Below are 72089 nucleotides of genomic sequence, written 5' to 3' on the forward strand. Positions count from 1 at the left end.
TTTTTCCTCCTAACTTCTCAGCAAGTACCACGGCCCCTACCGCATTCATAAGCAGACTTCCCCCGTCAATTACCTCATCGAACCCTTTACCCCGTCCACTGACCTACGTCGCCGAGGCCGTGAAATTGTTCACACCAGCCGCCTTAAACCATACTACGACCCCGCCGCCGTCACATCGCCGTCACATCGCCGCCGTCACATCGCGCCTTTTCGCCCGGGGGCAGTAGTAAGACAGGCCTTCGGCTCCCGAACACTCGGCGGCTGGCGCTTAAGGAAGACGACGACAAATGAAGAACCGTGCCGATGCTCGTGCGTGTGCTGGACTGATCGCTGCCTCTGGTTTGTACCGGGACTGTGCCGCTAGTCGTTCGCGTCGCAGCGCCTTGAAGGACGCCCTGCACTACAATATATATATATATATATATATATATATATATATATATATATATATATATATATATATATATATATATTGTATTCAGTAGGGGTTCCAATGGCCCAGTTCACTAGTTTAGGTACAGTATTACGACAAACGCGACTGTTCTTTTAAAGTTTATTTTGCCAAAAGTTTAGGGAATGGTATTCCCTTCGTCAGGGCAGGGTATTCCCTGACGAAGGGAATACCATTCCCGAAACTGTAGGCAAAATAAACTTTAAAATAACAGTCGCGTTTGTCGTAATACTGATATATATATATATATATATATATATATATATATATATATATATATAGGTTGCGAAAGCGTGAAGTACTAGACTGCTTATAAGAATATATAGCGAAGTATACGCTTCGTTAAAGGAAACATATTTATTAAACTCGACGTTTCGATCGGAAGACCGATCTTCTTCAGGAGTGATTTTACATTGTGAATGCATCCCCTTTTATAGGGGCGGGCACAGAACAGGTTAGTGGGAAACACAAAGCACATAGCAGAAAAATACGCATAAAAAATTATTAGAGGCAGTGCAACCCACACACACATACACCAGAAAAAAAAAGAGTGCGAGGAACAGGTACTCAGTCAGAAAATACAACATCCAGATGCGGCCACTGCTTTGTTAAGCACCACAGGCTTGCTTATTGACAGTCCTGTCCAGCTGGGAGGTGCTCGACAGGTGCGTGGCCGTGCAACAACTTTCGTAGAAAAATGCGAAAACTTGTTCCTTCTCCTGGCCGCGAGAGCAAAAAAATAAAATATGACCCTCCAAAAGAGAGAGCAGACAACAGAAAAAAAGAAGAAGAAGAAAAAAAAAAGAAAGGAAAATGAACAGAGCAAGGAAGAAAAAAAAGTGAAATAGGTAAAAGAAAACCTTTAAAGTAGTGCTTTTTCTTCGCACCCAGCTATAGTGCACCCACCCCTGGTTGAGGGGAAGTATTGGAAGGAATGTAAAAAAAGAAAAAATATATAAAAAATGTGAGCTTACATAGTAAAAAAAAAGAAATTGTGCGGCATTCGCGTGACCACGAGGTGAGCACACCCGGGGGGGGGGGGGGGGAACGGCACAGGTGTGGCACAGGTGTGGCATGCAGAAAGGGGTATGACCTCAGACGACTTAGTAAGTGTTGCTTTGTCTAATTTCGTAGGCCCCTGACCTCGGAAGAGAGGTGAGGGTGCCGTAAGTTTCATTAATGCCATTTTGCACTGTGTTAAATTTAAAAATAAAATATGATTCTCGTTGCTCGCGCTCACGAGTGTTTTTGAAGCCACTCTGTAGTATTGTTACTTTAAGTTTGTCAAACTCGTGACTTTTCTCGCGGAGGTGTTTCGAAAGAGGGAGGTTGGGGAGGGATTGGGTATGTGAGCGGTGGTTATTAAATCTGAAACGGAAGGAATTGTCTGTTTGGCCTATGTATTGCATTCGACAGTCGCCACACTCGAGCATGTAAACCACGTTGCTGGAATCGCAATTCAGGTCTTCCCGGATAGAATGCTTGAAATTTGAATGCGTGCTTTTAGCCAGTGCCGTGGTTTCATGTCTTTGTAGACTTGATATCGGCTTTTTTTTGCATGGTGTGCAACCTACAGCTCTCGGTTTATTGACTGTCGAATGGACAACATGGTTTTGCAGATTTTTTGGTCTCCTATATGTTACTTGGGGGACCGTTGTGAAAATATTTGAAAGACGGTCACTCTGTTCTATGATATTAAAGTGTTTTTTTAGGATGTTGTTAATATTCGGGAGATTATTTGTTAAGGTTAGTATAAGATTACAGCGCTGTGATGATGGCTGAGATTCCTTAATGACATGATTAATATTAGTTGCTTCTGCCTTTTTAATGGCATCGTTGATTATAGAAGACGGGTAATGTTGTTTTTTTTAGAGTGTCCCGCATGCGATTAGCATTTTCGTGAAAATCTTCCGATCGTGAGCAAATTCGTTTGAATCTGATGGCCTGTGAGTATGGGATTGAAGTTTTGCAGTGGCGTGGGTGGCAGCTGTTGAAATGAAGATACTGTTGTCTGTCTGTGGGTTTTTTATAGACACTAGTGATTAATGTACTTCCTTCTACTCAAACCAGAACATCCAGGAAGTTAATTTTATTGGTTGAGTAGGTGTGTGTAACTGTAAGGAGATCGCGCCACCCAGCGGCGTTCGTGAGGAGAAGACAAAGCACGAGGAGCGCGTGCTGAGGGGTACGCCGGGACAGGTCGAACAGGATTACGTGGCAGAGAAGAGAAGAGCGCGGTGGGCGACGGACGTGGACGAGTTCTGCTGGCTCCCCGAGTTCCGGGCTTGGGCCTTAGCCGCAGACGTCCGGGCCACCAGACCTGGACATCCATCGTCGAGAGCCTCAACCACCAGGCCCAGGCGCCACTCTTCTCCGACCACCCGTCAGCTGCTCCGCACAGGCCGCTTCTGGCGCCTACGTGACCTTTTTCCGGGATACCAGACCTGGGAACCGTGCCGGGAGCCCACGAACGCTGACGCTGCGGTAGCGTTTCATCGACGTTGGAACGCCAAGAGACCCCTTGACTGCCCGACACCCAGCCAGTCCTCCCCGCTCGTTGCTCGAATAAGACAAGTAGTGTGAACTTTCCTCTTTGACTCTTTTTCCTGTATTTATCATAAGCACTTTGTTCTGTTCCCCCGTGTGTTTTTCCCGTGCGTTGCTGCCTTGCTTTCTTGTTCCTTTCCTTTCTTCTCACTCATATTGTAATTGGTTTCCTTTCCGTTAAAAGCCGCCTCGTTTATTGTTTGTACTTTGGTGTTTGTTGAAAATAAGACCTGCAATCTCACAGAGTCCTCACAAATTTGGCGTCCACGACAGGACGAGGTCGGTTTTTATTTATTTGCCTGTTGTGTTAAGTTAGGAGTAATCGAGCGCTCTTATTCACCCTACAACTCTCCATTGGTTCTGGTCAAGAAACCTGACCAGACGTACCGGGTCTGCGTAGATTTTCGTCGAATTAACAGCGTCCTGGTAGATGATGCCGAGCCTATCCCAAGAACTGATATCATGTTTACAGAGGTTGGCACTAAGTGCTATTTCTCAAAATTGGATCTTACCAAGGGTTACTGGCAGGTTCCTCTGGATGACGCGTCTAAACCCTTCACTGCTTTTTCCACGCAGTCTGGACACTATCAGTTCCGGTACATGCCTTTTGGGATTAAAACTGCCTCCGCGATTTTCACCCGCCTCATGAGGACGCTTCTGTCAGGCTTGCCCAATGTGGTGCATTATATAGATGATGTGTTGGTCGCGACTGCAACGTGGGAGGAGCATATAAACACCCTCCGTCTCTTGTTTGAGCGTATCAGAGAAGCAGGCCTCACTGTAAAACCGCAGAAGTGCGAACTCGGGACTAACCGTGTGGTCTTCTTGGGACATGTGTTAGGCGAAGGCAAAATTCGGCCAGTAGATTCAATTGTCTCTAAAATTGCACACACTCCAAAACCGCAAACCAAGAAGCAGGTTAGGTCGTTCCTCGGCTTGGCCGGCTATTACCGAGATTTAATCCCTCACTATGCTGCCAAGGCCCAACCATTGGTGGAACTCACCCGTAAAATAGAAAACAACCATGTGCGTTGGACTCCGGAGCGTGAAAGGGCCTTCGAAGAGCTTAAATACGCCCTAGCTTCGGAACCCGTTGTCCGGGCGCCTGATCTGGCCAAAGGGTTTATCCTACGTACGGATGCCTCTGGTACGGGCCTGGGGGCAGTGCTCTTGCAGGAACACGATAGTGTTCTCCATCCTGTATCGTATGCCAGCAGACAGTTGCTGCCACGAGAGACAAGATATTCTGCCATTGAGCGGGAATGTTTAGCGCTCGTATGGGGGGTAAACAAATTCCACATTTTCCTATATGGCCGAACCTTCACCGTTCAAACTGATCATCAACCGCTTCAGTATTTGGCGCAGGCCAAGCACTTGAATAGTCGCGTGCTCAGATGGAGTCTCTTGCTACAAGAATACTCATTCCATGTGGAGCACATCAAGGGTTCCTCCAATGTCGGAGCCGACTATTTAAGCAGAGCATGAGCCCACACCTGCTCTTGTTGGCCTTATTTGTGTTTGTTCATGTTTGTTTTTGAGTGTCGGCTATCTACTTTTTATGCTTTCCGTGTTTCTTCGCCCTCTATGGACGCTTTACGTTGACTTTCCATGTGCTCTCTGTGCTGTGTGTGCGAAGGTCTGTGAACGCTTCGAACATTGACGACCGTCGTATTGTGTGTGGTGTGTAGTGTGCGCGCTGTGGTGCGGTGTTCTGTGTTGCGATCGTCGAACGCGTCTGGTGTCGCTCTCCTGAAGTCGAGTTCTTTCCCTTGGAAAAAACTTCCGAAGAGGGGGCCTTCTGTAAGGAGATCGCGCCACCCAGCGGCGTTCGTGAGGAGAAGACAAAGCACGAGGAGCGCGTGCTGAGGGGTACGCCGGGACAGGTCGAACAGGATTACGTGGCAGAGAAGAGAAGAGCGCGGTGGGCGACGGACGTGGACGAGTTCTGCTGGCTCCCCGAGTTCCGGGCTTGGGCCTTAGCCGCAGACGTCCGGGCCACCAGACCTGGACATCCATCGTCGAGAGCCTCAACCACCAGGCCCAGGCGCCACTCTTCTCCGACCACCCGTCAGCTGCTCCGCACAGGCCGCTTCTGGCGCCTACGTGACCTTTTTCCGGGATACCAGACCTGGGAACCGTGCCGGGAGCCCACGAACGCTGACGCTGCGGTAGCGTTTCATCGACGTTGGAACGCCAAGAGACCCCTTGACTGCCCGACACCCAGCCAGTCCTCCCCGCTCGTTGCTCGAATAAGACAAGTAGTGTGAACTTTCCTCTTTGACTCTTTTTCCTGTATTTATCATAAGCACTTTGTTCTGTTCCCCCGTGTGTTTTTCCCGTGCGTTGCTGCCTTGCTTTCTTGTTCCTTTCCTTTCTTCTCACTCATATTGTAATTGGTTTCCTTTCCGTTAAAAGCCGCCTCGTTTATTGTTTGTACTTTGGTGTTTGTTGAAAATAAGACCTGCAATCTCACAGAGTCCTCACAGTAACAGAGATATTGGGATGGATTTTGTTGAATTAGGCGATAAAATGGATGAGTTCGTCCTCGGTTTCTGTCCAAACTATGAATATGTCATCCAGAAAGCGTTTGTAAAAAGCTGGTTTTGTTGGATATGACGACAGAAAGTCAGATTCAATTTTGTTCATAAATATGTTGGCGTAATTTGGAGCCATTTTTGTGCCCATAGCTGTACCGCTAGTTTGAAGATAATATGAGATGTTGAACTCAAAGGTGTTAAGTTTAAGGACCAAATTTGCAAGTGTCTCGACGGCACTTGGACTAGGGGTGTCTAAAATTTTGTATTCTTTATATGATCCAACCATTGCCTGAATACCGTCGTCATGTGGGATGTTAGTGAAAAGTGATACCACATCCAGGGTAACTAGGAAAGCGCCTTGAAGGAAGGTGACATTCGATAATTCTTTCAGGAAGTGATTAGTGTCGCGTATGTAAGATGGATGTTTCGGAGGTATATGTTTGATGAGCGAATCGATATACTCTGATATCGGTTCTGTTATTGTGCCAATACCAGAAACAATCGGTCTCCCTGGATGATTCTGTTTGTGTATTTTCGGAAGCATGTAGAAGCGTCACGCGGAGGAATTTCTTGGCGTGAGCGCCTTACCTACTCGCGGTGGTAATTCACCTTCATCTGTTAGTTTTTTTATAGTTTGCTCTACGATGTTCTTCTGCTTAGCGGTCGGGTCTGATGGGAGTTTAGTATAGAATTTGGGGTTGTTGAGCTGGCGGTTGCCCTCCTGAATGTAGTTATCTGTGTCTAAAATAACTATGCCTCCACCTTTGTCGGCGGGCTTGATGACAATGTCGGTTCGTTTGCTAAGTGAGCCTAAGGCGTTACGCTCTTTTTTTGTGAGGTTAGGTGGCCCAGATTTTCGTGTCCCAAAAGCTTGAAGAATCTCATTTTGTACCGCTTTTATATATAGGTCTAGATGTCTGTCCCTACCAGTTTTGGGTGTCCACTGTTCCTGAGATTGGGGGTACCGCACATATTTTGTGTTCGGTTTGTCGAAGAAATATTCCCGTAATCTGAGAGTTCGCGAAAAGGTATCTAGATCCTGAAGTAACTTGTACTCGTTATACTTGCTATGGCTTGGGCACAATTTAAGGCCACGCGACAGCAGTGGCTTTTCCTCGGGGGTGAGCTGTGAGCTTGACAGGTTAATTATATTTTCCGGAAAGTGTGGCTCTTCGGGTGTTTGGTCTAATGTGGTTGGATGTTGGTTTACGGTTTCCTTGTAATTGTCGGGTGTGGGTATGTGGCTTGCTAGTTGTAATGGCATTGTGAGCTCTATACAATCTTCGACAAGGACGCCATCACGGGAAAATTTAGTAAGTTTTTTCGTCCAAATTTGCTGAGTTTTGTTAGACTTGAAGACCTCAAGCTCATTTACCTCGGATGTTGAGAGTATCATGCTTTGACGCGCCCGCCTCTCCTCTAGTGTTAGTGATGCCAACGTCTTTTTGAAGTGCTCAGTTGTTATTTTTAAAAGGTTTATGGATGCTTTAAGTAGTTCTGTGCTCCATGCTAGGCGATGGGATTCCGAAAGGTTGCTAATGGATGGAGTTAAAGATACAAAAAGTCCTTTCGGCACAGTTTCTGATTTAAGGTATATTTGAAGGGATTTTACGTGGAGCTGGTGCTTGATTCGTTTCTCAATAATTTTTGAGAAATTTTGAGCCATTGAGTTCAACTGTAGACTGGTCCAACTGTGCGCCAAAACACGAGACGTGTTCTACATCCACCACTCCCTGGAGGCCTTCCCCGCGACCAGAGTCCTAGCCGCTGACGGGGTGCGCCCAAGTTTTGGAGGCGTTTCGGTGCTCGCCTGGAATATTTACAACCTTATCCTCACTGCCAGACAACACTGCTTGGTCCCATGGCAGGATCACCTCACTTCCTCAGAGAAGATCCTCCCGTCCACCCGCATAGCCTCGAGCTATTTTGAGGTCTCAAGCAGAACAGATCATCATTCCAGTGGCCCTGCAGGGTCAGATTTCCCGACCATCGCTGAAGCAGATAATCTCATCAAGCAAAGACAGACACCTGGTTTGCAAGGCTTCCGTCAGAAGATTCCTCCGAAAAATTCCTCACGGAATACGCCGCGAATAACTTCGGCTGACGCCAGGCCTCCGAGGGCAGCTTTGCTACCAACCCCAACACAGAGAGCCCCAGAGTGTACGGTGTCTTCATTGAAAGCCGCCAAACAAAGCAGAGTTGCGGCGCGAGACCCCACACCCGAGAACCAGAGCTCAACAGCAAATGCCCCGTCCCCACTACCGGCACCCATTGTACAGGCCGAGGCGTCACCGGATGCCACACCAACGAGCCCCGGATCACGGATGGGCCCCACCTCAGCACCAACAACACCGGCTTCTGGATCCCGGCAAGCTTCCGTCATCATCCAGGACTTCGGGAATGACGCCACCACGCCGAAACAAAGGTATGACCTCAGACGACGCTGTGGCTCAGCCCAACGGCTAAAGTTTAAACAATACTGACGGGCCGACCAAGCTCACGCGCCCACCAGCTCTCCCTCTACTTGTGCCACACGCTCTCGGAATTTTTTAAAGCTAAGAAAAATTATTGAGAAACGAATCAAGCACCAGCTCCACATAAAATCCCTTCAAATATACCTTAAATCAGAAACTGTGCCGAAAGGACTTTTTGTATTTTTAACCCCATCCATTAGCAACCTTTCGGAATCCCATCGCCTAGCATGGAGCACAGAACTACTTAAAGCATCCATAAACCTTTTAAAAATAACAACTGAGCACTTCAAAAAGACGTTGGCATCACTAGCACTAGAGGAGAGGCGGGCGCGTCAAAGCATGATACTCGCAACATCCGAGGTAAATGAGCTTGAGGTCTTCAAGTCTAACAAAACTCAGCAAATTTGGACGAAAAAACTTACTAAATTTTCCCGTGATGGCATCCTTGTCGAGGATTGTATAGAGCTCACAATGCCATTACAATTAGCAAGCCACATACCCACACCCGACAATTACAAGGAAACCGTAAACCAACATCCAACCACATTAGACCAAACACCCGAAGAGCCACACCTTCCGGAAAATATAATTAACCTGTCAAGCTCACAGCTCACCCCCGAGGAAAAGTCACTGCTGTCGCGTGGCCTTAAATTCTGCCCAAGCCATAGCAAGTATAACGAGTACAAGTTACTCCAGGATCTAGATAACTTTTCGCGAACTCTCAGATTACGGGAATATTTCTTCGACAAACCGAACGCAAATAATGTGCGGTACCCCCAATCTCAGGAACAGTGGACACCCAAAACTGGTAGGGACAGACATCTAGACCTATATATAAAAGCGGTACAAAAGGAGATTCTTCAAGCTTTTGGGACACGAAAATCTGGGCCACCTAACCTCACAAAAAAAGAGCGTAACGCCTTAGGCTCACTTAGCAAACGAACCGACATTGTCATCAAGCCCGCCGACAAAGGTGGAGGCATAGTTATTTTAGACACAGATAACTACATTCAGGAGGGCAACCGCCAGCTCAACAACCCCAAATTCTATACTAAACTCCCATCAGACCCGACCGCTAAGCAGAAGAACATCGTAGAGCAAACTATAAAAAAACTAACAGATGAAGGTGAATTACCACCGCGAGTAGGTAAGGCGCTCACGCCAAGAAATTCCTCCGCGGGGCTATTCTACATGCTTCCGAAAATACACAAACAGAATCATCCAGGGAGACCGATTGTTTCTGGTATTGGCACAATAACAGAACCGATATCAGAGTATATCGATTCGCTCATCAAACATATACCTCCGAAACATCCATCTTACATACACGACACTAATCACTTCCTGAAAGAATTATCGAATGTCACCTTCCCTCAAGGCGCTTTCTTATTTACCCTGGATGTGGTATCACTTTACACTAACATCCCACATGACGACGGTATTCAGGCAATGGTTGGATCATATGAAGAATACAAAATTTTAGACACCCCTAGTCCAAGTGCCGTCGAGACACTTGCAAATTTGGTCCTTAAACTTAACACCTTTGAGTTCAACAACTCATATTATCTTCAAACTAGCGGTACAGCTATGGGCACAAAAATGGCTCCAAATTACGCCAACATATTTATGAACAAAATTGAATCTGACTCTCTGTCCTCATATCCAAGAAAACCAGCTTTTTACAAACGCTTTCTGGATGACATATTCATAGTCTGGACAGAAACCGAGGACGAACTCATCCATTTTATCGCCTCATTCAACAAAATCCATCCCCAATATCTCTTTTACACACACCTACTCAACCAATGAAATTAACTTCCTGGATGTTCTGGTTCGAGTAGAAGGAAGTACATTAATCACTAGTGTCTATAAAAAACCCACAGACAGACAACAGTATCTTCATTTCAACAGCTGCCACCCACGCCAAAGCAAAACTTCAATCCCATACTCACAGGCCATCAGATTCAAACGAATTTGCTCACGATCGGAAGATTTTCACGAAAATGCTAATCGCATGCGGGACACTCTAAAAAAACAACATTACCCGTCTTCTATAATCAACGATGTCATTAAAAAGGCAGAAGCAACTAATATTAATCATGTCATTAAGGAATCTCAGCCATCATCACAGCGCTGTAATCTTATACTAACCTTCACAAATAATCTCCCGAATATTAACAACATCCTAAAAAAACACTTTAATATCATAGAACAGAGTGACCGTCTTTCAAATATTTTCACAACGGTCCCCCAAGTAACATATAGGAGACCAAAAAATCTGCAAAACCATGTCGTCCATTCGACAGTCAATAAACCGAGAGCTGTAGGTTGCACACCATGCAAAAAAAGCCGATGTCAAGTCTGCAAACACATGGAAACCACGGCACTGGCTAAATGCACCCATTCAAATTTCAAGCATTCTATCCGGGAAGACCTGAATTGCGATTCCAGCAATGTGGTTTACATGCTCGAGTGTGGCGACTGTCGAATGCAATACATAGGCCAAACAGACAATTCCTTCCGTTTCAGATTTAATAACCACCGCTCACATACCCAATCCCTCCCCAACCTCCCTCTTTCGAAACACCTCCGCGAGAAAAGTCACGAGTTTGACAAAGTAACAATACTACAGAGTGGCTTCAAAAACACTCGTGAGCGCGAGCAACGAGAATCATATTTTATTTTTAAATTTAACACAGTGCAAAATGGTATTAATGAAATTTACGGCACCCTCACCTCTCTTCCGAGGTCAGGGGCCTACGAAATTAAACAAAGCAACACTGACTAAGTCGTCTGAGGTCATACCCCTTTCTGCATGCCACACCTGTGCCACACCTGTGCCGTCCCCCCCCCCCCCCGGGTGTGCTCACCTTGTGGTCACGCGAATGCCGCACAATTTTTTTTTTACTATGTAAGCTCACATTTTTTTATATATTTTTTCTTTTTTTACATTCCTTCCAATACTTCCCCTCAACCAGGGGTGGGTGCACTATAGCTGGGTGCGAAGAAAAAGCACTACTGTAAAGGTTTTCTTTTACCTATTTCACTTTTTTTTCTTCCTTGCTCTGTTCATTTTCCTTTCTTTTTTTTTCTTCTTCTTCTTCTTTTTTTTCTGTTGTCTGCTCTCTCTGTTGGAGGGTCATATTTTATTTTTTTGCTCTCGCGGCCAGGAGAAGGAACAAGTTTTCGCATTTTTCTACGAAAGTTGTTGCACGGCCACGCACCTGTCGAGCACCTCCCAGCTGGACAGGACTGTCAATAAGCAAGCCTGTGGTGCTTAACAAAGCAGTGGCCGCATCTGGATGTTGTATTTTCTGACTGAGTACCTGTTCCTCGCACTCTCTTTTTTTTTCTGGTGTATGTGTGTGCGGGTCGCACTGCCTCTAATAATTTTTTATGCGTATTTTTCTGCTATGTGCTTTGTGTTTCCCACTTACCTGTTCTGTGCCCGCCCCTATAAAAGGGGATGCATTCACGATGTAAAATCACTCCTGAAGAAGATCGGTCTTCCGATCGAAACGTCGAGTTTAATAAATATGTTTCCTTTAGAAAGCGTATACTTCGCTATATATATATATATATATATATGTATATATATATATATATATATATATATATATATATATATATATATATATGGTTGCACCTGCAATGTTGCGCCTGCGCGTGTCCACTTTCTTGTCCATGTTTGCTGTGTGCGAACAATTTCCATCCAATATAGCAATAAACTCGCCGAAATCGCACGTGCTGAAACAGGAAGCACCCATCAGGGAACGGGCCATCGAAAACGGAAGGGAGAAGGTCGTTTTCAATAATCGCTCCGTAGAAGACAGAAGTCAGCTTTCCTTCAACCATGATCAGCGGTCGGAGCCCTTTGTGCGTACTGCAACCCTACTCGTTAATGGTGACACTTCCGCTGGATGTGAGGGCCTGCGTGAACTGTGGTTCATACCTGCAAAGAAATAAATAAGACTACGCAATTTATGTGACAAAAGTTGAACTTCTATTTCCGAAAACCTTTCGTTGTTAAAATCAAGTAAACATGTGTTGCTGATATTACCTTCATCATCATCATCACCAGCCAGAGCACGTCCACTGCAGGGCAAACATCTCTCCCTGTCCTTTGCCAGCTGCGGCCGCCGTAACGCCGCGAACGTCTTGATCTCAACCGCCCACCTTTAGCATAGCCATCATCAATCTAATTGTTGAAGATTAGACTGCTAGACATAACTGCCCCCAGATAAACTGTTAGCCATGGAGCATTATGAAAATAACTTAAGAAAGTAATGCATTTCACTGGGAAAGGAGCACAGGCCATAGTCACTGGTTCGATCAATTGATCGCCCTCGAGTGACTACAGATAAAAAAGGTTATCGAAATAAAATTTTGAAATTTTCTTGTGCTGCATGTGTCTAGCACCAACCGGCTGCTGCTGCTCCCACTTATTCCAGGAAGTCGATCCACCGGAGAATACGGCTATCCCACAATCTTGTGCAATCAAAGCTAGGTGGCTTGTAGCAAAGCCGAGACGGAGTCGTTTGTGATGTGCCCTGAGAAGTGGCCTCCGACAAGCGAGGCGACTCTACAGTCCGGCTCACCGAAGCCTATTCCTAATCGGCCGCAAAGGGACTCCCCGGAGGCCGAATTCCTCCTGTATCTTTGCAGCGGTAATATGGTGGCTGCGATGAGCCAGTCTTGCTCTTCAGTGAGGGCCTCAGATATCCGCTACGCTCCGCGTCCCAGTCCTCTCTTCTTCTGGAAAAGCGAGCACGATGCGATTTACGGTCCCTACTGCGCACCCTATCTCGACATCAGTGCTTCTCGGGGACCTACCTTCCTGGACTAATGTTAAGATTTACACTCTTGTAGCGAAGTTGACGCGCATCATGTGTTTCTTACTTTTGGCGAGAGTCGTAGGGCATGCATCTATATTATGAAACCTGTTATCTCCTATAGCAAAGAGAGTCCACGATATAACTCACCTTATTCGCTTGCTATATCGCTTAAGCAACATGCAATAAATCGCCCTATTTCAGGCAATTATTCGCTCCTCTTTCATAGTTATCGTTCAGCAGTGTGGCTGAGGCTGTTGGAGAAAGTGACTCACACCCAAGCAAAAAACGAGGAACCATGCCAAAAATCACAAGCAGCCTACGGGAACAATGGTGCGTTAAAAAATAACAAAAGAAAGAGGGTAGCTAGAAAAATACTTTTTTCTAGGCCGTGACAGTGTGCTGAACCCCACAAATACCCAAGAACGGGAACGGCTCGACACTCTCGTTGCCAGCCTGTTCGTCCCGTAGCGCAACGGGCTGTTATTTTGGTGCTCCAATGATCCGTCCCGTGTGTCAACGATTTAGCGCGCCGCTCTTAGGCGCCTGTTTCTACGTTTCGCGGCGTCGACGTACCCTTGTTCGTTGTAACCAGCAGTGGAAACCCTTTAAGCCGCGAAAGCAATGGGGAGGAGCTTGGAAAGGAGAAATTAAAAGCGCAACATCCTCCCCTCCTTAGCATCCGGCGCCCCGGTGGGGGGGCGCAGCTGTGCATAGCAAACGTGACGTCACAAAGTAGGGGTAGAAAGAGCGAACGCGCGTCGGCGGTGGCAGCTACACCGCCGCTCCTTCGCCAGGCGTCTCGTTGCAGTCGAGTGAATGAGACGCATGGCTCCGAAGCGGCCCCGTGATTCCGCGCCAAGCGGTTCGGAGACGCATGGCTCCGAAGCGGCCCCGTGATTCCGCGCCAAGCGGTTCGGGGGTGGTGGTGATGAAAACATTTATAAATCATAGAGAGAGGTGTTGGGGGTCGTGACCTGAAGGGTGACGCCCTTACAAGCACTAGGTGGGATGCCTAGTCAGGCACACCACTGTCGTTTGCCGCAGCCCGGGCGCGCTGCGTTAAGGCCCTTTGGGCCTCGAGGGAGCAGCAACCGGACAGGGTCGCCTCCCCAGTCCTCTCGGGTGGGGTTCGGGATAGGGGGTAGGTTCGGGGAAGCGGCCGTGTGTTGACCGCAATGCTTTCGCCAAGCACACTTCAGAATCTCCATAGTGTCTTCGGTAGTTTTTTTAGGAAAGTAAATGCGCAGTATCTGCATCCCACAGCTGCGAAACCAATAGAGCAGGGGCTTGGAAAGCAGAGGGTAAAATTTGTAAACTCGTTTTTGAGGAAAGACAATGCTCAGTATCTGTCTCACACATGTCGGTGGACACTTGATCCAGAGGGAAGGCGATAACTGCCCTCTTGGAATTCTGAACACCTCAATCCTGCTTTAAGATATGTGCCGGTAGTGAAAAATGTGCACTGCATGCTTTCCCATCGACAACGTTTTGCCAGAAACGCTGCCACCTGGCAAGGTGGAAGGGTGGGTGGGGTCTTTAATGTAGATATTTAATGTAGGAATTTCTTACCACTTATGCGGGTGGTGAGGTGGTGTGACACTTTTCATTAACAGCCTTTATCTTAGGTGTTCGATAGGTCCTGGGCCAAGGTGACGAGGGCGCGTTGCAGGTTCAGGTCCCGGGAGGCAAGCCAGATATGGGCCACGATGGGGGTGGCGGGGAAGGATAGGCGGGGGACTGGAAGGAACCCTGCCTAGTGGGGCGTAAAATGTCATTCAGGATTTGTCATTTAGCATTTGTGCAGCACGTTCACAAATGCTAAATGACAAATCCTGAATGACTTTTTACGCCCCACTAGACAGGGTTCCTTCCAGTCCCCCGCCTATCCTTCCCCGCCACCCCCACCGTGGCCCATCTGGCTTGCCTCCCGGGACTTGAATCATTTAGCATTTGTGCAGCAACGTGCTGCACTAATGCAAGGTTCTCAAAGACGAGGTCTGCGCAGGTACTTCGCGAGGTTCTCACATCTGTGGGAGCCGTTACTAGCGAGAAGAACGGGACGTTATCCCGCATAAGTAGTGTCGTGAGCATCCCGTTCTTCTCGCTCGTAACGGCTCCAAAAGCTGTGACAACCTCGCGAAGCACTTGCGCAGACCTCGTCTTTGAGAACCTTGCATTTGTGCAGCACGTCGAGCATATATCCATCTATTTCTCCGTCCACAAAGCTTCCTTCATGACAATCAAGAACTGTTAGTGGAGTGTTTCTTGAAGGAATAATATGTGTGAAAAATAAGAAGTTGTCTGTAATTGTGCATGCATGTCTATGTCGAATTCTTTGCCTTGATCTTTCAAAAGCTGAAACAGCTGAGTATCCTGCGCTAAAATTTCGCATTAGGAATAACCTAATCGTCGGCATTTTTTTTACTCGCGACTGCACAGTATCAAGGTTGAAACATGTGTGTACGGCCAAGCATCATTTTTGTTGCGAAAGCAACACTACGCCAGCCAGCTCGGCTCGTCGCGTGTTCGCACTTCAGCTGTATGGAGTGGCCCACGAACGACCTCGAGCCGCCGTTGCCTAGCAACGCCGAACAAGCGCTCCAACATATGGCGCCACCGTCGATGCCACAGCCGTCACCACTCGCTCCACCAGATGTGCTTCACTGGGGCAGAGGGACAGCAGGTGTCGCCTCGCGGAGGGTATAAACCGCTTACAGCGTGCAGTTCTTCCGCTGGACACCAGATGGCGCCAGACGCGCGCTCAGAACACGGCGCCATTACGGGCCTCGTAAGTCGCCGGCTGTACGCCTCGACGCAGCAGTGGAAATATATCGGGTAGCTGCCGAATGAGTTCTTCCTACAAAGATGTGAAAAGGCCTCTAGAGGAAAGACGTGCTTTTTTGCGGATTGCATAATTGCTATAGAGCGTTAAATGTGTGGGATGCGATGTTTGCGAGATTCACGGAACCTAGCGGCACAAGGACGTACTGCCCTTGTTCGCGCCCGATCGCCATCCAACCTTTCCGAACGGGCAAACGCAATAACCACGTTCGCCAGCACTCGGTAGCCAATATAGAAAAAAAAAAACGTTGGGATCTTGTACAATCTGCGAGGGTAAGTGCAGAGCATAGCCGCATGAACAAGCCGTTCGTCCCCCGAAACCATTACTTCGTGCTTTCAGCTGCTGTGAAGTTGTTTCTGCGTGTGTAGCGAGACATCGTTGCTCGTAAGTTAAGGTGTGCGGCCATTAGTAACAGAAGCGTCGTAGGCCGAATTAGGAACGGTAAAGAAGGACGACTTATATAGGCTCCTCTGCATACCGCTACTGTAGATTTTGCAGTGCACAGCCGTGCGAGCGGACAAAACTTACCATCAGTCCGTGTATTGCAAGCCTTCTTGGTACAACTGTTGAACTTCGCTCCAAGTAGCGCGGTTCTCGTGGGCCAGGTCCATATTTAGAATAAAGCATTTGAGTTATGGCTGCTGTGCTGGGTGACATATGTCACTTCCCCGCGGTCCATGCGGGACGATCACTAAAAGTGTCTCCGCGGGCCAGCGCTCAGTGTGAAGCTGATTACTTATCACAAACAAGAGCTCGAGCGTTTTCATGTCCGCACATTGAGCATGGAGCGTGCCACAATTTCATTTTTGAGGCTGACATAATTGTGAACTTCGTGTAGTAGGAAAGCGTTGCCGTGCTCGCGTTGTCACAATTATATCGCGGAATCCTTCCAAGCTACTGCACGCAAGCTCGTGATGGCTGCCTGATGGATGGTACTGCTACAGTGATAGTTAATACTTCTGTGTCTATTCATTTTTGTCGCCTTTCTTCATTTAACAAACCACTAGAAAACGCATTGATTCCTAAGCACCGTTAACAGGTTTTGAAGAAATGTGTACAATGTGCATGTGAGCTTTTGAGCGGTGTCTGCATGCATGTTCACAATATGACAACGACCTGGGCTCTCGCAGGAGCATTAAACCTTGCCGTTTAACATAACTACAATAAAAAACATTTAGCAGAGCCTCCAGCAGATGCAAAGACAAGCATTCAGGCGATCCAGCATTGACCCGAAAAGCCGGAGAGCTGAGCGGGTCTCAGCGACATGAAGCCCACTCATGTTTTCACGAGTCAAGGGATCAAATGAGGATTCTCACATGTTATTCCAAGCTTTGGCAAACCATAGCTTCGTCTTCCCAGTCCTTCACAACCGTATATCAGCTGAAACACTTTGTCTGTTGGAACCAAACCATCAGACGTAGCCGCCGTCGTGACGAGGCGCGCGCCGAGCGGTCAGGAGGCGTGTAATGGCGGCATGATCACGTGATGAAAGATGGCAGCCCCCATGGCACGGCGCTGTAAATCGTCTATTTACATATGCGCTTCGCCTCAGTGGATTCTCGAGGGGGTATCTGTTGTTTTAGCCAGCGCATTCGCTTCGGCGGACGCGGTTGTTGCGACGCGCGTCTCTTCTTCACTCTTTGCTCTGGTCTTTTAACTCTTCTCTGTCTGCACGCGGCAGCGGTGGTGGCTCGGCTCGAGCCAGTCGGCAGGCCCGTGCGCTTTCCTTTTAATCCCTCTCTCAGTAGCAACAACAACACTCACATCCTTCGCCTCTCCTGTCTGGACGTGGCAGCGAGTGTGGCTGAGCCCGAGACAGGGGGCAGGCCCGTGCACTTTCCCTTAAATCCTTTGTACAGTCGCAACAACAGTGGCTTTTAGTCGTTATAGAGAGCGCGAAAGAGAGGCAACAACGAAAGAACGAAGCGAGGAAGAGACAACGCGCTGAATTGCTTTGGCAATTCAACTAAGGTTGACCAGCGCTAAACCACAGCCAATTTTTCCACGTCCATGCAAGTGCACATGCACAGCATTTCACTGTACATAGAAAGGTAAATGGACAAAAAAAAAGCACCAAAGCAATTAATCTTAAAAGGGTATTTGCGACGCTTAGAGTGAAAGTTCAAATGAAGCCTTTTACCTGAAAGCGCACAGCATTATAATCTTCTTGCATAAAGCCGTTCAAAAAGATAGTATAAACTCATCTCCAAAAAGACGCAAACCATCTTGTGGAATGTGTGTCGGAAAAATATAAAGCGGATCACAACCCGCCGCACTAAACATAGAGTAAACAAATGACCAGCGCTCACAGGTTGGAATAGGATGCCACTTCTCTGACACTCGATCGACAATATCAATACAGAAGTTTTGAACTATTCATCAAGGAATAAAAAATTAACACCTGGCGCAGCTGTTTATCTTAAAAGGTAAAAAAGAGGTGTTCTTAGAAGCAGACCGAGCGACCTTGAAGGCTGGTCCCTCTGCCCGATTACGTCATCGGGGTAAAAAACGCGCAGTGAGGTGCGTCGCCCTAATCGGTTGCCAACTACTGATAAGGATGATTTCTAAAAATTATTCATAAATTATAGGATGAAGGAAGAGTTTTCAACTTCCACTCGAATACCCACGAACTCAACCTCTGCAGATCTGTTGCAGTAATATTTGCCCACTGAAATCATTTCATGGTCATTTTAACAATTCCATTTCGTCGAATAATCCTGCAAGTACAGTCTTTGTCAGACGTAAGCAGCGTCCATGGTTTGCTTCTCACTCGTATACCAGAGCCCTCATGGCTTCCCTGAATATCAAAAGGTTTCTTGATGATGAAAACAGGGGTCCTCCTAACCAAAAAGACATTTAGAGCTTAAGGGCTCGCATAATAGCTTTAATATAGGACGGAGAAGACAAAACGTGCAGCCTAACTACTTTTGACAAAGGCTGTACTCATTTTTTTCATGAAACTAAAGTTCTCTAAAGCATCATTTTGACAGGTGGATTAGAAGCAGAAGAAGAAAGAGAGCGCAATCGGTAGATGTAGATGACGCTGAAGTGTAGGCTCGTTTTCTGGTGCCCTCGTTCCCTTGTTCAGTTCTCGGTGCCCTCGTTTAGCCGCTGCAGTCCCGTTTCAGTCCAACAACTGTTACACACCTGGTGGAGACGGTTATGGAGAGGCGGAGAACGGTGGAAAGTGTTCAGCCGAGTCTGGGTGAAGCAAACATACGGTACGAAGTAAAGAAATTCGCTAAGAGCCAGCGGGTGAGCCAGCCGACAGGCGTGCTCTTCCCGCAGGCCGGAGGATCGCCTCACGACTAGAGATGTAAAATTTCATGAAATTTTGAATGGTATAAAAAAAACTTTTTTTCAGGGTTTTTTTCCGGAAAAATTTGAAATTTTGCAAAACGTGACAAAAACAGATTTATTTGCGACAGCACGACGATAAATAATAATGCTCCGAAGTTCAGTCGATTATGTAGTTATAGATGTCATATTGAGAAACAAGCTTCTTTTTCTATTGCACCGAGAAGATAAATAATGATTTGCACTTGAGGCGAATATGGAGATATAGATATCATATTTGTGGAACGAACTTCTTGTTCGATTGCAACGAGAAAGGGAACATGAAAACTGATCTATAAGTCACACTATATCGGACTCAGAGTCACTGTCGCTGAAAGCGGCACTATGCGCAGCAGCATAGATTGAAGCTGTGTCCACAGCTAGGTTCGACTGCACATACACAAGCTTTCGAACGCGTTCCCCTGAAAGCCTGTTGCGAATCCTTGTATGGACGTTTCCGAAACGGGACCAGTTTAGTTCGCAGCTGGCGGATAATGGTGGTATCTGCAGCAGTCGGCAAGTCAGACGAGTTAGCCGCTGGTTGGTGCATGCCACCAGGTAGACGGGGCCACGTGCTTCGCTGAAGACCCCTACCCTGGACCAAATTCCTGCGCATGCTCTGTACTCTGCTACGTTGGAAATCAAGAAGCTAGGCTTGCATTTGGCTAAAACCGCTTACGTGCACAGCAGCCTTTGTTATATATGCCGTGTGTGTAGCGCTGTAGAATTTGCAGCCATTTTGTTCTACTTCCAACGTGAGTTCAAGTATTAGTGTTTTTTTAAGTCAAGCCTGGATCTTATACGTGACCTTGCCTTCAACCCGCGTACTCGCTGCACGAACGTTTTAAAATCAGTACTTGGCACCGGCGATGACGACTGCTCTCCAATCGTGCAACGATGCATGCTGTAATGGTTTTCAAAGCGAAAACAAAAACCTAAACTGAAAGCAAGCAACCATAAAACCTTCAAATTGCATTTTGAAATTGAAAATTGAAATTTTCGATGTTTCTTTCCATTTTCTCTCGTCTAAATAAAACGGAAAAAACCGTTTTTTTTTTTCAAAGTTGAAGTGTTTTTTTCAGGCCTTGACATCTCTACTCACGACGCGGAGTAGTAGTTGAGTGGCAGAGTGGCAGGTATAAAATTCCGTATGGAGAGTATAAAAAACTATTCCCATTAGCCCAGTTTTCAGTCCTAAATGTGTATAGCTATAAAGATCACTTAACGAGAGAAATGTGCGACACATATCATAACCAGAAGAACAGCAACACCACAATGCGCACTCCTGTTCTGATTTATGACTGCTAAATTATGTGCAGGGTCATCTACTACTGCAGTGTCGCTCCGTACTGCTGGTGCTCCGCGCAGCGCCTCTGGCGGGTACCGTAGAAACTATTGCGCAGAAACAGTGAGAGCCGACGGCTGGGCTTCGCTCGTCGTCTGCCACAATGCGCTTTAAATTGCCGTGGAGTGGGCTTCAATTTTGCAATGCGTCTGCATAGCACGTATGGAAGAAAGGTTTCTGACTAAACAAAAGACTAACGAGAAGCCTATCAGCGCGCTTTCATCCCGTTGCAGCAATAGTAGCAGTGTCATGCATGCCTGGGTACGTTGAAACCACAAAATAAGAACACTATGAAAAAAATGCGCGCTACGTAATAGTCATAGCCTTCTATTTTACTGAAGCAACACTAGGAGCCGCAAATTTTTAAATATTTGACGTTTTGTTGAGTAGCTGCTAATAAATTTTAGCAAACGACTGCTTTTGTCTGCTGCGGTCGCGGCGCAACGAAAATAAATCGGAGCTGAAAAATAATAGTAGCGGTGAAGCTACATTTTCACTCTCCTATTTTCGTTTCGTACAGATTCAGGTAGACGGCAAGGTAGACTGATCAATATTTGCAAACAATCCCTCAGGTTTTCCCCGACCACAGTCTATATCTTCGGCGTCTCTCATAGCCTTAGTCGCTTTGGGACGTTAAACCCCATATACCAGTCTATATCTTCGCATTTTTTAAAAGTATTTCTAAGCACATATTTACATATTTAATTAACACGACAGCATGGAGAAACGTAATCATGTAAGCTATCCGTTGCCTGTCAAAGGCCTGAGTCTAAGTTATTCCACGACGAATAAGGAGTGCTTCACAGTGGTCAGGGCAGCATCGACAATCCCGCCTCACCTCTGTAGCGTCGCCGCTTTAGACCAAACAAAGGCAAAGAAGCGACCTGAGCCGCTCAGCTTGAATGGCAGCCACCATAATATCTCTTAGCCATCATAATATCACTTAGAAGGCCGGGCTCACTGTTCGAAAAATATGGCCCTATGCCACTACCACTGAGGTCCCAAACTAGGGACCTCCACCTAGTTCTTGTAAGGACCGGTCTCTTACCCGTTGCTGCGAGCATACCTACTGTCTTCGCTAGCAACACCACCCCCCTCAATGGCAGCAACTCCTGTACGGACAAATATTGTTACGTAACGTACCCTTACCGTCGTCGATCTCCGACGCCCCAAACCCGCCGCCCATCATCTCCTGGCCCGTATGCTCGATCCCGTTCGGAAAACTGATTGCTGCAGCGTCTGGAGGTGATGCTGCTCCGACGACCGACTTTGGAAATCCTCCTTTGACTCTACATGCCCGACGGAATATACTTAGCGTCGACGTGGACGGGATCCCTGTTACCGCTCTCATCGACACGGGAGCGCACGTCTCCGTTATGAATGCCTGTCTACGCCATTGCCTAAGGAAAGTGCTCACTCCTGCCCACTCCGCTGTTGTTCGTGTCGCCGATGGCGGTACTTCCGCTGTCGTTGGAATGTGCACAGCCCGTGTGTCAATCGCCGGCCGCCATACTTCGGTTCTCTTCACTGTCCTCGAACACTGCCCTCATGACCTCATCCTTGGCCTTGACTTTCTTTCCGAACATTCTGCCCTCATTGATTGCGCCACAAGTGTCGTTCAGCTCGCCCTACCTTTTAACGAGGAGCCACCGGCTCCAGTTGTCCATCGCCTATGTACCGTGGATTTTGTCCGCCTGAACCCCGAAGCCGTCACTTACGTATCATTCTCTTCCGTCCCACCAGTTCCCGATGGCCAATACATTGTTACTCCAGCCCTTGATGTGCCTCTCACACGGAGTGTTGCCCTCTTGATACAGTGGTCACTATGTTTGCCAATCGAGTGTCCCTTCCGATCCTCAACTTTTCATCGCACGTTCAGCCGCTTCCCCAAGGCATGTCGCTCGCCACGCTGTGCCCTGCTTCCGACTGCGTTGTGTCAGCTGTCACCGGCTGTGTGCCTCCCTCGCCGAAATGCCCCGAGTCCGACGTCCCACCATCTGACCAATACGAAAGAATGATTGCCCCTGACCTCTTACCAGCACGAACTCACGACCTCAGGTGTCTTCTTTCCTCATTCCAAGACATCTTTGACTTCGACAACCGCCCTTTGGCTCGGACCTCTGTGGCTACGCATCGCATTAACACCGGTGACGCCGCTCCTATCCACAGACGTCCGTATAGGGTCTCCAGTACAGAACGGACATCATTCAGCAGGAGGTGGACAAAATGCTTACCAAAGACATTATAGAGCCCTCGTCGAGTCCTTGGGCCTCACCACTTGTCCTAGTTAAAAAGAAAGACGGGAGCTGGCGCTTTTGCGTTGATTACCGGCACCTTAACCGCATCACGAAAAAGGACGTGTATCCTCTCCCCAGAATTGACGACGCTTTGGATTGCCTTCACGGAGCCAAATTTTTCTCTTCCATCGACCTTCGCTCCAGCTATTGGCAAATTGCGGTGGATGACGAAGACCGTGAAAAGACTGGATTCGTCACACCAGACGGCTTATATCAGTTCAAAGTTATGCCGTTCGGTCTCTGCAATGCGCCAGCTACCTTCCAGAGAATGATGGACTCCTTGCTTCGAGGATTTAAATGGGTTACATGCCTGTGTTACCTAGACGACGTCGTGGTTTTTTCGCCCTCATTTTCCACGCACCTCGAACGACTGACAAGCATTCTTTCTGTCTTCCGTAAAGCCGGGCTGCAGCTCAACTCGTCGAAATGCCAATTCGCTCGTCGCCAACTGACCATCCTTGGACATCTGGTCGATTCTTCGGGTGTCCGCCCGGACCCTGCTAAAGTTCAAGCTGTCAAATACTTCCCTCTTCCGCAATCGTCCAGGGACGTGCGCAGCTTTGTAAGCCTGTGCTCTTATTTCCGACGTTTCATCGTTACGTAACGACGACGGTAAGGACAAGGTAGTAAGCGGCCTCCACGGACTTCGCTGGCTTGCCAGAGTTAACGTCCCCTTCTGGCCGCACCCCTCGTTGTAGCCTGCGTGCGCAAGAGTTCGATGTCATCGTTATTGACAAGTATGATTCGAAGCACACCGACGTAGCCTGGCCACCACGAGTCCGCGTCGACGGGCCGCCAAATAACAGCGATGGGACACCGACGTAGCCTGGCTGTCACAGGCCCTCGTCGAAGGGCCACCAAACAATAATGATGCGATACCTTCCTAGGACAACTAAGAGCCAATCATTTTGCATACCAGAAGCTCTCCGACCCACAGGCTACACACCTTTTCCAGTATCGGGCAGATAAAACTGCCTCATCCCCAGCGGTATTCAAGCGCCAGTTGTCCTTGTTCCTTAACGACGTTCTTGTGAAGCTAGCTTACCTGCACCCCTACCGCGTACCTTCTTTCCCGCTCCCAAATGCGTAAGAGAAGAAATTTTGCATGTTTCCCACAACAAACGAACTGGTCACCGACGGTTTAGGCATACCCTACGGCGAAATCAGGACAAGCACCGGCGCCCACAAATGTCCACCACTATCCAACGCCATGTAAAATTTTATCGAGCTTGCCAACGACGAAAGACCCCATCCACTAAGCCAGCAGAAATTCTAAAGTCAATTCCATCACCCTTAAAGCGGTTACGCCTCTTCCCAAAGCAGTCGTTCGGGAAGAAATGGATAATTCTGACTACTGCATGCCTGCCCTGCTACTTAGAAACAAAGCGCTACCAAACAGTGCAGCTGGTGTCGAAAAGGTTTCGCGGAACACATGCAACCACACTGCACACCTGTAAATATTTTCAGCTTCTCGGGAACATCACTGAAGGCTGAGCTGAAAAAATACATTCTGCGGTTCAGTAAGTCCAACCGCCAGAAGAGAACTGCGTACGATTCGCTGACGAACGCTCTTAGGAGCCCTGGAACAAGACCATCGCAGACATGCTTTCGTTTAGTCAACCCAGAACAAAAGAACAAAGAACGTCTTACGTTGTAACCTCTCCGCCTAAAATACCGCGATACAGGAGGCCACAATAATAACACATTTTTGTCTCGTCCACGGTAGGGGTGCTATCATAACACTCGACGCTATGCTACCAAAGGTCACTACAAAAGATCACCTCGACGTCGTCCCTACCATCGGCGCGGAGAGGAAGCCCTACCTCTTGCTCGGATAAGTATTACGCAGCTACAGCCCACAGACGCCCGACTCTTAAATCTATGTCGATGCCACGCGGAATACACGCTGAGTAACCGTGTATCGTGTGGAAGCCCATTTGTTGCCGTGGACTGTGAGAAAACATTTTGCAACGCTACATTGGATCGTGCACAATCATTCATCCAATCAGAAAGGTGACTACGAAGTCGTTCGCATCGAAGGAACAGCATTCCAGTATCGGCGCACGCCCAGACGTTGTACATGTGGCACGCCTGCAAACATATTAGGCGCGCTGATTTTGTTTACTTTTGTCCACCTTTTGTTTGTTCAATCATCACACTGCTCTTTTTTTCAGAGGCGAGTAAGGCTGCAAAGACATGTACAGTTTGTTATTGCTCAGATTCGTAGACACTCGGACTTATCACTTTGTTCTGGTCACAACACGCGACAAGGTTTGCCGCATATTAACGCACCCAGGCGCTACTGCTGCACAGTGTTCGAAGCTACTGTGAGTGCTGGCCTCAAGCGAGGTTTCGTTCTTAAGGTTTGCGCGCAATAAATAGTTATGCGTGGTACTGGTCACATTGTGACCGAATACACTCGAAATTATAGGGTTTATAGGCTCAAATTAGAAACAGGTGAGGAAAGCAACGAAGGATAAAGCAAAGAAAGCGCGATGGCTGAAACTAAGGTGATGGTACTAAACCGTGCTATTGAACTTTTACATAACTGCGTGCTTTCTTATTTTGCGACAAAATTTTCGCCGCCCCACCGAAACACATAAAATACTAGTCGGGAGTCTTTCGCACGAGCTTCATTCAGCGAACCGTTGTGTAAAATGAATTTGCTACCCAGTATTGGAGCAGGCAGTATGCTAACAGACTCTTCATTAAGTGTCCTTAGTGAAGAGGTTCTTAATTCTCGCGTAGGAATACATCTTTTTCTTTAATACAACTTTGCGTGTTTTGAAATTTTGGCGTGCAGCTACAGTCCATACTGTGCATCTCTAAGTTTGACCCTGTGTTTGTGACCGAAAGACATAAGCTGCGTTGTGCACTGAACGCCTTGATCCTCGCCCTTTCACAGAGGCGAATATCATCGGTCCGTGGCCACAACACTCGACTGCCATCAATGCTTATAAGGCACTGTTTTGTTTTTTTGAGAGAGACCGCCTTGATTGACCGATTGTGACTGTTTCACGTTCCTTCTCTCTTCCCTCTTTAATCCTCTCATTTCCTTCCCTTGTGCAGAGTAGCCAACCGGAATCCTTTTCGGTTAACATCCCTGCCTTTCCCCTCTCTATCTATCTACCTAGTGAAGATACTGCTTCCTTCACTCTACGTTGAAGCAGCCTTCGTCAATCTTTTATACAACATCCAATACGAGCTCTGTATGTGTCTGCTGTGTTCATTGGCTTTGCCTTTTCACGCACGTGTTTAATATTGTTACGAGTCGGTCGGGTCTTGGGTCGTTGTGTCTTGTGGTCCGGGCGGGAGACGGGGCTGGGGTGAGCGGCGAGGTCGCTTCAGGTCGGGTGGGCTGGGGCACAGCCGTGCGGGGCGGACCAGGTACTCGCGGCCGACGTCCATAGCAAGCGCAGAACACCGAAGCTCCGGGACCAGGATGGCGATGAAGGGATCCCAGCACCTCCACCAAATGTTACGGGGCGGCTATAAACATCAGAGGCAACCCGCTAGGCAAGGGACTGACGGCTTGTTGCAGTTTCACAGCACACAAACGCGCACCTCAGTGTCGTCTTCGTAACAAAACCACTTCGTCGCCTTCACAGCGTCCGTAGCAATATGAATGTTTTGCATCCACCAGCCCAACAAAAAGACGCTGTTATTAAAAGCGAACAGCACTGCTTGCCTCAGCCTTGCATTCGCACCTTGTAAAGTTCTGCGACGGCAGCTCGTACCGCAGCGCCAGTTGTGGTTTGAGTAGCTGTAATGCATCGCGGCTGCTCATACTGGGCCCCGGAAACTTTGGCATCAGAAGTGCAATCTTGCATAACCTGGTCACCAAGGTCTTCGCAGATGTTGTTAAGCAAACATCCAGCGAGAATCAAAACTGGAGCAGCATCTAAACGACATTCTAGTGTCTTCACACACAATCGCAATCTCGCCTTCATTCTCCGAAAAGCATTCACTACCGCCCTCCTAAACTTGAACAAGTGATAACTGAATCTATTCACGTTGTCGTCCAGGTCGGATCTGGTGCTGAAGCCTTTGAATAGGTGCTCTGTCAGCGGGAAATCATGGTTGAAGAGAATTTGGAGTCACAGCTGTCCCACTGACGACGGCGGCTGGAGCTTGAAACCATGACCCTTGAACGAATTCCTTTATCTGGCACCATTGGTAAACGTAGACGTCACGGCAGCGTCCTCGCGAGCCATCGCTCACATACTTGAAGCGGTACAGGTGGTCTACCAGGGCGGGCAACGCGATAGTATGCCAGAAAAAAAAGTATTGCAGGAACATCGTCCACCAGGTTGGTTTGGGAAGAAATGATTAGCTCATGGGCGAGTTCGAATATCTGCGACAGGCTGCCAGTGCTTTCACTGGACACAGTGTATATGTCATCATATGTCTAGCTGACCTGGTATTTCCAACATCAAGTTGCACGCGTAGTTTGGTAACGTTCGCGAGCGCATATGCCCGCTGCCTTTATGGCTGGGGCAAGCAGGCGCTACATACTAGATTCCAAGTGGTTTAAAAGTGATCACTTGCCAGCATTTGGAGCTGTAGTAGTCTGATGCTAGTAGCACTGCTCACGCTGCTTTTTCCTGCGGTCTGATTTGAGCCGCTGTTGCCTCTCGTCGTAGTCGGCTTAGCTACGTTAAATCCGCACCATTTACGAAGTGAAAAACAGTATTCTCAGGCAACATTGCAAAGCCAAGAATAAAGTAGCAAGACAAGCCAACGTTCATGGCATTCTGCTCACGCACGTTTGTAGAACTTACGCAACAATTCTCATTTTTCTGCTAGAATCTAACACGATTTTTTTTACATGGAAACCTACCGCATGTTACAATTGAATGCATGAGATGACAAGCTTAGGTGCACTTTTTTCAAGACGAAAGCCTTTAATACCTTATCGTTGTCGAGAGAAGGTTGTCAGCAGAGGTGCCACGATTTTCGGTTATTCGAAATGGTTTTGAGACTGCTACTGCGTAGTTTCCTTTAATCAAATACAATTTTTGTCTCCTTCATTACGGTCCCTCTTTCTGTTTTTTTCTTTCACTCCCACTCCCTCTCTTCCTCAACAAACGGATGGGTGTCCACCGAGATATGCGAGACAGTTACTGCGTAATTTCCTTTCCTCAAATACAACTTACATTTTCTTCGTTACAGCCCCTCTTTCTTTGTTCATTTCCACTTCCTCATTTCCTGTACGGTGTCTGCATACACGGTCACCGTACAGGAAATCGCTGTGGCGGCGGTGGTCGATTCGTCTTTACGCGAAATGACCAGCGCGTCTCTCCGAGGCTGCACAGCTGCAGAGTCCGAGGAAGTAGCCGTTGCTCTAGCGGTGGCGGAGGGCTATAGAACCGGGCGGTCGCTAACAATACTCACCGACTCTCAAACAGCCTGCCGAAATTACATGAATGGCAGGATAGGTCGTCACGCGCTCCGTATACTCCTCGCAGCGAGCGACAGAATTAAAAACCAGGAAGAACAAAGCGACAAGATCCCACACAAAATTGTGTGGGTACCGGGGCACACGGGGGTGGCAGGGAACCAAGAGGCCGACAGGATAGCTCGAGGATACATTACTTTCCGAGCATCCGATGAGCCCGCGGAACTCGCGCCAGCACCCAGGGATTACTCGGCCATACTACAAAACTACAGAGGCAGAAGATTGCGGTATCCCCCACCGCACAAATCTCTCAGCAGAGAGGAAGCTGTCACTTGGAGACAATTACAAACAGGCTCTTTCCCAAACCTACATATACTAAACAAAATGCACCCTACCATATACGCGGACAAATGTCCCTGGTGCGACGGAAAACCTACTCTCTATCACATCACATGGGCCTGCCAAAAGATAGACGTGGTCCCCAAAATACAAAACCCGAGTGCGGAGCAGTGGGAGACTCTGCTGTCCAGCGACCGCTGTGAAGACCAAGAAGGTCTGGTACAGCGAGCTCAACGGGCGGCAGTGGCCAGCGGAGCCCTGGACTGAGGGCAACCGACCACTGATTAGAGGCGGACGACTTCGACAGAGAAGACTCCTGGGGGTAAAATCAAGGAGAAAACGTCTCTGAAGATGCTCCCAAACCGCAGGAAAAAGGACTAGAGTAAAATAAAGTTTTTCCTTCCTTCCTTCCTTCCTTCCTGTACGGTGCTGTTTGTCTGTCCACCGAGACGACAGAGAATTACTGCGCATTTCCTTTCCTCAAAAAGCGTTGCGTTCCAAGGTGTTTCCAACCGGCAAGGCATCGCGCTCTATGGATGGTGGCGTTTTGGGTCGGGGCGTTCCATGGCAGCGTCCGTGGCAGCACGTTCAGGTCCTAGTCCAGGCTAAAATAAAGCAGTCCTCTGATAAATGGCTGGCTGAAGTTCGCGAGGCAAATAAAGGGGGAGCCAAGAAAATTCTGGAACCATATAAGCTGGTTGGGATAAACAAATCAAATAAAGCAGGAACAGATTATAGATGCTGAGGGAAAATGTTTAGAGGGAGACGATGCTGCGAACTACATTACGTCATTTATATCAGCGTCTTTTAGCAACGCCAATGTGGTAATCTCCCCAAGTGAGGCGGCAACACAGGACATCACAATAGAGAACAGCTTAGAACTGACTAGTCTTAACTGGGAAAATGCGGAAACGAATATTTCTAAAACCACATCCGCAGGGATAGACGAAATTCCAATTAAGCTGATTAATGAACTTGGCCCAAGAAGCAAGGAAGCGCTGATAAAAGCATTGGAGACAGTCATAACAAATCAGCAAATTCCGCACAGCTGAAGACAGTAAAATGAATTTGATTTATAAAGGGAAAGGTGATAAGATGAACATAAAATCCTTCCGTCCGACTACGATAACATCTGTTATGTACAGGCTCGCAATGCAGGCGGTGAAATTAAAAATGCAGTCATGGGTAGAAGGTAATAGGATACTCGGAGAACTTCAGAATGGGTTCAGAAGGGGTAGGCGGTAGATGATAGCCTGTTCGTGCTTACCCAATGCATAGAAAGAGCTAAGGCGGAAAATAGACCTCTGTTTTTAGCCTTTCTGGACATAAGCGGTGCATACGATAACGTGAACAGGGAACACCTGTGGAGCATATTCAAAGATTTAGGTATTGGTGATGAGGTAATTGATTTTCTACAGGAAATCTACCGAGATAATGAAGTTGAAATTACATGGAAAATGAAAAAAAGTACCACAACTGTGGGGGTGCACAAAGGATTAAGGCAAGGTTGTTCTCTATCACCGCTGCTGTTCATGCTTTACGTGATAAATATGGAAAGAAGGCTAGAAGAAAGTAATCTGGGTTATAATCTGTCGTACAGATTAGGCGGAAATGAAGTTGAGCAGCGACTCCCGGGTTTAATGTATGCGGACGATATTGTACTGTTAGCAGATAGCCAGGAAGATTTACAAACTTTGGTTAATTGCAGTGGAGACGAAGGAGACGCTCTAGGATTCAGTTTTAGCGCAAATAAATCAGGTGTGACGATTTTTAACGATACAACTGATCAGGTGCTTACAGTACAAGGCCGCGAAATACCCAAAGTGGCCGAATACAAATACCTCGGAATATGGCTAAACGAAGGACAGATATACACGGAAAAGCATGAACAGGCTCTTAGAGCAAAAGGACGAAGACACGCCGGGATAATGAAACATAGGGCATTATGGGGGTACAACAAAAATAAAGTACTAAGAGGTATTTGGAAAGGAATAATGGTGCCGGGACTTACTTTCGGCAATGCGGTTCTGTGCTTAAGGGCAGAAGTTTAGTCGAGATTAGACGTAAATCAGAGAGCTGTTGGAAGATTAGCACTAGGTGCCCACGGCAAAACCACAAACGAGGCAGTACGAGGGGATATAGGTTGGGCATCGTTCGAAGCACGGGAAGCTAAGAGTAAAATACTATATGAAGAACGCCTGAGGAAATTGGACGATATAAAGGTGGGCAGCTGGGGTATATAAATATTTATACAGAAAGAACGTTGACTCACAGTGGCGGAAAAGGACTAGAAAACTAACCAGTAAGTATGCCGGTCATGAGGACGGCGAAAGAAAGAGCATTAAACGACAGGTTAAAAACGCGGAATTTAAAAATTGCATGAATTCAATGGAAAAGAAACATAGTGTAGAACTATATCGATACTGGAAAAGGCAGATCAGGAAAGAATTTTTCTATGACAACTCAAGAAGCAGTGCCCTACATTTTGAAGCTAGGTCAGGGTATCTTAGAACGCGCAGCTACAAAAAGAAATCTAACGAAGATGACACATGTGCACTATGTGGTAGATCTGTGGAAACAATTGAACACCTCATAATCAAATGTGATGGTATCCATCCGGATGTCGATGCAGGCACAGTCACTCTGTCTGAGGCCCTAGGGTTTAAAGATAACAATGGTCATGTAAATAAATCTGCAGTGGAAGTCAGCAAAAAGCGATTGGAGGATTGATGGCTGAAAAGCAGAGATGTGGCACATGGTTAGAATTGTAGGATACCGTAGGTAAAGATGATGGCAAATCTTAATGAGAATTGCCAACGCAGTAAACAAAAAAATAATCAAGAAAGAAAAGCTGAGCATGGTGGCAATTGCCACCACCCCGTTTCAAAGGGGGCGCTCCTATCCATTCATCCATCCATCCACAACATGCTTTTGGGTTCCACTCCTGAAGGTGAAGCTTAATTGTTATTAAGTAGCAGTTAATTAGTATTTATCTGCTAATAAGCCAGTAATTAGCACTTTGTATTAGTAATTTCTCATTATGGTTGACTTTATCCAGTAGTGACGTCGCCACTGCCACAGAGGCAGTCAACGTGGTTAGAAAAACGCTTTCGCCTCTGCTCACTTTAGTCAGGAAAGGTCCCTGATTTTTTTTTAAGAATATACCATCCGGAATTGCAACCGGATGGAGGACACTGTGCGCGCATAAAGATCGCAGGTCCGCAAGTATTACACTGTAAGAAATGTGTGTGAAATGACAGGCATTTTTACGGAAATTTTCTGTTGTCATGCAGAGAATATCTGTTTTGCGCCCTTAACAGAAACACGTTCACGCAAAAGAAAGTAATTTTCTGTTTTTAGAGCCGCAACACGCCCATTTCACCGAAAGTTGGTGACGTAAGCACCGCCGTTACACAAAAAAGTGATCCGAAAAACCTTTGCTACTTTTAGTCAATCACGTTACATATTTTAAGCGTCAAAAAGTTTCTATGCGCAATATTAGCGCGCAGAATGAGAAGCAGTACTATTTGCTGCGATCCTGCATTCATCGATTGACGGCATCATGGAGGACGGCATGGACGTGAGCCGGGAGCTAGGATAATACCGGCGTGCTGTGTCCGTGACTTTCACCGATCAGACCGTTCGCACACAAGTGAGTGGTGCGCATTTTTACCGGCATGAATGATACGCTTTTTGTCGTCTTTTGGGAGTATTGTTGCGGGCTTGTACTGCTGTTGAACAGGGCAGTGAAGATAAATCGCCGGCGGACATTGAGCGAGCCCACCACAGCCGCTTCACCGCCGATGCGTGACTGCTGCTTTACTGTCTCTCACAAAAGATGCACAGCGCGCGGAAGAGAGAGGAACACAAGCGAGAAACACGGAAGAGTGCGATAGTTTGCGGGAAAATGCACAAATTTTGCTTTGTCTGCAGATATGCACTCCTAAAAGAACCGAGTGAGTAAGCGCGGGAAATTTTAGGCCAGGGAAGTACGCGATTGGTTAGCGGAGGAGGACGTCAAAGAGCGCGGGATTTTCAAATTCGTTTCTCGTCTAAGAAAGGATCATAAGTGTACGTTGTGTCTTTTTATTTTTATTTACGTTTATTCATGCCGGTACAAGTAATGCAGTAATTGTGTTCATTTTGTAAGATTTAACTGATCTTATCTTTGGGCCGAAATAGCGTTGCACGGGTCAACGCAGGCTGAAAAGTTTCTACACAGGCGTTTCAAATGCCGTACTTGCGCTGTCACAGGGAAGTTTTTCAATGGCACTGATGTCATTGGAGCCGAAATTCGAGATTTTTGAGCGCTTTCGACACGCGAGCTCAGTCCGTATCCTCCAATGTCAATCGCATCGCTTCGGCCAGCCCGTAGAATAGGTCAAGGGAGGAGTAATTTTATGAAAGATCGCCAAATTATGCATATTAAAATACAAATTAAACAGGGGGGGGGTGGAATCCTAGGCTGGAGGCGCGAGCCACCGCCCGATACGAAGGGTTAACTCTTTCGCTACCGCGCCATAGGCGATCGTTCGCTTATGATCGATTCAAATCGCCCGCGCAAAAAAGCTAATTTTGGAGCCTTGTGGACGTGCTCCGCCATCTAGTTAGCGAGCTCAACAACTGCTCTTTCGATTGCAGCCTTGGTTTCAGTGTTTTGACATAAGGGGGCGCCGTGAAAAATAAAACTTTGAACGGCCGCAGCACCGTCAGCCGGAGAAAATGGCGTCCGCGTCGCCGAGCGCTCCTCGGAAGCGAAAGCTGACACCGAGCACGTCGGCCGGTTTCGGTTTCTTTTTTTGCGACGAAAGCAGCGGTTATTAGTCGGACAACAATGTACAAACGTTGGATTTCGGTTTCGGCAGCGAGACTTCGCCTCGGGAGCCTGGAACGTCAGCGCGTACTTGCATGTAAGCTCTGTTTTCGTTCGCTGTGTGTTTTCTGCGGTGCATACGGTTTGTAATTGATGACAGTGGTTTATTTTTGTGCTTCAGGGTCTTGACAACGTATGGCGAAGACAGTTCGCCAAATGCTCAAGGTCGCGTCACGTTTTTCAACCAAGACGACAGCTAGGTGTCCATATCGGCACATCGCTGCGGAGCGGCGCTCGGAGATTCGCTCGACTTCTCGACTTTTTTTTGATCCTCTTCATGGCGGAAATGATGAAGATCGTGTGCGGAAACACTAATAAGTATGCATGGATGAAGATTTTCAGCAAATTCAGCGTGACGGCTCATGGGAAGCCGTGAATCGGTTGGAGATTCTGATGTTCATTGGAATCATCATATACATTGGAATTGTTGACCTGCCACGACTGTATCTCTACTGAAATACCAGAATAATCTATTCTGGCCCTCTGCCATAAAAAATAATTTCTCAAAATTGGTTTTTCGCTTTTTTTGTTTTTGTTTTTTTTGCACGTAACGGACCCGGATGATTCGGTGGCGGCAGCCTCTATTGGCAATACTTGAAAAGTGTCCTGGCTTTTGAACCACATCGATAAAACTTAATTATTCAATCCTGATGTTTTAGAGCTTGCCTAAAATGCCAAATTTTATCAGCTGGCTTTCAGGGAGCAGCTCATTCAAGAAATCTTCAGGTATGATGAGGGAAAAGAAGTCCACACCCCCAATCCTCTCATAGAATCCATTCAACACCAACCGAAAATAATGAAAAAAAGAAAAAACTACAAGCTCGGCTATCAGAGAACAAGGGAGGAACAAAGATAAAACCTTATGTGAAGCACCTGTCAGTCTACCTCTGCTTCACATCTTCACCTCTGATTGCTCTTCACAGTGGCACCACAGTCATGACCCCTGATTTGACAAGCCATGGAAAGTGCAGTAAATTTTTCTCATAGCTGAAACTGTGAATAATGACAGCTATAAACATGTGCAACAGTTTGTATATTCCAGTTTTCCTCTAATCAAGTTCGGGCTTAGTGCAGCCGGTAATTTCTGTTTTTGCTATATACATTTTTTGTGTTTTTAGCAAATTTCACAAATAAATGTTCATTTACTTTTGCACACACAACTCTGGCATTTATTTCATTCAGAAGTGTAACTAATAAGCTACAATTTCATGCATTGCAATATGTGCTGGGTGTATTAGTTCTTGAGAAAAAAAATTTTCTTTCAGTACGCTCCAAATCGTGCCTTTTTCCGCGGTAGCGAAAGAGTTAAGCCACTACCATCCATACATCCGCCCGCCCACAACCGTGCCGCGCGTGTCTGCTTGGGCTCTGTGGCTGTTGAATACGATATCTGCTGCTTGCGTTTTTCTGGTGCTTCTTTAGTAAATAGTTCGTGTACTCGCTAAATGGGCGCTTCGAGATAACAGTACACCATTCAGCATTCACTACGCGAGCTCGAACTTTCCACAGCACTGCGCCGATCACGACGACTGCGCACCTTAGTACCTCGTACTATGCTACTTAAACCGTAGTCATTTACAAACAGTTTGCTCGGTTGCTTGAGATAAAACGCAAGCTGCGCTCTACTTATGTTAAATAATTCCCCTGTGACCTAGTAGTGTGGCATTTGAGGGGGCTGGCAGGTGCAAGGTTATTCACTACCGGTCGGCTGGATCAGCTGCAGTGCTAGGACAGTCTCTTGACACCACTCGATGGAGGGCCTCTTTTGCTCTTGAGAGGCATTTACACTGTGTTCTTGGGCTGCATTTGACTAAAACGGTGCAATGTTTATGTATTGTAGATAATCCAGCACTTGTATATGCCTATGCTGATTTTTAGGGCCTTTATGTGTGGTTGACGTTTATTTGTATACACTCCAAAGCATTTCACCACGCATTGTTGGGAAAAATAAGAGCCTGAGCAAGCGCAGAAATGACTTATTTATGCTTATACTCTGCTGCATGCTTATTTGTAACTGGTTTAAAGTTGCAGCTTTCACATGGTGCTACTTTAGTAGACAGTTCTTATACGCATTTAACTCCCTCTTATGCCAGGGATCTGCCAGTGATGACGACATCGGGGACATGCCATGTTCTCCTTTCATCATTGCAAAAGGTATAACTCTGTGGTACCGCACTCGGGCGAGCATTCCTGATATAAAACTTGTTTGTGCAGGAGGCATTTTCCTTACTGCGAGGAGCTTCACCATATGCATCGACACCCTGCCAGTGATGCACGCAGCCAGCCCATGCCAGGCTTTCAAGCTCATGTTTTTGGTGCACTTTGCTTTCAATGTTGTGTACCCCAAGGAAACAAGCCTCTGCCTGGAGTTCACACAGCAGTAAGTACCTATCTCACTTGTTAACTGAGTTGTGATAACCTTTCTTGTTTTGGTTTTGCCGCTTCTCAAATACGCAGTGATGATAAAAGTTATAGGTATATACCACTTTATCATAAGACCTTTTTATGAAAATGCTAACAAAGTGCAAAAGCAATTTTTAAAAAAGTAAGAAAATGTTTGCTGAACCCAGGCAACGAATCAGCTATGGAATGAAATTTTGCTGCTGCTGCTGCTCCTGCTTGGTTAATGCAGCTGGTAAAATAGCGCTCTGAAAAAATCTGTGGAAAGGAAAGACAGATAAAACTATTTTTTGTGGAGTTGATCTTCAACAACTTCTTCACAGATTATGGCTATACTACCTGCATTGCATGGTGCCCAGTCGCTAATATGAAAGGGTTGGAAGGGGTACATGGTACTATATTGCTTCTGAGATTATGTAGCAGTGTATGGCTATTTTGGTGGAAGTCATACACGTTGCTTGCTCATAGGGGTCATAGATACTTGCCCAGAGGAGCACAGCACGTGGGGGAGAGGGTTTACTGAAGAGTGCATATGTGCATGCAATGCCAGTAACCCTTGTGTGGCCATGTAACCATCCATTGTTTATGGATAGATTTGAATGTGTCGCCATGCAGATTTGATGGATTTGACGTCGTAGATGGTACTTCGCAGAAATTGTCAGCATTCTTTCGCTATTAGTAAGTACGAGGAGTAAGTACTATTGCTATGAGTAAGTACTATTGCTTTGTTCATGTAACTGTGCGATGAACTTTGTGATGGTTTGATCGTATTTACACTACGGCTGCTGGAGCTTCTTTGATCTTGAGCTCTGGCAGCTGATATGGTTCTGGCGTTATTTGGAGGGTATGCTATATTTTGTATTTTTTGTATTTTGTGGTGCTTAATCGGTGTTCGGATAGGATAATTGATGAGGATTTAAATATTTCTCCAATGTCTGGTGCTTTTCATTGCTGTATTATGCGGAAACACATTTGTCTTGTAATCTAAGCCAGTTTTTAATACTCTGCACTTTAAAATAAAAATTTTAAATATGAACACACTTAGTGGAGACAACGTATGCTCAGAAGAATAAAGGTTATGTTAACCATTTGTGTTAGAGAAATCGAACAGAAAAAGCAAAAATATCTTCATAAGTCGCATTGAAGCTGGACTTTCTTCAAGAAGAAATCAGCTGCCTCAAATAAGAGCAAATCTATTTTGATTGCAGCGTTTGAAGTTTCAGTATAAAGTTTTTTGCTGTGAATAGATCATGTATACTGTCCATTACCATTGGCCACTGTGTTTTCCCGTCTGTTCAGTATTCACAGGATTTTGACTTAAATAGTTGGGGAAACCATGGAAAAGTCAGGGAACTGGAAGAAAGTAGCTTGCTTGACACCCTGGTTTAGTGGCGGGTCATGCATGGTGTTTGTACTTATCATGTCAGTCAACATGACTGGAATCATGGTGTAAGTGTAGAAGCCTTTGCAACCACAGTGCTTCATTTTTGCAGCCAATGTTTTGAGCACACTAAGTCAATGAGGCTTCCTTGTTCACGTTAGCAGTCATTTTGTGAGTTCTGTCAAAAAATAATCTTCTTTAGCTCCAGCATTTTTTGGAATTGCATTCATCTGCTAACTCTTTTGTTTATATAACTCACAATGGGGTTATTAAATAGAGCAGTGAAATTTTTGTATGGTGTGCTCTCACTACTGGCTGCGAGAGGAGGCTGTGGCTAAAGGTACGCCGGATGGACCCGGTGCATTTCCTCCCCTTAGTACGTTGGGTAGACCCGGAGCATTTTTTTTTCCAAATACATCCGACAAATCTGACAGTGTTTTTCAAAGTCCGGCCATTTGATTCTTGTCTGGCAGTCTAATCGATTTACTCTCATAGTGCTCCTTTGAATTATCTCAGGATTGGTTATACCTTGGGCTCAAGAATGTTTACTGACTGCCCGGAATGGGCCAATTGGTGTTTGGCGCACATAATCTGAGAGCTCCATGCAATGAACTGCTTGATCTTATGACAAACACCATGTTCTCCGGTTGCACCGTTCACCACATGTCGTTTGGTTAGGGTGTGTGAACTGCAAAATTATTCCTGGCTATTTCCATGCAGCATGGTGCACATGTGTGCTTTTCTGTTGTGCACTGAAGTCCGCTATGTGAACTTGAAGGTTTGTCTGCTTGCGACGATCCGCTGTCCCTCAGTCGAAGCTGAGTGCGTGTGCAGGGTCAGTGCTCCAAATACACGTGTGGTGTGTGGCATTGGCTGAGAAGGGCCCATTGGCTCATGCTAAGCTCGAACCACTCAATATGTGCAAATTTCCGCCTGAAAGACCAAGCAGCGAGCTAGGCACTTTCCTTGTATTCCCCTCAGAAATGTCAATGTTGGCCCGGAAATGGTCTGTACATGCTTCCTGCTTTGTGGTTGCTCCTCCACAACGTTCTTGAGTACTGTGGTGGAGTATCTCTTCGAGTCACGTAGGGCAACGCTGCAAATAAATTCCCCATACTATTGCTTTTGCATGGCTGTGAGGCATAATATAAATATTTTAAAGATGAATATTATATCTGGTGATAAAAAAGAGCTAGCATTATGTTTCTTATGTAATACGGATAGGTGCATCTAGGAATATGCATGCTGTGCAGAGCATAGGCGCTCGATCTAGCAAGCATTCTGCTGCGCTTCAGTGTTGGTGATAACTTGCTTAAATTATGAGCAGAGGTGACAGATTACAAGACCAGTGTGAAAGCACCAAGCTGCTGGTGCACGCCGCGTAGCTTGCTGCTTATATATGTGAACTGGTGCGAGCGATGGTAGTGCTATATGCACGTGCAACCGGGTGTGAAGACATTATCTGAGATTTTTTGGAGAGCTGGGCTTGTTTTACTTCATCTGAATGACAGCCGGCGATATAAGAATGGGAAAACTTCCCTTTGAAGCTCTTCGAAAGTCACAGTATGTGGCATGCAACTTGCAAATGCTTCGCAGAGAAGAGTGTTGCACGCAGCAGTAGTGCACTGGCTGGCAGCATCCACTATCATGTTGGATGAGATTTAGCCATGGGCCGGCAGCTACATCCTCCATACGCTCAGTGAGAATGAACAGTATTTGAGGTTATCTTTAGACACTGCAGCGAAAGAAAAGCGGAAATTAGAAAAGCGGAGAGTTTAGCTAGGCTTGTGTTGGATACATTGTGCTGCGGGAAGGACGAAAGAAGAAAAAGATGGAAAAAATTCTTTTTAAACTATATGATATATGCAGATGCCTCCAGAGATGTGGAAAAGAGGGAAGTGTGCTTGGTATGCGTCCAATGTCTCAAACAATGGCCAAGGGCAGATCTCTGAATGACATGCAACTTTTCATTTCCAGCAGTTTGTAGCTTTCATGCCAGTGTCCTTGCATGGAGTGAAGGACCCCATATTTAACTAAGTAATCAGTGATGACAGTTACCAAACAACGCTTTGCCAGTAGCTTCCCTGTCTGTGTGCACAGGCGTATACGGTAGCAGAACAGTCCCTCAAAATACACAGTGATTCACAAGTACCACCTTAAGATGTGTCCCAGCCTCCGTACTTTCTTAATTTTCTCCTTTCAGTAACTGTAACCCCTGCAACATTGCAACATTGCCAGGTAATTTTGGCAGTATCACGTTGCCTCAGGGACGACCTTACCGCACCTTGTGTGAGCCCTTGCTGAGGCCCATACTTGCAAAGCCTCTCATTATTTCCTTTTGTTTATATTACCTTTTTACATTGGCAATTTTTTTTTGGTATTTTTCAGAGGGAAGCCTAATTGTAAAGCAAAATTGTGCTTTACAGTACATTACCGCAAGCTGTGCCCTTAGATGGCTCTAGCCTGAAGGGATACTGCAAACCAATAGCGGCACCCGGAAGTCGCCACCACAATGCCACCGAAGGTCACGGACCACCGACTTCGCAAGCAGATAGTACGGTTTAAAATATAGAAAAGCAAAGAGGCTTGCCACTGAAAGATGAGTTTAGTTACATGAACTGAAAATGCTGACACCTTCAGCTCCTCTTCTAAAAGTGCAGGCATAAGCAAAGCATAGATATTATATGTCTGATTAAAATTTTTTTAATAAATCAACCAATCTAAGGGACATAAATAGAATGGGCATCAAAGTGACACAAGTAGTATAGTTATTCAAAGAGAAGTGGCAGCAACAAGATCTCAGTAATGAAGGGACCGATAAAGTGCTTATTTGGTAAGAAACAGTCGCATAGAGTGAGCTCCCGACTTATCCAAGAGAGCCAGTTGTTGCTGTTGCAGTGCCCCAGAAGCACTTGCACTTGCGTTACGGGGAAAAAATATAAACAATACTTATTAGATGGCGCAGCATGATGCACTTTTCACTGAGCCCCGCCGCGGTGGCTCAGTGGTTACGGCGCTCGGCTGCTGACCCGAAAGACGCGGGTTCGATCCCGGCCGCGGCGGCTGAATTTCTTGAAGGCGAAATTCTAGAGGCCCGTGTGCTGTGCAATGTCAGTGCACGTTAAAGAACCCCAGGTGGTCGAAATTTCCGGAGCCCTCCACTACGGCGTCTCTCATAGCCTCAGTCGCTTTGGGACGTTAAACCCCAATAAACCAATAAACCAAACGCACTTTTCACCAAGGTATCTTTGCCACCATAGTACACATTCCTTTTCCAGTACTCATGAAATTGCTAGCCAGAAGGGAGGCATCAGAGGCAAAAAAGCACTCACTTCAGTCATTTCATTTTCTGTGAAATGCTTGATCACATTCTTCACCATCACGTGAAATATTTTATTCTAATTTGTTTTGCTGCAGTAGTGATCTACCACATCTAGCACACACCTAAGTGCTCTTTTATGACTTTTTCGTATTAACCAAGAAGCTCAGGTAATCGCAGAAAGTTTTCAGTGAAAAGCTAGAGCAACACTTTCTGTTGGGCAAAGAGCTGCACAGAAGACGGCAACATGGATGCTGAACTGCCAACTTTTATATCAGAAGAAACGGGGACAGCTATTTTTACACCTTCCTAGCTGTCAGGATACACGACGAAAAAAGCTAGGTAAGGTCCATTTGATATGAAAGCGTGTATCACGGAACACCAAAATATGACAAAAACGTACGACAAGCAGATTTTTTTTAGGCGGAAAAGACAGGGAATGGGCCAGCAAGAATTTGCACAGTTGTATCTATGAAGCAGCAAAAAACCAAAGGTTGCGAAGAAATGGCCAACAAGAAACATGCCAAAAACCACGATGAAAACAAGTGAAAAAATAAGACGTGCTCTTGAAGGTTACAAGTGATAGAAGAGATAAAGAGCTCAGAAGGCAGCAAGTAACAGGCCAAAAAGTTAAAAGTGATAAAAGTGATTAAAGTTGACAGTGAAAGAACAGACTAAGTGTAAAACCAAAAGCAAGTGGTGAAGGCAAAAAATAAAAAAATACTGCTGAAGGCCCAGCATCAACATGATGAGAAAAGTGTTGTGTAGCTAAAACCAGGCATTGCATGGCAGGTAGGTTAGCTCTTTTTCTGATAATGAGTAATGCTGCCATCTTTGCATTCACTGTCGGAACTGTAAAGTTTTGCAAACAGGACGTTTATCCGAATTTCAAAGAATGGAAGTAATAGCGAAAACAAAAACTCACTGGCTTGTGAAATCATCAAAGCAGGCAAGATACTGGCCATGAAGGACCAGTGCATAAGGAAACCTTCAGTTTCATTATTTGAAAAAGTCCAGCCTATTTGCCATGCAATTCCAGATTTTAGATATGCGACACTTGTCTCACCATGTGCGCCCTCGGCCTTCAGTCATATTTTTTATTTTTTGCCTTCACCACTTGCTTCTGGTTTTACATTTGGTCTTTGACCTCATTGTCACTTTTGCGACTTTAATCTTTTTAGCCTTTTGCCCTGTTATTCATTGGCCTGTGACGTTTTTATCTCTTTTATTGGTTTTAGCTTTCAAGACCATGTATTGTGCACTTGTTTCCACACTGCTTTCTTTCCTGTTTCTTGTTGGCCATTCTTCACTAACTTTGCTTTTCTGCTGTGTCCTAGAATCAGCTGTGCAGATCCTTACTGGCTTATTCCCTCTGTTTTTTTTTCAGACTTAAAAAAACCACTTGTCACATTGTTTCGGGGTATCTCCTGATATGGTTTCATCTTTGTTTGCCATGTGTGCTGACAGGAAACTGTACAAAAGTTGATCATTCAGTGCTTCAGTCCATGTTGTCCTCTTTCTGTGTAGTCTGTTGTCATTTTTTTTCCCTGGTTCCTCACAGATTGCAAAAAGCCAGTCTGAACAGCCATGAAATACCATATATACTTTTTATCTTGATCAGGTGCTCTAAGACATTCTTGAAGAGTTTCTTCGCTTGCACCATGATGAGTTCATGCTCCTTGTCAATGCATTCGCTATGCTTCATTCTTAGACTTGCCTCTGTGCAAGCTTGATATGGTGCGAAGTGGTTTGTCAAATATTCGAGGCTTCTAAGAATCTGTGCCATGTGCCTCCAGTCATTTTATCCAGTTGCCGCTGGTGATTACATGGGATCCCTGCCAAAGAGCTTGCAGCAGAAACAGAATACTCTGTCTTAATATGTTAAATATCTAGCGTCCACTGAAGACTGTTGTTTTTGAGTTGTATTTGAGAAACCTTATTTAGTATATATGGTAATGCTCACCTAGGAGAAATTAGGGGAAATTGATTAAAACAAAAGGATTCCCGCTGGAAAATATTAAATAACAGCCATGTTGAACCTCATTTCTTGGATGAAAAATGTCCACGGAATACATGGTTCTAATATACCCCCCCCCTTCCAGTTGCACCCATGAATCTGCCCCTGCAATAATATCACTAAAATGTCTTGAATGGTTGTAATATTGGGTCACGGACGGGACCGGCCGGATTTACTTTGGTGTTATCGTAGTGTTCGTGGTCACAGTCAACATGTGTTACATTGGTGTACATATCCATGAAGCAGCAGAGAAGTGGTATACAGATTTTTGAGTTGTGCGTTAGTTTCCTAGAACCATGAGTACACTCCACCTGTCCCACTTTTCATGCAATCTCTCTTCTCTGGGTCGCTGTGTTTGACGATACTGGCTTTCGCAGGGCATTCCCACTTCTTTTGAAACCATTATTTAGCTCATGAAGCTGAGGTTTTAGTCTTCCCTGCTCCACTCTTAATAGTGCCTACAAAAAAGCCAGCATAACAAAATTTTGATAGCGTTAAATTGGGTGACAGGAGAATTGAAACCTTTTTCCAGATGGATATGTAGAAAATGGTACAAGCGTTATATTTATCATCACGGATTCCTTCTGTTCCTAATAACAGTGCCTTGGCTGCAGACTGGTGTGAAGAAGGTCTGGCGTACCACTTTTCTGCATACACATGGGCAAAAGTTGAGTGGGGCAAAACAGCTATTGTCGACATGAGCTGAACTTACTCAGGTTAAACAGCACGCCGTGGAAAGTTAGCCAGGTTAGATCAGGTTAGTTTTTACCTTACTACGATAATTCATCTTGTTCCTGTACTTTAAAAAGGGCTTTTTCCATCGTCTCTTCTTTTCCTTGAAAACTGTCACAATTCACCAGCAATTTTAGCACTTCGGCATTCTTTTTCTTTCATAAATTGTCTTGCTTCGAACTCCGCATAAGGCAAGACAGCTTGTTGGGAGCGTTCATTTGCACAGTCCATGGCTACAATGCAAGAGGCAGGACAGGTGATTGGGTAGAAGCAAATGAATTTCAAAATAAAAACAAAAAGTGCCGGCATAATGCCAGGCACAGGAAATTAAATCTGTTTCTAAGTTGCCAGAACGCTGCACAAAACTTTTGTCTACATCTATGCACATAGCAACGATAGTAGCACTACAAACATTCTCTACAAAATCATTCAAATTTTCTGTGTCCATTTTCTCTTGGCATTCAGAATTGAAAACATTTTTTTGTCCAAGACAAGTATTTTATGAACGAGTAACTATGGGCTCACAGTCGAAAGTCCTGTGAGTTTCAAAGATGATGATTAGCAAAAAGCCCAGTCTACATTTAGGTCTTTAATTAATGCCTAAAATCAAGCAGTTCCACTCTGCAGTGGCAACCGCTGGGTGCCTAAAAGAAGAACTAGCTGTAATGAAATTCTTACAGAGCAGAGCATGCAAAAAGGAGAGAAATGGTGCACACATTATTTCCTACCACCATTAAAGGCAATACAGCTTGACACAGTCAGATGTGTTCCGATTTAGATAATGCACAGGGCGTGCTGAAGGCAGTTTTAAATTCAAAGATGGAAAGAACCTGCACAACTGAGATGGGACAAAAGCTAAGCAGTGAACTGACAAAGCTCTCTAAGCACAGCTGTCCTCCCCTACCCCTTTCCCTTCTGCCACAGCAGAGCTTACGGGTGGAAAGGATGTCATTTAGATGGTCCTGCCCGCAACAAACGACGCCTGAAACTATGCCGCGTCTGTAAGGTGCATGCACCCTTTGCAACCCTCTGCAGCAGCGAGTTATGCACTCATTTTGGCATGCTTCAGGCATACATATTGTCTCCCTCATTTTGAAGAGCTCTGGAAATGTCTTTTTTGAAGGTCGAGGGACAGAGGGAGGGCGGGTAGAGGATGGGAGAGTGTAGCATGACACCCACAGGGCAACTCAGCATCCCCATCTTGGTGACGTCTTGTGCGACTGCACCGGTCACCCTCCCCCAAGTCTGGCATTGCTCCCACTTGTCGGAGGCAGGTTTACTGCTAATGGGAAGTTTGGGTTTTTTCTCTTTTGTGTTTTGATTTGCATTCATTTCAGCATGAACTGTTAGGCAATGCTTCATATTGTGACTATAGCTGGATACAACTGAAGAATGCAGCGGCAGATGCCCCTATGGTGTCGAATGATTCTGACGACTTCATGGTTAATTCCCACGCACTTGCTAATCCATCACACCAGCTGGCAAAGGGAAAGGATAAACCACAAATTAAGGCAAATTATCCACCACATCGTAACGGTTGGTTGGTGCCGTCGACTGGAAGACTTCCTTTTTGCAGTATTTGAGCCTACAGTCTTGAGTTGTATACTATGGAAGATAACCCATGCATACAGCATTGCATATTGTGGTGGCACATACCTCGCTATGTGTGCCTCAATAAATTGGCTCCTCAGTCAATTACGCGAGGATTGCTGATGAGAGATACAGCATTGTTATTGCTGCATTTGACATGAAGCTTTCTTGATGGGTGCGCTGTAAGCCACACATATTTCTTCCAAAGTGCAATCTGTAGGGGGGAATTTATATGTGGAAGGAGTGAGGAGCCCAGGAAGCTGTACAGACACGCTAAGCTGTGTTGACTAGCCTCGAGGACAGCTAAGCGTGATAGTGAAAGTACCTTTTCCTTGCAGCCCAGTTCAAACTGAGCATAAGCCAGGATACTGAAAAAGGCTGTTAATACTTGAATTATTGAGGCCTGCATGTGAGCCGTACTAGCGGCGTCTGGGGAAAATGCTATAGCACTGAAAAGGTGTGACTCCCAATGCTCAACCAAAAGTTTTGTTCGAAGCTATTGCTTAATTTTGTTTTGATTCTGCCTACAGAGAATATTTTGTGTGCATTCTGCATGAACCTTTTGCTGGGTTATTGCTTGAGGTTGTGGTCAGAAAAGTTTTTCACTCAGGGTAGCAGGCACTTTGCACTGTTCTGGGACAGTGGAAGCTGTGCGCAGAGGTTAGAGGGTAACGTCACATTCACGTAACAGCTTGCTCTGCAGGACTAGACATCATTTTAGACTTGCGTATCACTAGTGGGGCATTAGTAATACAAACAAGCCTCTGCTCAGTTCTGTTAATTCCAGCTTCACTAAAATGTGCATATCCCTCCTCATGCATCTAAATCTCTGTAAAGACAAAGCACGTAAATATGTGCTGCAAACTTACTTATTGCCTGTCAAAAAAGATTTTTGCTTACGACTGCACTTTCGGGTGACACAAAATAGGCATGCGGATGGTTTGGCCTGTGTATACATAGACATTGCTACTCTGGTGTCAGAGAGCACTTTGAAGGAACATTGAATGCAAACTGAAGTTGGCCTTTGTCGAGAGGCTACTGGCTGATTGCAAGGAAACTGAAATGGTGCTTTTACAAGCTACATAAAATGAAGAAACAAAGCACAGGTGTTGTCATCATTGCCTCATTTTCTAAGTACACTGCAGTCTACTGACACGTCAGATTTCTGGGTGCAGATCACAAGGCCCTAAGCAGCCCCGCAACTAACTTCAAAATCTGGTCATGAAGTCCTTTTCGGCGTATACATCAGAATTTGAATTGAGTGACCGGCAAATTTTTAAATTTAGTTTTCTCAGCAATAAATGCATTTTTTGCTGCCACACAGACATCAACAAATTGGTTCGATTCGATTTATTGGGGGTTAACGTCGCAGAGCGACTTACGCTATGAGGAACGCCGTAGTGAAGGGCTCCAGAAATTTCGACCACCTGGGGTTCTTTAACGTGCACTACATCGCACAGTACACGGGCCTCTAGAATTTCGCATTCATCGAAATTCGGCTGCCGCGGCCGGTATCAAACCCACGTCTTTCGGGCCAGCAGCCGAGCACCACAACCACTGAGCCACCGCGGCGTGCAACAAATTGGGAAAGTGCAAACAGAATGAATTTTTCCCAAGAACAACAGGTTTCATGGAGTTGTTTTTGCATCCCTTTAAAAACTAGCGTTGCAGTTCAGTGAGCAGCTTTCACGCAAGTAACAAAACACTATGGTTGTTAAAAACCTTACTAAAGTGAACATTTAGGAAAGGTTTATTTTGGCTTGAAGTCTGGTTTTGTACTGAGTACTAAAGACTACTGGATATATTCACCAGTGCACACAATGAAACTGCAATGTGGGCTACAAAGGAATTAGATTTTGGGGTAGGAGGAGGGGTGCAGTCTTCTTGCAATGTTTATTGTTTCTTTGAAGACAGTATAGATATGTTCAATGTCCGAGGAGTAACAATGCTCTGTCCTTGTTTCAGGACCACTGCAACTGTGAATCCTGTCCGGGGAACGAAGGCAGAGCACTCAAAGAAGAAGCAACACTGCCCCTCTTCAAAGGTTGCTTCCCTAATCATGCAAGACTTTGACTTTTAACTGTTCTGAAATTTGACAACTTTTTAAATCAATATTTTGTGTACGCTGTGATAAACCAAACAGCCTTTGGCATGCCTCATCATGCAGTAGTCACAAGAGTGGATGTACTATGTATAGAGAATCAATGTTATATGGTTACACTGATAAGTCAAACAGCTTGTGGCATGCTTTATGTCCGGTTGCTTCTATCAGACTTCATTTCGTACTAGTGTCAGGCAAGACACAATTTGCTTAAGATGCCTTATTTATGCTTATACTTGCTGTTACACTTCAGTGGCTGGTTGTATGAATTGTAGCACTACTTTCTGTCTTGTCTGTGTTACTTTTTTCATTTTAAAGTTATTGTAGTCTCAAGATAAGACGTACTAACTGGAGTGAAAAAATGTTTTGCAGTTACACTGTGATAAGGCAAACAGCCCGTGGCATCCGTTATGTCCTGTTGCTTTCATCTTGCTGCTTAATGCAACACTAGTCGTGAGCAAAGCATATTTTTCCAATACTCTCCTTTTGCGTATGCTTCCCATTAGTTTAGTGACTGGTTGGGCTCATTGTTCAGGTATTATTACTTTGTGTCGTATTCATTGTATTGTATTACTATTTTAGAGTGAATCATGCCATTCTGTATGACAGAAAGGCACAGGTTTCGTTTCTACTTTACTTGCCATTACTGCATATTTTGCATGTTTTTACTGTATGCCTGTAGTGCAGGCAGGGCAACGTAAGTTTCTTTTTTTCTTCGGCCACCGTCCTACTGTTTAACTTAATTCAGTGATGCTGAAGGATATTACTGTATAGTAAAATATCAGCCATGATTGCATTGTTTAACACTGCATATTTTCCAATATTCTTGAATACTAACTTGCCTTTGCTTGCGATTGTTTAAAAGCGGTGAAATATTTTATTCTATTGAAATGTGGCAGCAGTCGCAATGTTCTGTATCTGTTTTTATGTCAGTCATTAAAAGATGATGTGAAAGAAATAAAGTGTGTGAAATGACAGAACATGGAGCTTCACAGAAAATTTCTGTGAGTCATGAAAAAAAAAGCTGTTAAATGACAGAAAATATGGTAAGAGAAAATGGAACATCACAGAATTTTTCTGTTAGCAGCAAACCGAAAAAACCTGTGAAATGACAGAAAAAAGTAAAAACAGAAAATTTCTGTGATCCTCAGACATTTTCTGTTAATTGCAAACAAAAAACCCTGTGAAATGACAGAAAAAGTAAAAACAGAAAACATACAATAACAGAAAATTTCTATCGTCTCAACAGAAATTCTCTCTTAGTCGAAAAGAGAAAAGATCTGTAAAATGACAGAAAAAGTAAAAAACCGAAAACATAGCATAACAGAAAATTTCTGGCAGGCCAGCTGCCAGAAAATTTCTGTTTTTTTCAATAAATATTTTTTACAGTGTACGTTCCATATCACTGGTCCCGCATAGTGTCAGCTTTGCGAGTTTTGAATAGCACATTTTAATAAGCACATGAAAAGTTCAGGAAAGGAACCGGGTTCACCCCTGTACCATCAACATATCGATTTGAATACAGAAAAGTAAAGAGTCTTTCGTTGAATGTCCAAAACATGTTGAAACTAATCGCAGATAAAAACACTTCCAGTGACCTTCCCTCGAACTGAAATAAAGCGCTCATTCCGTCACATTTTCTTCGCTTTCAAGCAAAGAAAATTTGTTTTAATATTGTAAATGCAGCATTCAAACACACATTTCCCGAAGGAATGTAGCAGCACCAGGGGCCTTACACAGCAGAAGCAGCACCAGCCGTCGAAGACGATGACGCCGAAGTGCCGCCGAATTGAGCTCCCTTCTCGTGCCGGCGTCAAGCGCCGTTCCGCTGCACGCCATCGTATATTCTGACGCTCCTGCCAGTAAATCAATTATTTCCTTCGTCGTGCCGGCCTCATACTTTTGGGGTGCTACAAACTGGTGACTCCGGACACCCGCTGGAACTCAACGGCCAACGCCTACGACAATGCCATCGCCATGCCCGGTGACGGACCCTCCAGCGCAGCCTCTGCGCTGTTCCTTCGCCTTCCCCAGTTCTCTGCAGCCGAAACTTCGCTCTGGCTCGCTCAGGCCAACAGCCATTTCACTATTGGCCGCATCGGCAGCCAGTCGCCGAAGTTTCATCATGTCGCTGCGTCGCTACCACCTGAGATTGCCGCCGAAGTCCGCGACCTCCTCAAAACTCTGCTCGCCTCAGCCCCGTTTGACATGTTGGCTGGTGAGCTCATCAAGCGAACAGCCGTCTCGGAACATCACCGCCTGCAGTAGCTCATCTCCTCTGGAGAAATGGGAGACCACACACTTTCACAGTTGCTGCGTTGCTGCGGCGGCTCCAGCAGCTCCTGGGCGACAAGGCTGCTTCCTTCGACCAAGCTTTCCTGCGTGAATAGTTCCTTCAGCGCTTACCATCGTGAGTCCTTATGGCGCTTGTGCCCGCCCAGGTGTTGTCTTTGGAGAAGCTTGCTGAGGTGGCGGACTCCGGCATGGACGCTTCCTACTCCGCCATTTCTGTCGGTGCAGTCTCGCAGCCTCCCACCCGGCCATCTTCTCTTCCCTCCCGCCTGCACCTTCAGAGCCTCCGTGACGACTTCCACGGCCAGATCACACGTCTCTCCGACCAAATCACCGCGCTGTCCAGTTCCCGCTCTCTCTTTCCTTCCCGACGCCAGACCTCACTTCGCCGACGCAGTGCTACCCCACCTCTCCAAGGCAGCAAGTGCTGGTATCATCTCACCTTTGGTGAAGCAGCGCGTCAGTGTACACCTCCCGGTCGTTTTCAGGGAAACATCCCACGACACCACATATCGGGCCTCCGTTTTCTCGTCGACACCGGCGCAGAGATGAGCGTCCTGCCCTGCAGCCTTAAATCATCACCTTCTTGCCGTACTGGCCCATCTCTCCAAGCCAGAAACCTCAGCCCCATCCCTAGGTACGGCGAACATGGTCTTACACTCAATTCGTGCCTCCGACGTGTATTCGCCGCTCAGAACTGCTGGTCAACATGCACATCAAGTGCCTCGTGGACGCCGCGACGAACCTCTCTGCTCAGAGCCTCCGTCATCGAGAACTGCTTGCCAGTATACCAAGCCCACACGAGTCCGCCTACTAGATCCTCCTGGATGAATACACTTCTCTCCTCCGTCCTTCCAATTTCTTACTGCCCGTCAAACACCAGGTCACGCATCAAATTGTGACCACTGCCCTGCCCTCACATGCTCGAGCCCGTCGATTCGCTCCAGACCGTTTACAGATCGCCCGCAGTCAGCTCGAACTCATGCTGGAGCTTGGTATTATCCGACCTTCATCTAGCCCATCATTGTCCCCTCTACACATGGCACTGGTAGCCCTATGGCACTGGTGGCCCTCTAGCGATTGCCGCGCCCTCATCAACGATACCGTTCCGGACCGTTATCCCCTACCTCACATCGTGGATTTCACCGCCACGCGGCACTGCGTAACAATTGTCTCTAAAATCGATCTCGTCAGGGCCCACCACGACATCCCTGTAGGACCATCCGGTGTACTGAAAACGACCATGATTACACCATTCAGCCTCTTCGAATACCTCCGCATGCCATTTAGCCTGCGTAACTCTGGCCAGACATTCCAACGCTTTGCTGACACAGCGACACGGGCTGTACCTTTCTGCACGGCCTACGTCGATGACCTCCTCGTATTCAGCGCCGACACGGAGCAGCACTTGCACCACCTCCGGCAGCTGTTTCAACGTCTCTCTGATTATAGCCTCATCATCAACATAGCAAATTGTGAATTCAGCAAGCCGAAGCTCGACTTCCTTGGTCACTGTGTCAACCGCTCCGTCATCTGGCCACTCCCATGAAAAGTCGAGGCCATTCAAGACTTTCCACAGCCGGCCTGAACCCGCACGCTCCGTGCATTTCTCGGCCTTAAAATTTTTTACCACAGTTTCATCCGTCACTGTGTCGCACTCCTCAACCCTTTAACAGGCATGCTTCAAGGCAAAAAAACAAACTCCGCACAAATGACATGGTCTTCAGCTGCTCTTGATTCTTTTCCGGCCGCCAATGTGAAACTTCCGACATCGCCCTCCTTGCCCATCCGCGACCTGATGCACCCCTACGCCTCATGACCGACACCTCCGACTCCGGCGTTGGAGCCGTGCTACACCAGCTCGCGTATGATGCTTGGAGCTTTATATCCTTTTTCTCCCGCAAGTTTTCCGCTGCCGGAAGCCGCTACAGTAGTTTCGGCCGTGAACTTTGTGCGATGCACATGTCCGTGTGGCATTTCAAGCACTTTCTAGAAGGTCTGCAGTTCTACATCGTCACCGACCGTAAGCCACTCATTTTTGCCATCAAATCGGGGAGCATTAAGTTCTCGCCTCATGAAATTCATCCCCTTTCGTACGTGGCAGAATTCACGACCGACATCAGACATGTGCAGGTTTTGACAATGCGCCGGCTGACGCACTGTCGTGTGTTACTGCTTCCGTCCCCTCCGCTGCTCCATCACCGAGCCTCGACTTTGCCACCCTCCCAAAAGCGCAGCAACATGACTCGGAAGTAACGGACCTAAGCAAGGACCCTTGCTCGCTGGTTCTCTGTGAAATTCACCTCCCTTCGCCCTTAGGTTCTCTTTGCCTTTGGCCGTCTTGTCTCGGCGCCCTCCATGGCCGGTCCCATCCCGGAATTCGCGGCACGCAGCATCTTCTCACAAAACTAACGCCTGGCCCAGCATCAACAAATACGTGCGTGCCTGGCTTGCCAGCAGTCCAAAGCTCAGCGAAACATTACCTCCCCTTCGGTTTGTTGCCTCCACCGTGAGGCCGTTTTGGCAATATCCACATCGATATCTCAGGTTCGTGGCCACCCTCCGCTGGACATGCACCGACCGGTTTACTCGCTGGCCCGAAGCGTTCCGTTTGCCTGACGCCACCAGTGACACCATCGCCAGAACATTCATCGTCAGCACGGTCTCCCGGTACGGGGTTCCCCCAACCATCACTACTGACCGTGGCGCCCAGTTAAAGAACTTCCCGAATTAGAACTACTGCTTACCATCCAGCCTAACGGCATGATTGAACGTTTCCGTCATTCGATAAAAACATCCTGCAAAGGCAAACTGGACACTACCCACTGGACTGCAACCCTACCACTGGTTCTCCTCAACCTCCGTGATGCACTGAAACAAGATCTTCGCTGCACTCCGGTAGAACTTGTCTTCGGCTGCCCCCGGCGTCCTCGTGGTGAATTTTTCGACTCAACCGATTCGTCCACAAGTCCCCACCCTATCGATTACGTGACGCAGCTCCGGCATTTTTGCCGTCATCTCCGAGCGCCATATGTCCGACGCCCGTCTCGGCCGTCTTATCGCATTCCATCCGAACTAACGACTTGCACACACGTCTTTGATCGCCAAGACGCTGTCCGCAAGCCGTTTCAGCGTCCCTACGACGGCTCATTGCGTGTACTCGAAAGAACGCCGAATTTCTTCATCGTGGACATTCATGGGCGCACTGAAACCATTTCAATCGTCAGCTCGAAGCCAGCCTTCACAGAAGACGCCCGCCCACTGGGCCGACGTGTGTGGTTTCTCTGGCTCAACCTACCGGCTGCCTTCCTCCGCCATCTTTCCCTGCCACTCCTCCGCAGCGGAAAATATCGTTCTGGCTTCCAAATTCATCACACTCCTTCACTAGAGGCGGGCTGCTGTAGAAGCAGCAGATTCCTCACGCAGGATTAGCAGCACCAGCCGTCGAAGACGATTACGCCGAAGTGCCGCCGAACTGAGCGCCCTTTTCGTGCCGGCGTCACCCGCCATTCGGCTGCACGCCTTCTTACATTCTAGCACTCCGGCCAGTAAATCAATCATTCTCTTCATCGAGCCGGCCTCATACTTTTTGGGTGCGACAGGATTGCAATTTCCTGAGCAAAGATTTCCGTGGTGAAGCTAAGCTGAGACGCGGAAATCTTCCTTTCGTTCGCATTATGAAGATGCTTACGGCTTAGGCGGTTATAGCCGGGATGAAGGGCTTTAAACAGTAGTATTCTCTCCGGCTTTGAGCCTCATCAGGCAACTTTAATTTCTCGTTTGGTTTGGAGAGCTTCCACTAGAGGAAATCCATATGTATTCGTATTTGTCTCGCAAGAATTCATGTGTGTTAGGTACGAATATATATCTTACAAATTTGTCGTATTAGCTGCCATTTGAGTTAGATGTGTGCAGGTACGTGCCTCGTACGACCACATATATGCTTCATTTGAGTTCATAGGCGTCACAAATGTCTCTCCTATGGACTCCTATGGGTCATAATAGTTCATTTGTGTCACAAATGTGTATCCTATGATCTGATGTGTGCAGCATACGAGTTCATACGCGTCACGAATTCCTGGGATGAACACATATGGGCGGCTTACGAATTCGGACCTGGCACAGATGTGTGTAGGTACTTGTATGCAGCATACTTCAACAGACACGCGACACTCGTACACACAGATGTCCGGTGTGCATCGCATTGTATATACCTACTTACATGGCAGGTTGCCCACAGCCTAGAGCCCTGAGGGACAGGCTGTCAAAAAGCAAAATTAGACAAAGAAACGCACACAAATTATATTTGAAGAGAATGCCTAACATTAGTGCTATAGCACCAGAAAACTAATGCGCAGACAGTCCGACTGCCGCCCCTTCAGGAAATGGAATTGTAATGCCCCAAGGCACCGGGCCAGGTAGGATTCATAAACTCGATAGGAATTTTCAAAGGTGATCGCACAGGAGATGAAAGCTGTCTCTCTTGAAAAAAACTTGCTTTGGACGAGCCTACACTGGCCCCATCTGCAAAGCGGGAATTATGAGCCGTATGCCAGCGGGGCAAGTGTCCAGCGGCGGAGTTCACAACCTCTCACACTCTTATCGTTCACGCGCAAAACGTATGATTCTGATTAATGGGCAACTGCACCGCTTTTTAACAATTTCTCGACAATTAAGGATTCAAATCTATATAGGCTATAGGTAATGCATGCCAGGTTTTCTGCACTACCATTTAAAATAGTGACATAATCAACGATGCAATTTTGTGTGTCTCCTCAAAACACCGAAGGAGCGGGGGAAGTTCGATGTGACGTCACATAATGTGTCATTTCAAATTGCCGCTACCGTCAGCCACACCCTGCCGTGTCTCGTTGAACGCTGCCAAACAACGTTCGGCGGGGTTTGCCTTCGATGGGATTGGTGTTTTTCCAACAAAGCAAGCGTTTTTGTCTCGGAATTGTACCGATACCTTCGATAACATCATCATGCGTCCTCCACTTAGAGTGTGAGGTTCGGAGAAATTTGATGGCCGACGCGATTTAACTGGCGATTACGTTACTACTTCAAATGCTAGCACAAAAGGACTTCGCATGAAGAAGTTTAAATGCGTAGTCTTCCAAAAACCAGCAGGCATAGCTTTGAGCATCTTAGTAAATTGCTCTAGGCGAAGCACGACTGTCAGATGTAGGAACACGCGCACAGCGCAGCAAGAATTTCGCGTGGTTTCGGGAAGTGCGGGTTGCAGAAATCAAAAGCCTTTCCCGCGGCGTCTTGTTGGAGCCAAGTGACATTCTTTGGCAGATCGCGTCGTCATCACATGCATAATTGCAGTTCGTTTAGTGGCGGACAAACCCCGGAATTAAGGGTTCGCACAAACCTGCAACGCCGATTGCTGGGGTTGGTTAAAAACACGGCTGCACCAGCCGTGTTTGTGAATTGTGCACGGATCATCTTGCGCATGGTGAGACAGTCATTATTTACACCTTTGAGGAAGACACATAACATGAATTATCTGTTTAAAACCAAGTGTGGTGGAGGCATGTACTTGGTTCGATAGGTTAGTGAAACCGCGTAATTAAAACATACCTTCTGGGATGTTTTCTCCAAGTCCCTTCTCACCTGTTCTCACCACTTTTCAGGGTATTCTAACCGCTGTTTCAACAAATATACACGCAACAGTAAGGTTGCGTGGTCGATGTGTGGTAGGTCGTAATCAACCAAAGCGATGTAGACCGGTGCGCCAACCGTCAACATGCCAGCTACCAGCCAGTTGTGCTGACAAATGTACACGTATTAATATATAGGTCCATTGGCGTCTCAGTTATAGAGAGAAGCCAGGAGGTGTAAAATGGAGCTTTATTCCAGCTGGAAGGCAATTTTCGTTAGAAGAAGCTAGGCTGGACCATCTGGCTTCTAAAAGAAGGCGCCTCCTGGTCGAAGTGGACTAAAGAAGGGGTACAAAATGGACATTTGTTAGGTTGGGGCAACCAAAGGAAATAAAAATAATATGCCCCTGCCTGCACCACGTACGCACAAAATGGACTGGCACTCGGACGCCTTACAAGGAGTAAGTTGACACCCCACCCCTACGCAGGAGCCGCGGAAGAAGGCGTCGGAGTGAATTCGCGCAGGTCGAGATAAAACAGACAAAAAAATTCTTTCTGGGGCCCAGGAGTTTCACGATGAACGAAATTTTTTAACTCATGAGTAAAAGTTCTTTAGATTCCAGCATTCGATAGGATTTCTTACGGTTCCCGGTATTTTTTAGTATCGAGTATCGTTGAAATAAACGGTGCTTCTCAAATATACCCTTGATACTGATGATCCAATATTTTCGGTTTTCCCAACCGACATCTTAAACAAATGCAAAATTTTACCGAAACATAGCATATAATATACAAGGATCTTCCAGAGTGTCCATGGCCGGTTTACGCGCAGATTAAAATGAACGTTTGATAGTTCGCGACAAATCGGCGCTCCGAATGCTGAAATATTACTGAAATATTAGCCTGAAATAGTAGCCACAGAAACAGCAGTTTTACTTGGCGCTAGTAACTTTCACGCCAGAAGCCGATGTTGCCCCAAATAGCATAAACATAGTGATCTTAACACAGAATATTTCAAATTACTTGGCATGCGTCCTAAATGTGCTGAAATCAATGGCAGTAAAAAATCATATTGCGTCAAACTTACTTCGAAAAAACACGTTCATACGGCCGCATTTCAACGAATTAGCACATAAGAATACTATCTTTTTATTAGAGTTAATGGCCTATTTAAGCACATATTTTGTTAAGTTTTAATTGCCTGAGCATAGCGAGATTTCTATACAGAGCTGAAGCGGAGACGCATTAATAGCACTAACTAAAGCATTGTTCATTTTACTCGTAAAGAGCATTATTTAAAAAGGGAAATTCAATAAAAACCCGTGGAGGTGCTCCTTTAGTTCGGAATTTGAAGATCCTAACAGTCTCTGCGTTTTAGCCGGCAGTAGAGGTCTGTATACCACGTCATTCTTCCAAGTCAGTATTCCACCTCTGTATTCTGTCGTTTTTTTCTCGACTGCCTTGTCCAGTAACATATCGGGATCGTGAAATTCTCTGCAAAATTTTTATTCCTCTTTCAGTTTGCACAAGTAAAGCAACCCTCAGAAAGGTAAATGGAGACAAATCTCTTGTACATATACATTATCATCGCAAGCTATTGTGCCGCTTTCCTTTCAGCAATTATCCTATTACCAGAAATCAGTCTAGAGCGCTGCACACGTTTAACATCTTTCAGTGTTAATGCTAACAGGTGCAATTAGGTACCTTAATTTCCACCATAGCAAAAAAATAGCTCGGGTGGTGGGAGCTAAATAAAAATAACTAATTTATTTTTAAGAAATGAAAGCCACAACAAAGAGCTAACAAACAGCGCAATGAGCCTGGTCGGCTCCGATCGCTTGCAGGCTTTAAGAGAGTTCAACAGTAGAGATTTTTTCATAGATAGGAGGCAATCATGCATGCTTATTTCTCCCATATTCAGGCTGAACTGTCCTGTGTTTTGGCACTCATTTTGCATCTATTTAGAGAGAAAAAACAAGCAAAAACTCTGATTACGTGGCACGACTCAAATATCCATATTGCATTTAAGGGTGTTAAATAACTATGTTAAAAATTAGGGTAATTAGTCGAGCATGATCATCCCATGGGCTTTGAGTCAGTTATTCTACTCCCATGTCACTGAGGTATGCTGTACCATGCGTTTACAAAAAAAAAGAAAATTCACGTACAATTTTTGCGAAAGGTAACCATGTAACGGTATTTGAATCTTAGTATTTAAAAACGCCTTTAGTAGCGATAAAGACCAAGAAGTGTTGAGAGGTAATAGAATTGGTTCTTGTCACCTTGCACGCAATAAGAAATTAAGTACCGCTATAAGTGCTCTGATACACGACCAACAGACATACCTAGTTCTTTTATATTTCAGCAGAGACAGCTTCTGCTTCCTAGTGGCACATTTGGTTAATAAGGGACAGCTTTCAGACCGTTTTATGCGAAACATATTACTCGAGCTACACTACAGCCCGTCGAGCGCGGCGGTGGAGCTACCACCGTGACCACGTGACACCACGTGACAACATGACGTCACAGCAGAGGAGAGATGGGCTGCCGGCTCGCGCGGTCGGCCGCGGCGGTGGAGGCTCCACATCAGAGGCGCGGCGGCTGACCACGTGACAACATGACGTCACAGCAGAGGAGAGATGGGCTGCCGGCTCGCGCGGTCGAGGGAGGAGGTGGGGGGGGGGTCGGAAAACCTGACAGCACAGAACAAGGCACTCTTTTGGAAAATGAAAATAACGGCCAAAGAAAAAGAGTATGAGTTTGCCTGGTTGAATAATGGAAAAATGTTTGTTCGTCGGGGCCCCCGCAGCCGAGTTATTAGGATTAGGACGACGAACGATCTGGATAAGATACGTTGAGTAACAGGCCGTATGCACACCACGGTAACTGATAGCAGCACCCTCGAAAATGACAGCCCCGTTCGCATATTCTTATCGTCATGCTGATTCGGTCAAACATTCCAAGCGTCTACAAGAAAAAAATCAACTTTCCTTTTTCCATCTCAATGCGCAAAGCCTTCGGAATGAACAGGATTCTGTGAAAACCCTCCTAAATGCACTAGACCACAAATTTTAATCTTTAGCTTTCACTGAAACTTGGTTTAGCAACGATTACGATGTCATACAATTTCCAGGATAGAAATGCGTATCAGTTTCACGGAGTAATAAGAGAGAGGGAGGTGTGGCCATTTATGTAATGAACTACCTGAATTATGTAACCATAGAAGATTTCTGTGTCATAGATCAGCAATTTGAGTGTGTCGTGTTAAAATGTGTTGGTACCATATTTGCCGTTGTATACAGACCGCCTTCTGGATCACAGGCAATGTTTCTAGTACTTCTTGAAAATATGTTAGAACAGTGCATGCAGTTTAAGTCGCCTGTAGTTATTTGTGGTGATTTCAATATCAATCTCTTATTGCCTGAATCTAAGCAGCAAAGGGTGCTTGATATTTTTTCTCGTTTGGTTGTGAAAACGTAATACATATGCCAACTAGAGTGACTGATATGTGCCATATTTTAGTAGATGTGTGTTTCATAAGCTACAAAAAGGATGATGTGCAAGCAGGTGTACTGATAGCTGATTTAAGTGACCATTTGCCTATCTTCATGTTATTTAAACCTTACTTTACAACACAGAGTCTTTCCAAAATCAGTTCACCGATTACATATAGAATCATTAATGAAGCAAAGACCACAATATTTAGAAACTTAGTAGCAGAAACAAGCTGGGCAGAGGTTTTTCAACTGCCTGACCCCGTTACAGCATATGACGTCTTTATTAAAGCAGTTACCGGGCTCACTAATTAAGCCTTCCCTACAGTGCAATTCAAAGAGTGGAAAAAAGTCAGAAAACCATGGATAAATGCTGAACTTCTGAAAAGAATTAGAAATCGTGACAGACTATTTGCCTCTTTTATCAGAACAAAAATTATAGACAGTTTGAGTATAAACGAATTCGTAACAAGTTAAGCTCTGATATTAAAAAAGCCAGGACCAGTTGTTACGAACATAAGTTTACTGATATCTGCAACAACCCTAAGCAGGTATGGAATACCGTAAACAAGATAATGTCTAAAAATGAAAGAGACGGCATCTCTGAACTCGTTATAAAGGGTGTGCCTTACACAGGGGCGTCGCTTGCTGACAAACTTAATGAGCATTTTCTCATATCAGGGGCTTCAAGTAAATCTCAGGCAAGTAACTGTGATTTTACATCGTATCTCACACCCAACATCGAAAGCTCAATGTTCATGTTTCCAACTACAGAATTAGAAATCTGCACAGTAATCAAAGACTTAAAAAGTAGCAGTGCATGCGGTGCTGATGATATTAAAGCTCAACCTATAAAATCCGGTAGTCACATGATTAGCCAGCCACTTACGCATATATTCAACCTGATTTTGAGTAGCGGAATATTTCCAGACAAATTAAGCATTGCAAAAGTCTCCTTCATACACAAGGGAGGCGATAGAAATGATATAAATAACTATAGACCAATTTCGGTACTACCAGTCCTCTCGAAAGCAGTTGAACAGGTTATAAACATCAGACTACTAAACTTCTGCAAACGAAACGATATCATTGCCGAACAGCAATATGGATTTCAGAAAGAGAAATCTATTTAAATGGCGGTAATAAAAATGAAGGATAAAATAATAGACAATTTTGAGCAGAAAATATATACAATAGGTGTTTTTCTTGACTTTTGAAAAGGCATTCGATTCTATCAAGCACCCGATATTCTTGTACAAGTTATATAAATATGGCATTAGAGGAACGGCTCTCACATTAATAAAGAATTACCTCTCAAATTGTCAACAGTACATGATCATTCCGAATGCAAAGACCAGCTTAGATCAGATACATTATGGAGTTCCTCAAGGATTAATCCTTGGGCCGCTGTTATTTCTTCTTTATATAAATGATGTAATTAACGTGCCCTCTACACCAGAAATAGTACTGTACGCTGACGGTACCAATGTATTCTTCTGCGGACAAGATCTGGAAGCCCTCCAAGTAGAAACCAATATATGGCTGCAAAACTTATCCACATGCCTCCGCACTAACGAACTGCAGTTAAACACTAAAAAAACTAAGTACATTATATTCCGGGCACGTAACAAGTGCATTAAACAACAAATACTAATTCAATTTCGTGATGAATCTATCGAACGTGCAATATCTCATAAATTTCTTGGCGTCATATTTCACGAACATCTAGACTGGTCACCTCACATTGAAAAAGTTCGCACAGGTATCTCTAGGTCCATTGGTATCATCTATAAATTAAATGACCTTTTGCCTATATGGCTAAAGAAACAACTATACTACACACTGGTACATTCGCTTTTCCACTATTGTCTTCATGTTTGGAGCACAGCACCTAAAACAAGGATAGAAAACATATACTTATTACAAAAGAAATTTCTGCGACTAATGGACAATGCGCCATACCTTAGCCACACTGCCCCATTGTTTAGGAAACACCAATTGCTTACACTGTGGCATGTTATAAACAAAAAGATAGCGATACCCACTTACCTACAAATGCATTCAGATCCTGCCGCCTTTTGTCATAAGTATCATACGAAAGCACACAGCTACAACATACGGCACATGAGTTATAATAAGGAAAAAATACGTACGAACTACGGCGCCCAGAAACTTAGCTACAGAATTTCCAGATTTTTAAACGATGACCGTCCTGCTGTAAACATTATTCAATAAAGCAAATCACTGAAAGCTTTCAAATATTGCATCACCATGTATCTGTTGTCACTCCAGGCATAACCACTCTTTTCGTTTTTTTTCGTTTTTATTCTGTTGTCTCTCACAGTATTTCTCCAACTGTACATAAATGTTCAAGATGAAATTACTGCAGTTCACTGTTAAGCAATCCTTTCTGTATTTCCATTGCGTTTTTGTGTCTATTTTATGCGCTGAATGACTTGCGCTCTCGAATGGGAGCAAGAAGGGCGTGACCTCTTTGTCAGCATCCATTTGCCTTTTAGTCTGCGCCCTAGGCAACTGTACCATTGCGCTGTCTAACTAAACAATTTGACTTTGAAAATTTTAACCCCCTGGGGATCGTTAACCTGCACTGCGATCTCACAGCATACGGGCATCTTTTGCTTTTCCCCTCCATCGAAACGCAGCCCCTGCGGTGGAACCCGGCTAATTCATCTCAATAGTCGAGCGCGCTAACCACTCAGCCACCGCGGCGGAACCTTTTTTTCCCATTTTCGTATCAGACCGTTAGTCCCTATTAGCTCGTTCTCTATTTTGCGCCGTCGTGGTCATAGTCGGCATCTGCAGCGCAGTCATGCCACAGTGGAGAGAGAGCTACCTATCTGCACTTTTAAGGGAAAAAAGAGAAGTCAGGAGACAGACGCAGCGGTAAAGATGGCAGGCGGCCATGGGTGACCATATACTCGGAGGGGTGAGGGCAAGGCGAGGTTGGTTCTAATTACTGTCCAGTACTTATGCAGTAAGTCTAAGGTGGGTGTAGACTGGATCATTCCTCCGGGAAAGCAGATGGCACGTGAAGCATAGACAAGGTCGACAGTTGTGCACTTCATGTCCTCTTTTAAGGTAGCCATAAGGCTAAGCAGAACAAGACGTTTAGAAACTGTCATGCTCACCGTATCGGGCTGCGGCCTCAAGGAAGCACTGAGGTTCCTTTGAAAGTATTCGACCATGAAATTTGCGATGTGTTGATGGGCTTTGGAGCTAATCCGAGAACTTCCAAGCAAGGCCATGAGGTTCATGAGTAGGGTTCATAAATTGTCGACCGAGATAGGTGACGACTGTAGAAGGAACGCAGAAACGTGGCACCCAGCCGGAAAGAAAAGCTTAAGGGATGATTAGACTCCTCATGTCTGGGAGGGCAAATGCATCTCGCTATCCATTAAAGCGGTCAGTGCAGGTGAGCAGGTAGACGTTTTTGCCTAATGGTGGCGACAGTCCAAGAATGTCAATATCAACCTTGTCGAGGCGCATCGAATGGAGCGTGAAAGACCCATATGGTGGCAAGGTTTGGCGGTGGATCTTGGACTACTCACAAGGCAGACATCTACGGGTCCACGCACGAGCGTCGTTGTTTATGCCTGGCCAGACGAAGCGCCCTTTGGTAAGGTGCTGCGTGGTCTGGATGCCAGGATGGGATTTGAAAACTGCACAGCGGAAACAAATTGGGACAAGAGGTCGGGGGTTGCTGGGAACGGTTCAGAATGGAAAGGCAACCTAATGAAACACGAGTGCTCCAGGCGACAGGCGAAGCTTGTGACTTCTCCGTCTTCAGCTTGCGCTGCATCTTGGTCGTTGAAATCTACAGGTGGTGCTGATGCGGCGCACAATACGAACAATGCTAGCAGAGAGAGCGCATCAGCGGCAGCGTTCGCAGCTCCTCGTAGAAGGCGCACATAAGTTTTGTATTCCGCAACGTGCGCAAAGAGACGCCCTGCACAAGGAAAATCTTGGTTCTGGCAGATTTGATGGTGGCTGTGAAAGGATTATGGTCCGTGGCGATGAAAAAGTTTGCAGCCTCAAAGAAATTGCAGAAATGACGCACAGCCATGCATGCAGAAAGGATTTCACGGTCGATTGTGCTGTAACGCCTTTCGGTTAGAAAGCTGGTGCAAAAATAAAGCCAGTGGCTGTCAAGATGTGCCAACACTCAGCTGTATGGCGGCTGCAACGGCCACATGAGACGCATATGTCATGAGGCAGAGTGGAGCGTATGCTTTTGGGAGGGAAAGAAGGGTGACGTCTGCAAAGAGTTCAGGTAGTCTTAAAATATTTACCCTGGAGCAGATCAGTGAATGAAAGAATCACCATAACAAAGGGAACAAAATGCCAATAGAAGTTTACCAGTCCGAGTAACTATCGTACCTATCCGAATGAAGTCGACTGCAGAAATTCATGAATGACTAACTTTGCCTGGAAGCGGAAGGATGCTATGGCGCCCATTGCGGTGTTCAAGAAAGTCGAAATTAGACACGCCGAATGCATACTTTGCATTGTTCACGATCAGGCCGAATTGCAAGGCATTCCAAGAGCTGCCGTAGATGTTCCAAGTGCTCGTCGGTGTCGCGCCTAAAGATGAGAAGATAATCCACGTAGGCACCTCAGAACGGAAGACCTCGGGTGATATTTTCAACGAAACCTTGGAGAGCTGGAGCGGGGTTGCGGAGACGATAGTTCGTTCGCAGGTACTCCAAAACGTCGAATTGCGTTATGACGGAAGTCTTGGGACTGCTGAGCGTTAGACAAGGCATCTAGTGTCAAGCTTTCACAAGATATATTTTCGTAGAAATAGTTGCTCCACGCAGTGCTGCGCAATTTCCTGGTGGTGTTCAAATAGCGGTAGCCACCGCATGGTCGCCAGTCACTTGGAGACTTCTCGCGCACCTATTGGAGGGAAGAATCCCAAAATCTTTATAATGGTCCCACAATGCCAAGCTCGACCAGGTGGTCAAATTCTGCTTTGGCAATGTAAAGCCCATTATATTCAAGGCATCATGGACGAGCGTGGACAGGCGCGGCTGTGGTGAATGTGGTGGGTAACGTCGCACGCAAGAGGCCGCGAGAGGATGGACGGGCGATGCAAGCTTGGAAATTCGCCGAGTAGCTGCTCATTTACCGAAGAAAGCGGTCTGCAAGTAACAGCGCCTACGACGGTTGCTGACTGCATGAGACCGCGAGGTGTGTTCTGGCATCAAAAGGACGCTTGCTGGCCGTGTCTACTAACAGGTCTAACCGACAAAGGAAACTTGCGCCAAGGATGGAGTAAGCCACGTCCGCTGCGGGGAACACCTACCGGAAAAGGCGCCAGAGTCACAAAGTGGACTTGACGGCCTGCAACGTTGCACCGGATCGGCGATTCCTCACAGCGCAGGTGAATTTGGGACGACGCTAACGTCACATCCCGTGTCCACAAGGAAACAGAGCACCGAGCCTTTGCTCGAAACGAAGGTTGGTTTGGTTGGTTTATGGGGTTTAACGTCGCAAAGCGACTGAGGCTATGAGAGACGCCGTAGTGGAGGGCTCCGGAAATTTCGACCACCTGGGGGTTCTTTAACGTGCACTGACATCGCATAGTACACGGGCCTCTTGAATTTCTCCTCCAAAGAAATTCAACCGCCGCGGCCGGGATCGATTCCACGTCTTTTGGGTCAGCAGCCGAGCACTCTAACCACTGAGCCACCGCCGCGGCTACTCGAAACGAAGGATAAGCGGCTGTTTGGTGGACCGCCACCACTCGCCCGCTCTAGTGGTGGTCCGGAGCGTTTCCCGAGTAAGTGCAGGGAGGCACACATTTTGCGGGCAGCTGCTTCACAGGTGCGCTGGTACCAGCAGTTGCCGACATGACGACTGAGATGAGCGCCGCCTGCGGGAAAACGAGCAAGTGCGCGAGAAGGCTTCAATACCTGCAGATATGGCAGTGACAGCGCATATAGATCGTCCACCTGGCTGTGGAACTTGCCGCGAAGAGCGTTCACATCAGGTGATGACGGTCGAGATGATTAATTTCTGGCGGCAGCATTCGCAATCTCGCAAGTAGACGAGGAGTCGACGTCCATGAAGATGTCCTCCAATTGCGCAAAGTTGTGCAAGGGAAACCCGTCAGCAGCGGCGAGGAACATGCGTACTGTAAAAAGCAGGCGCTGAAAGAAGACATCCCAAAATAGGCCTTCATCGAAAGAGGCGTCTCCTGAAGCGAGAAACTGCAAAAGGTTCGGCTGAAGCTGTATAACGCTTCCTGCGCCGAGCTCTTCCGACGAGCACAGCTGATGAAGTCGTTGCTTTTCTGATGACGAAGTCCGTTTGAGGAGCTCAGTCGTCAAAGGGGCGTAAAGGTTCGTCTCGGGAGGAACACGGATGAGTCCTTGGATCTCGACCGCAATATCCGGAGGAACCGCAGACTCAATGTGATGAAATTTAGAAGTGTGCATTGTGATTCTAGCCGACATAAACTGGCTTTTCACGTGCGTCAGGCAGAAGGAGGAATCAGCTGGTCACAAGTTCGCAAGCTGAATCGAGACATCGTAGACTACTCGCGACGCTCTGGGCTCTGAGGAGGTTTGCCTTAAGTAACTGCCGAATTTAATTCTCGCCGCACTCAGCACTTGGTCGCAATGCTTCGAGTGCATGTGGTTACCAAATTTTAGATCTTCCGGCCATCACGTTTGCGTGTTGCGGCAAGAAACGCAAATAAAATGCAGGTCTACAAAACCGGAATCATATTTGCTCCGAAGTGTGAAGTCGCAATAACCAGCACACGGCGAGTACAGATGCCAGGCAGCCACTGACTGCGAGACTCCAGACAGAAAACTAAAGCGTTCACAGAAAGGTCCCAGGAAGAGGGGAGAAAAAACTTGCTTTAAGGCAAGCATGGGATTAAGAAGGCGTTTGATTGACAACGAGCATCATCCAGGCATGTTAACCGCTAAAAATGATGGCTCCTATATCCCTCCACTTGCCCGTCCCCTTAGCAAGCTGGAGCCCAACAGCCACGCGCACCTAATAATCTTAATAATCTAATGAAAATCTTACCGCATACTTAATTCATTGCAACAATCTAGTGCGCAGAGACGGCGGTGAAGATAAGTTACAAAGCAAAACGCTAACAATCGACTTAATTCTATTCGGTAAAAACATAAAAACATCCGTTTAATATTGCTGTTCCAGCCCTCAAGCTGTTGTACATCATGTGGAAGTGGTCAGTCAGGAAACCTGTCAATAAATATGATTTTGTTTTAACGCGCAGAGTCAAACTGGTATTGCTAACGCATGAGTCTCCTCCTTTCCTTACGTAATACGTTTCTGCGAAATCTCGGGTCACTTCATCTTAGTGTGTGAACCGCAAAAACTCCCTTTCAAGGAGAGGCGAAGATCTTTGTCATGAATTGCACTGCTCGGCTAAGTTTCTGAAAGGCCCACTTCAAGAGAAACGGAAATGCTGCCATAATCGCTTATTGAGGCACCCGCCCATATGGCCTATGTATTTTCTTCCGCACGTCAGTTGAGTGCTGTATAATACGCCAATGGCACATGTTAAATATCGAAACTGGTGGCGGACGCTATTGGCTTGTCACACAGTTTCTCTATGGGCCCATGTGCAGATCTGGCCAAGGTTATGGAAATGGAAATGACTACTTGATCTCCCTATCCTGACCCTATTTTTTCACAGACGGTGCCTCACTCCTTGGACGTTGGGAACCGCTGCGTACTTCCGTTTTTTCTTTTGGTTCTTGTTCAGGTTCTTGCCTGATATCTCCTGGCACGTTTCAGCAAACTCTCGCTCACCAACATGAAGACGGAGATCGGAAACACGGCGCTCTTCAATCTCACCACCTGGTTTTGAAAGCTACTTTCAACGCCCTGGTAGCATGACTTAAACATTGTTGTTCCTAATCATGTAATCGCGATGCCTCTTTTCGCAAGTTTCGAGTGAGCAGACTGGGTATCTAGCAGGGGTTTTGCTGTCCATGGTTCATATGCCAACACACATGATCCTTAACAAAACCCAGCTTAAATTCGAGACATCGCCGGACATTGCCTTTCGTGAGCTCCAAGGTGAAAGACAGACCCAACGCACACTCCTCGAAAACTTTCAGCACATCAAGCTATAGATGTAATGCGTCACATTTCCGTTGGAAACAACAAGGCAATCGCCGACAATATGGAACACATGCGCAGTTGCCCCTCCGTAAGAATACACCCTCGTCCAAAATTGCAAAGAACCCCTCTTTTTCAGCAACAAGCGGCCGCAAGCCCTCAGTTGAAAGGAAGTGTAATGCAAGTTCCATCTTACACACAGGTTGCTCGTTCGCCAATTGACCCATCATCGAATTGGACACACTCCGAGACGCACAGGGAACGCTCGTTCTCCTTTGCCTTGCTTGACACAGATCTCCGAGCGGCCACTCTCTCGACAGGATTGAAGGATGGCTCAACGCCAAACTTGGGTCTGAGACGCAGAACCGACTGCAGACGCCCCGGAAGGGGGTTCCTAAACAGGCTGAGAAGCTTACCCTCTTAGGCAGGCGGCATTTTTCGTGTAGGTTACGTCAATCTCACGATGTTCCAGAGAAACTCTATGGTCGCCTCTCCCGTCTTGCACCACCCCTGGTACACACGGGACTGCTGTCTTTCGCTGGGGCCTTGCGCACCGTAGCATGAAGCACCAAGGCAGTCTTTGTAGAGTCGTACTTGACGCCACCACTCCGACGGCATGATTCAGTTGATAGCATCTTGCTGTGTGTTTTTTCATGGCTGTCGTCTCTGCCCGCTGCCTCGTAGCAATGAGTCTCCACCAACTAGTCCAAGTAGCCGTTCTAACCGAGAAAACTGAAGCGTTCACAGAAAGGTCGCAGGAGGAGGAGCAAAAAAACTTTCTATGAGGCCAGCATGGGATCCAAGTAACTAGATTGAGACGGTGCATCATCCAGCTATGTTAACCATGAAAAATGCCGGAACCTATATCCTTCCACTTACTCCTTTCCTGAGCAAGCTGAAGCCCCGCCCCCCCCCCCCCCCCATCCACACACACTTAATAATCTCGTCTGCAGATCTTACTTGTGGCCACCTACTGATACAACACCCTTCTCGTGGAATCCACTGCATTGCAGGTTGGATCGATAGGCTATATTCTTTCATTAGATGCCTGTACATGCTACTTTTGTTACCCTCACGTCGGCAACATTTTTATTAGCCCGATTCTCTTCGCCTACGACTTCTGCTTCCTTTTTGTGTGCTAACGTTAACTCTTTCGTTTGATTTTTAAAAGGCATTCTGCGCTGCCCTCAACATAAATCCAAGGCTTCGTTAGCCTCGAAATTTCCGCCCTATAATTAAGCACTGCGAATATACAACTGTTGTATATTTACTCCTTGTGGTATCAGGAGTCAGTAGAGTTACGTTAGCTAGCGTGTAGAAAGGCTTATGAGGATGTACTGTAAAATTCCTATAGGGACTCTATAGTGGCCGCCGTGCTCAACCAGAAAGTAAGTCATGCACGCAGACACAGCCTCCCCACCAATATTAAATATGCGTTTACGCGCTCGGTCCAGGTACTGGTCCAGGTCCAGGTTTGGAATAGACAGAGACATAGGGCCAAAGGTTCATTCAGAATACAGCAGTCTCTGACTTTATTAAGACTTTGCGCTCCTAGGTGACCAGGAACAAAAATAGCAGACAAAGAGCGAGGATCACCTGATGAGCTAGTTATCAAAATGAATAAGAAAATGTTTGTGTGCCTCAATTCTAGATGAAGTATTTATTCGAAATATTGAAGAGCTGGTAGCGAACGGCCCATTTTTTGTTCAGCTACATTTAGCTTTGTGTATTTTTAACAGCATACAAAAATTTTTCTAGGCTAGAAAATTGGCATGTAAGTACGTGTTGCCGCTTCACGATGTTAAGACCTTCTCTCCAGCACAGATTTCAGAAACTCAATTACGGCAAGCTGTTATAAACAGGCTACTGGCTAATCCTGCGGTACAGGATAGTCTCTGAACTTTAGCTTCTTGAAAGTTTACGTGCCATAGCAGGATCCAAAATCACGCGTTCCAACTTAGCTTTGCCGTCATCGTTTGCCATCAAAACACAGATTATCTATTGAGATTCCTCACAACACGAAGCACTCTAAACCGCACATGCCCTCGTAGCGTTGAGAAGCATTCCTGCTTTTCGCCCCGAATTGTTTCCTTGTTGGCGTTTGCGTGCCGCGCACAAGGCAACTTCAAGTGTTGGTGACGAAGGCACACCGTTCAAAAAATTTCCTCGCACGTTAACTATAATCACGCGTACACAGGGTGCTTATACTGTATGCCAAAGCATGTATAATTCCACTCCATCATTGGTATAGCGTAAATTTGCACAGACCTTCAACGCTTTGCAGCCACAGTTCTACCCTGAACGTTGTAAATAAGATGGTGTTATTGTAGAAATAAACACGGAGCTTCGACATTGGCGGTGTTAAGTCGGGCGTTAGTGACGTGCACGAACTTAGCTATCAGCTGTGATCATCCGCAACACTGCTTACAGGAAGGCACGTGTGCCCTACTCGCTTGCAGAAAGACGTGCCGTAATTGACACGGGGCAGTAGTGCGTGTAATCATTATAAATCTAATGGAAAAGAAATAAGGAACATACATTCCCAAAAACCATTCCTGTTTCAATTCAAAAAACATTCACCGTATTAAGGAGAATGCTAGCAGGGCTGTCAAAGTAGATGTGGAAACGCCACGCGCACTTTACACTGACAGGAGGCGGTAAAAGGCTATAAAAGGCAAACGCCAAGAATTTGAATTCTATCTTGTCATCTTATCAGTTACACATCGAGAGAATCCATTGCAGCCATGCCTGAGCACATTACGTAGCAGCTTTCGTCACCCAGCATTAGCGATGGACGCCCTTCATTACTTGAATGGTATCCTCGGGCTCCATTACAGCACTTTCTTCTAAAACCGTCAGCTTCTAACAGCATGTAGCTTTTAAAATGCCATACAGGTGCAATGCCCCCCTCTCCCACTCAGGACTTGTTAGCTAACTGCGAAGTGAGTGAGTGATTTGAAGAGGAAAGAGGGAAATCACGAGCTTGTCTACTGCTGGCTGACCCCCACGCCCGCTGCCGGCGTGCCGATAGAAGTAGTGAGGGGAGGGGGAGAAAGGAGAGGATAGAAGAGGAGCGCGCCGCCGAATAGCGAGTGTGTTTTGCCACACGCCGACCTCTTCAGACCTGGAAACGGCCCTGGAGTCCAGTCACCTCCAGGTAGGTCAGGAGGAGCTAGAGACCGTTGGTGGAATAGTATCCTCTGGGAAAAAGATCTTGCCTCGAGGAGCATGGTAGTCCCAGGAGGAAAAGGCCTCCCGTAAATTTGATTCTTTGTGAAGAGAACGCCCGGCACTCACAGAGAAGGTGCTCCAGGGTCTCCTGAGGACTCTTGCAGCAGCTGCTGGCCGGAGATGGGGTGAGGCCAGGCGGTGAAGTCAGGATCCCGTGTTGGTAGTGCCCACTCGTAGATTCAAGAGGATGATCCTCTCCTGGCAGCTGAACCGGAAGAAGGGAGTGGTCGTGGTGGGTGGCCCCCATCGAGCCTCGGTTGCGGGTGGTCAAATAGTAGGTGGTGGTCGATGATGGACCTGGCCAGGTCCAGGGGACACAGTGCCATTGAGAGTGGCGTGGAGGGGCTGTGCCCTACCTGTGCAAGGGCATCTGCTGGCTCGTTGCCTGGAATTCCGGTGTGGTCTCGGACCGAGCAGAGGTGGATGATGGTCCCCCTACGGACGATGGCATCCGGCCTGGCTGCTAGCCGCTTCGCGATGGGTGTTCCGCTGCTCTCTGCAGGAGTTGGAGGGCCGTTCTGGAGTCTTACCAGACTGCTGCCACACGTACTTAGGTCTGTCCTCCAGGATATCGGCAGCCAGGTGAATGCCTGCCAGTTCAGCTCTTGTGGAAGAAGCCACGAAAGGCAGCCTGGAGTCTCTACTGCTGCGGAGGGAGGGTGCAGTGCAGGCTGCTGCGGCAGATGGAGAGAACCCACGGAGAATAAAATCCATCTTTGTTAGGTGGACTGCTCCGGCGGACTGGTCGTGCTGGAGCGCGGCCACTGCTTGACGGAGGCCGGTGGCTTGGGTGTTGGTCTGGTACCGAATCTGAGAAGGGAGAGCTGTAGCTTGTAAAGGTGGCCGTGGTCTGGACGGGGAGGGGGGGGGGGGGTGGATACTGCCTCGGGTTGTCTCCCTACGAGTTGTTCGACGTTCCCAGCCACCTGGCTCATGCGGGAATTCTGCCTGCTGAGGAAGCAGTCAGGGCGCGGGCTACCATCTGTAGCATTGTTGAGGCCCTCGACATGACGCAAAGCCCGTACGCCTATAGAGAGGTTCCATGGTCCAGGAGCCGGCCTCTGCCAGGTTGGCAGCCACAGGTGAAGTGCGGGGGAGTCCGAGGCAGAGACGAACAGTGGCCCGCTGCTTCCTCTCAGTGGCCGGGTACTGGGCCTCAGTGAGCTGGACAAATGAGATTGCATACTGCGACGTCAATGATACTCACAATTTATAGTCCTCAACGACAAATGCGTCTACAGTTTATGGTGAGCTCTGTTCGCTCCTTGCGGCAAATTGTTCTTGGACGCCACGCACCAACAAGGGCGCCTTTAGTGCGACAGTATTAATGTCTCGTTCTCGATATAATCTGCCGTCCGTGTGGCCGGCCGTTTCAGGGAAGTTGCCCATAAATCACAGTGGGCCACGGTGACTGACTTGGTGAAGTCGGCTGATATTCTGACGTCATCACAACCAGCTCACCATGGCAGGAGGCAACCTTGGAGTCTTATGGTGTCAAGCCTGCCAATCGCGCAATGTGTTAATTAACCGGATGATGGTTTAGAAGGGTCCCATGACATTGTGGAGTCGGGTCAGTTGATGGTAGGGAGGTCGTAATGTAATCACAACCTGCCACCCGTCGCAGGTGTCAAAAGGCCAACTATTTTATGGGCATCTAGTCAGATCCTTAGGGCAGGCTGGCGAAAAAATAATTTATATACATTGCAGCACTTTCGGCGAGAAGAAAAGTGTACTCTACACAATAACCAATTCCGTATATATGGGCGTGTGAGCAGAAATTAGGCGAGAGAAGGGGAGAATTTGTGGAGAGAGAGATAAAGAGCGACCATTTTGTGCGCTAGAGTGTAGGTAAAGCGTCACCCATGTTTTTTTTTTCTCTAGAATGATGCTGGTATCAGCGTGAAGTTGGGAACGCAATATTTACTCCACAAAAAGCAGTATAGTAATCGGGATGCTGCATTCTTCTTCGTAGCAGCAGCTCGCCCTTTCTCATTATATCTCGTTATAAATATGGGTGCTGAATATCTTATCGATTTCGACCTTCGGCTCTCTCTTGTCGCCAAAGTTCGTAGTAATTGTGTGACAGACATACTAACCTTTCTGACTGAAAGAATACCTTCCTCAGCTTCTCAGTCTTCCCTCAAGAGCTCATAGTCGCGCCGTTTGTGAACGACCCCATCAATTCTCGAGCTTTTTCAAAGAGGACGCAGTGGTGGATAGAGGGCTCACAGTGCTGTTAGAGCAGCAGTGGAGAGGACGCGTCAAGCGACTTCACATACGGGACAATGATAGTTTACAGTGAAGTACCTGCTCCAGATGTCACGAATGAAGGACAGCACAGCCCGGAAGAGAGACGGCGGTAATAGCCATGTTTACGTCAACATGACACCTGTCTCTTCGCTTCGCATCACGATATCTTTCCAGCGCTTCACATTCATATCAACGAAGAGCGTGCCCAACGTAATCGCGCGAAGTTTTATTTCTCAAGGTCACGTTGCACCTCCGTGCGAAAGGGAATTACCTCT

At 46.5% G+C, this 72089-nt stretch overlaps 1 protein-coding gene across 1 annotated transcript; it reads left to right on the forward strand.

Moving 5' to 3' along the window:
• Window positions 1–35132: 35132 nt before the first annotated feature.
• Window positions 35133–48201, forward strand: LOC149334081 (uncharacterized). Its single transcript, XM_089557856.1, has 4 exons — window positions 35133–35153; window positions 35368–35428; window positions 35489–35654; window positions 46679–48201. The coding sequence occupies exons 1-4, from the start codon at window positions 35133–35135 to the stop codon at window positions 46791–46793; spliced, it is 363 nt and encodes a 120-aa protein (XP_089413982.1). The 3' UTR covers window positions 46794–48201.
• The last annotated feature ends 23888 nt before the right edge of the window (window positions 48202–72089 follow it).

Source organism: Amblyomma mixtum, chromosome 8, assembly GCF_055824585.1.
Source record: "Amblyomma mixtum isolate Tamu chromosome 8, ASM5582458v1, whole genome shotgun sequence".
Classification (NCBI taxonomy): domain Eukaryota; kingdom Metazoa; phylum Arthropoda; class Arachnida; order Ixodida; family Ixodidae; genus Amblyomma; species Amblyomma mixtum.

Bases quoted from the DNA above. Each gene is read 5' to 3' on its own strand.
- LOC149334081 (XM_089557856.1), top strand. From the start codon at position 35,133: ATGCCTATGCTGATTTTTAGG. The intron at 35,429-35,488 runs GTATAACTCTGT...TTGTTTGTGCAG, and splicing joins TCCTTTCATCATTGCAAAAG to GAGGCATTTTCCTTACTGCG. The intron at 35,655-46,678 runs GTAAGTACCTAT...TCCTTGTTTCAG, and splicing joins TGCCTGGAGTTCACACAGCA to GACCACTGCAACTGTGAATC.